Genomic DNA, 71448 nt, shown 5'->3' with positions numbered 1-71448 from the left:
AAGTATGCCATGTAGAACTATAAGGCTTATGTTATTGCATCCATACTTTGGTTAAGTGATCATGCATGCTTTCGCTCGTAAACTTTGCCATGTGGTAGTAGCACTTTGTACTACCTCTGCTTCGAAAATAGATAGAACTTCTGGTAGAAAAATTGGTTTCATGTGTTTAGAACTGTGATGCCAGGCTGAAAATATTATCTCTCTATATATAAATGGTTGATACTATACTATTTTAGCTGTACTAACGTTATTAAAACTTTCTATTACCTTTGTCCCAAAATGTAATAACTTCTGGCCCTATATCTTGAAAGGAATGTTTAGGTATACAGCTCAAAATTGCAATATATTTTAGGACATAGGTAGTATACTTTTTTTCAGGTGTACTGATGTCACTAATCGCACATAACGGAGGATTGTTGTTGACTAGGGCATCGGCATGCTACACTTGAGAAAAGGTCATTTTCTATCTGTTCATTTTAGCTTTACATGCATTTAATAGAACCACCAGTTGGCATGGTCTTCTGTTTGTAGCATCCAATAGTCCAGTGTGATTCTAGCTTATAGAGAAAAAGGGGTACCATGAAACCTCTGTAAACTCATTGTAATTGACATGTAATTTGCCTTTTTTTTTCTATTTATTCAAACTTCCTATACTTTTGATTTCCTCCTTTAGCCTAGCTAGACACTATTTTTTTGTGTGTTCCAATTTTTTTTACAAGGGTCGTTTATAGGATATAGATGAAAACATGAACCAATGTAGGTGAATATAGATACATATTATTCCTTGAACATATTAGACTTCAATTGATTCGGGCGGCGCGGCGTAGCGCGCTTCTATTATTGCTGTATCATGAAACATCATCAGGATGGAAGGTATCATGAGCATCAGCAATGTTTTGAATATAGCCCATGGCAGATCCATAATTTTATGATCCAATCGATCAAACAATGGTCATGTACTGTTGATGAGCTAGGCTTCTGTATGTTTTACTCCCTCCGTTTCAAAATACATGGCCTCGTTGATTTTTTAATAATGTTTGACCAATTATCTTATTCAATATTTTATTATAACTATATAAATATAAAAGTATAAGTTAAGATTATGTTTCTTTAATCATAAAACGTCACAACAATAAATGATAATTTTTATATAATTTTATAATAAGACGAATGGACATAGATGTTGTGGAACTTTAATTGATTTGCTGGTCGGTGTTGTGTCCTCAATTAGGATTTAGGATAAACAAATAATGCGCCATTAAGTCATCTTAAAGTATAGGATAGGAAATATGCTCTTTTTTTAGAAAATAAATTATGGAAGTAGCAAATGGACAGACACATCCCTCAAACAAATGAGAATGTAGTAAAAAAGTTAGTAGTTCGGAAATAAACTAGTATTATAGTTGATATATATATATACTCCCTCCATTTCAAAATGTTTGACACCGTTGACTTTTTAGCACATGTTTGACCGTTCGTCTTATTCAAAAATTTTTATGAAATATGTAAAATTATATGCCTACATAAAAATATATTTAACAATGAATCAAATGATAGGAAAAGAATTAATAATTACTTAAATTTTTTGAATAAGACGAGCGGTCAAACATATGCTAAAAAGTCAACGGCGTCAAACATTTCGAAACGGAGGGAGTATATAAGTAAATAAGTACAAAAGTTGATGAATGAGAAATAAACCAGAAAAAAATATATTGTACTACTCTATACCTACCTTCTAATCCTAAAATCATTTATATTTGAGAAAATTCCCTATCTAGCATAAAAAAAGTTGCTCTTCCCTCGATAACATCTAAACTTAAAAAGTTCCCTATCTAGGCACTTCTAAAATTTCCCTTCCCTATATAGCACTTTCGTTAGTTTTTACACTTCATGGTGTTAACTAGCAGGAGAAAAGACAGTTTTGCCCTTCTTTAGTTTTTAGACTTGCCTGAACATGATGTTGGTTATTAATTACTTAAGTTAACTAACGACAAGTGAAACCACAAGAGGATAATTATTATTATTTTTCAAAAGAGTGGATCGGCATGTTATATTTGCAGTGTTACGTTAAATCAAGAGAAATCATGTCTAAAATACCAACGCTCATGTAAGGGCAAGCCTGAAAACTAAAGAAGGGCAAAATCGTCTTTTCTCTTGCTAGTTAGCACCGTCAAGTGTAAAAACTAACAGAAGTGCTACATAGGGAAGGGAAATTTTAGAAGTGTCTAGATAGGGAACTTTTTAAGCTTAGGTGCTATAGAGGAAAGAACAACTTTTTTATGCTAGATAGGGAATTTTCTCTTTATATTTACAGAGAAGTGGAAGGGCATATAATCTCATATTTTGAATGGAGAGAATGCATTAGTGGTCTTGTGCTGCATACGGTGAGCCGGGGTACTACTCCGAGGTCCGAGCCTTGGCTCAACATCGTAGGATGTGATCTTTCTTCAACTCCAAACTCTAACTTTATCGTTTTCAGTTAGCATGTTTTGATAGGATGCGTTCCTTTTTTTTTACTTCGAACTTCAACATTACCATTTTCATTAGTATGTTTTTAAACTGGTGTTTTTTTTTGAAAAACTTTTTATACATAAGTTTCTTTAAGAAAAAAATCAAATAAAACTAATTTGAAAGTTTATAATAATTAATACTCATCTTATTATTTAAGTGCTAATGGTTTATCTTGTTTTATTTTATGTATCGAAAAGCTTAAACCTGGTTGGAGATTCTAACTAGCCCTTAGTATCGTTATCATTTAACGAAGATGAGCGAATTTTCTAGGATTTATCGGCATTGTGCTTTCAGTGGTAGGCGACGTACCCGTCGATAGTGAGATGCCAGTGGTGACTTCGTCAATCTCTAGGATTTGCCGGCCCAGTCTTCGAAAATGCTTAGAGCAAGTTTAATAGTATAGCCCACTATTAGCTCCAATTCATCTATAGTCAATCTAATAGCCAATTCATACAATAGTTACTTACTATACTATTAATATATGATCCCATCTGTCATACGTATATTGCGTCTTAGAGTCCGTGCTGCAGCTGGCTACAAATCTATAGCCTGCTGCTCTTCTCTCTTATCGTTTATCTCATTAAAATATGTTTGTAGCTAGCTAATAGCCTGCTATTGTACTTGCTCTTATAGGGGTAGGGTTTGCGTGCGTGCTTTCATAGGGGTGAGTGTGCGTGTGTTGTGAGTGTCTGCGATGTAATGTGTAATTAAAAAAAAGATAACATAAGTATTATTTGATGTTTTGTAGTGGCAGTACTGTTCGCTGGTAACTTGATATATAACTATCATCGTATATATCACTAAGATTTTGCGTGGTTTAAGAAATGTTCAGATAAAAATTAGATATAAAAAGATCAAATTTAAAACAAACGAACGAAAAAAAAGAGAACAGATCAGAAGAGAAACTAAACGACTAAACCCAAGGCCCGACCGGCCGAGGAAACGACCCAATCGGTGGAGCCATCCACATTCCACAGCCATCGCGCCGCCCCCCGATGAACGGCGGAGTAGATACGACTCCTCCTCCTCTCTCGCTCCGTCACTCGACTCTCTCGTTGCTCCTCCACCCTGCAACCCAACTCTCCCGTCTCCCGCTGCCTCTGCTCCGCCTCGCAGCCGTTGAGCGGCGAGATGCTCCACTCTAGGCGGCATCTGCATCATCTTTCTCGGTCAGTTTCTTTTCTTTCCTGAATTGCCTTCTCTTGCTTTGCTTACGCCCGTTTACAGTGAGAGCCATGCGCTTTTGCGGTGAATTTCTCCATCTTGATTGGGACCAACTTTGGATTTGGGGGGTTTTGAATCTTGTTCGAGATGTCTTAATAGGGTTTTTGAAGTTTTTGTAATTTCAGACGACTCCCCAACTGGGGAAAAAAATTGAAACTGATATTAGTTGGGATTATTTTTTTTAATTATACTAGAATCAGAACTGAGGAACGGAATTTTGATCCCAATGTAGAAAACAGTACGATTTTAATTTCAGCAGTAACGACTTATGTTACGCATCTTATTCAATAATAAATTTCTCAGAAACTATATAACTAGTTTTTTTTTGAAACTATAACTTTTTTTCATTGGTTTCACATAAATACACGTTTAGAAGGGATTTGCAGAAGTATACCAATGTCGCATAATGGAAGCGTGGCGAGTGTGCGAGACCGCGAATTCACATCCCTAACTAGCGCACTCGCGCGATTAATAGATTAATTAGCGACATTAGCAATTAATTAATTACTGTTATTTCTTTAATTAGCATAATCAGTAATTATTAACTGCTAATCACGATGATTAATCACTAATCAGGAGGCCATGTCACTGGTTGGCTACTTGGCTCTGCGCGACCGCGCAATCTCACGCCATGGCTCTGAGACTGTGGTGGGTCCCGCGATCTCGCAACGGTTCAACGATATCATGACGTTTTAGTAGTCCCACTCAACAATGACAATATATTTGTGTCAAAAAAAATTGTATCCCGGATATTTCTGAGAAAAAAATGAACAGTATATTTTCAAATTTAATTCGACAAAACTATCGTATAATTACAGGATTATGCTATAATGTTGTAATGCTACAGATATGAACCCAAATTAATCACAAACCATATGCTTATAAGCCACATAACAAAACTATTAAATTACAGATTTTGTGCTAACTTTATCACAAGACTACTGATTCAAAGTTTCATCGAGATAACAGTGCTAAGGATGGAACGTCAACAATCTGTAGCTATGTGATAAATTCGATGGTAAATTAGTACTTGTGAACAGTGCAGCCTAACGTATAGTATTGGAATAAATTTGCGCCAGATATATGAGTCAGATGCTAAGGTTTGCCTATGCTCTTTGGTGATAGATTTGCCTACGGATGCAAGGTCATGCCAAGCATCATTGGAGTAAAAAATGAGAAGAATAAGAGTAAGTTCGACTGGCACTGCCACTTCTCTTATGCTAATGATTCTTTCTGCACCTCCAACTATACCCTGGCCAAGCAATTTTCCATTATAAAAGGTATGTGTAGGTCACACATGAGGCTTTTCTCGAAAAAAACAAAAGATATGTGGTGGTTTACTGAAGGTGTCAGCGATAACTGTCCCACTGTTGATGTACATCCTGCAACAATATTAGAAGGCAGTAGCCACCGTGATGGTTCTATATACAAGTTTTGCCCTGGTTTTATCCAAGTATTTCAAATTGCTGATCGTCATGAGAGTAAGTTATTGAATTCTCTTTCCTATTTTGTTATGCTAGCTCTTTATAAGAATTGAGGTTCTTTTGTGTTGAAATATAAATGTACTACGGATGTTCCAGAGAAATTATCTTGAGGTGTGGGCTATTAAGAAATGAAGTAACTCTGGTCAGAACAAATCAGTTCAAGTTTTGTTGAACATATTGCAAACCATATATAACTTTTTTCTATCAGACAATGGTTTTCTGTAATTTTGCATAAATATGTATTAAAAAGCGTATCTGTATTTTTTATAACAAACATTTGCCAAATGTATTAATTTAGTTGTCTTTGGTGAAGCTTGCTTGGAGCCGATGATGCTTTCACAACCTATGGACTGTCAACCTAATAGGGATACATGCACTGTGCATTTTTCAACTCGCATGATGCAAATTTTCTCAATTAAGTTGGCTAAAATACATATGTATAGTGGCCCAGTACAGATATATGGGTACATAGCAGTGAGAGATCATCTTGATTCAATGCTTAATTATGTTGTGAATCGTAGCAGGGATGATCCCATCATCGTGAAGCAGGTGCACATCCTACACTCATATGCAATTATTTTAGTTACTCTTTTAATTCTACACAAGTCCAATTTAATCTCATGAATAAACCGAATCGGAAAATATATGTTGTGGTGGCATACTACAATCACTCGATCTCCTTTAAATCATAAAAATTGGAATGAAAGGTGGAATACTACAGCTATTTAATCTCTTTTATATGATGCAAGTTTGTGAATAAATAGAATGTTGTGTTATCTTCTTTGTTTTATTTTTAAATAGTCTTATATGTTAATAAATAAATATAGGCTTTTGTTGATTTGTCATATATATTTTATATTGCATGAATATCGACCTACTCTAGCCCTAGTTATTTTTGTGTTATGGCAGCAAAACTGAACTGTAAATAACGATGATACCAAATCATGTCTCTTCAGGATGAGTATTATTATGGTATTGACATTGACTGTTGACTGATGTATTAAGTAAACAGTAGGTTTTCTAGACAAAACAAGCATGAGAGTTTCGTCAACCCATAATCATTTAAGAGTACAACAGTGAGTCTGTACAATAAAATTATGTTTCTTTTCTTTTCTCTAATGCATCTGAGGATAAAAATGTTTGAGTTATAAAAATATCCTTTTATTTCTTCTCTCCCAATGCATCTGAAGATCTTATGTGGATGGGTTCTTCAAATACATGTCCCTTGGAGGATCTTATACAAGAATGTTTGTCTATGTGAATGAGCATCTTTCAGGTGCTCCCATCCCCTTAAAAATGTAAATATTTATCATGGAAAGTTATCAAACAAATCACAGCAACATAGAGTGTGGTGCACAAAAATTCAAAACTTTGCATGATGAAGGCTAAAAAATTTCCAAGTAACAATTCTTGTTTCTCCTTATACAAGTTCTGTTTACATTTCAAATTTTGTGAAGTGGCAGATGTCACCATACTCTATATTACTAAACATTTTTCCATAAAAAATGTATTTCTGGGATGACTTTTATTTAGTTTATCCTAGGAGCACCTGAAATGTCCTTAGCATATGTTTATTAATGACACATGCCATCGCACCTTTTGAGTTTTGTATGCTGTGCACAAATCTATGACCAATTAACTGTGCACGATGAATTTCACAAGACTGATTTAATATGTTGGGTGTAAGGTATATGCCACAGGGGTTTTTCCTACTTATCATTTTGGCACCACTTTTTTCCTAATTGTTGTGATGCCACTGGTTCCACCAGCGAGATCAATATGCCTCTCCACCGTTAACGTTAATTAAGTAGCACTCACAGTATCATATCAATAGGGGTTAAGCATTTCTTTGACAAAATGCCCATGGAAAAGAGAAAAAGGGCCTTCCTCTCTTCACACGGCTATCAGCCCTCCTCACTCCATGCATGTGGCCACAGGTGATTGCTGACTACCACATGCGAGGAAGGCCTCGCCCTGGGCAGCTCCACCTGCCTTTGCCACCTCTGTACCTGGTTCGTTACCACTGCCTGGAGCCTTCCTCGGCCTCCTCCTCATGGGCTCTGCGTCACCACTCTGCATTGATGTTAGTTACTTCTGCACTGGCCCCGGTGCCACTACCCTACGCCTGCCTAGGCCACTTCTGCCCATCCCCAATTTTGTCGCCGCCATTGCCTCTGGTGTACATCCCCCTAGGTCTAGTTTCCACGCCTAGTAGAGTGATGATGTTGAAGACTGGTGTAGCTTTCCCTGACCGAAGCCCCCCATACCCAGACCTGGTTGCCAACGTGATCTAATGTAAGAACCATGACATAATAAATCTAATGTGAGAACTATGACACAATAACACACAAAACATACTAAAATTAACACTTCGAATTTCATGTGTAACCAACTTATGTGTCATAGCAAAACACCAAGTTGTCAATTTTTAGAGCCTGTAGTTTACGCCATCATTTATTTGATATCCCTTGCATTCTTATAAAAACCAAGCTATTAGTTTAAAATATTGGAAATTTAATATGAAAATATACTAAATGATAATTTATAATAATTTCACAGGGTTCTTGCATTGAAATGATTGGCCCTAAGCGAGGCATTTCGATGTCTTGTTCTGTTGTTCTGAGTTTGACATGAGGATAAAAAAAGGAGATCGAGAAGAGGATGATCTAGAACTGATTGATGGAGCATTAGAGTACAGCCAGATAACAACACCAGCAATGAGACCAATGACAAGTCGCGTTAGTGGCAATTGTGGCGCAGTTGACATCACTTTAGCGTACCTTTACCAGGCAGTGGAGGCAACAATAGAAGTTTCCATATCAAAAGTGCCTAGGGGGTTTCAATTTATCTCTGAGTGTGTTTGTTCTTATTGATAAGGTACGACAAGAAATTCAACTCTTTGATGGCATGGTTGGCGAGCCTTGTGGCTTAAGAAGGTATGTGGTCGTAGTAGCGTCGGATACCTGGATGCATTTGAAGTTCAAGGTATGTGAAAAAGGCTCTAAAAATGATGTTGGTCACTACTGTTCCTTCAAAGCAAACCGCCATGGATTTGCCAGTCAACAAATAGTTGTTGAGCCTGGAGCTATCACAGTGAAGGTGAATTGGTCTGTTATCCCTCTATATCTGTATGTGTCGCACTTGCTGAATATGACTTAACTAGTGGTTGGTTTCTATGCTGAAAGGGAGTACTCTTAGATATATATGTATATTATCTAGTAGTATTATTCAATTTGATTGTGGCGTATAGCATTGCTTCGTTTGCGATATTGGTCTATGTTCTGCTTAATTTGTTGCCTGCCACTGTAAATCCTTAACTTACTGGTTTTATCGTATGTTCTGCTATGACCCAGATTACTAGTTTTCCTACTTACTGATATTAAGATATAAATGATGACGGACAATTTTGGGGTTTTCTGAAAATATCAAGATGAAGCAAGCTCTGATATTTAAGATATTGAACAAATATTCAAGAAATACAAAAATATAGTGTGTATTTACGTATGTGGAAGGGAGAAAGAAGGATCAACGTATACAACCTGATGTATGCTTGTTGCAGAGGGATAGAACTAAATTACGTATACATGATAGAGAAAACTGAAGCTAATGAAAAAAATAATGTTCTGGAGTTCTTGATCTTTCTCTTCTACATTTTTTTTAAGACCAGACAGTTGGGGACATTTTGTGATTTGTTGAAGCTGCGGTGTGTTCTCGTCTTCTCGCCCATTGATGTTCTGTTATTTGTTGTGCTAACAGAGTGTATTGTACAAATGTATTAACAGAGAGTGTGTTCTCTTGTCCACTGCATTTCGATTGATGCTTTGGAGCTGACGAATTCCCAATTGAATAACATTGCTCCTCTGACATTTTGCTTGTATTTGTAAGGATATGTTGCTAAATTAGATGAGAGTAATGGTGCTTGTGTCTTCTAAGGACACTGAGCTTTCCAGAGATCTTTTTGTTTCCTCCAATGGCGTTGCAAAGCAAATTGAAGTCGATATTTAGTGCAGTGGCTAATTCGCCGGGCTGGCGGAAGCCAGTCGAAGTTTATTAAGATAGGGGAAAAAAGTCACAAGAAACAAATTACAAAGGTGCAAGCTGCAGATTCAGGCTACAGAGGATGCTGCCTGCCAGACACTAAAGCACGTCTGTACTACAGAGCAGCGAGCTACCACCACCGGCTTAATGTTGCTCTCTCGCCATCAGGTTGCTTCCGGCTTGCAGTGGACACAGCAGCCCTGCTGCACCCCAAGTGGTCCATTCATCTTCCATTGCTGCACATAAGTGCGCCGCCGGAATGGCCTTGTTGTCGAAAATTCTAGCATTGCGTTCCTTCAGGTCACCAAGATAACTCCAGCATCGAAAGTCTTACGGTCTTGTTTAGAAATTGATTTCCGCGCGGAGCGCCACCAGGAGGAAAGATCAGCCGACGGTGTAGTGGAGGACAGACCAAGGCGGCCACGCACAGTCGCACACACCTGCTGCGTGTAACGACAGCTGAGGAAGATGTGTGCGCATGTCTCTCTATCTTGGGAGCAAAGGTGACAAACCGGGGCTAGGTGCCAACCCCGCCGCTGCAAGTTATCAGCCGTCAAACAGGCGCCCCGCATCGCGGTATACATGAAGAATTTACATCTCGCAGGGGCCCGGGACTTCCAGATGATCTTTCCAATCACACACTTCGTCCTTCCAGCGCAAAGCAGCGAATAAGCCGATTTAACCGAGAATTCCCCATTTGCGCAAAGCCGTGGCTAATTAGAACTAGCTCAAAGAACATGTGAGCAATACAAGCTAATTAGCTGAACAGCCCGAAATGAAGCTGTATAATCATTTAGGTTGTGTTCCTTGAACACGCATCATAATGACTATTTGAGCTCGAAAATTTTCAGCTAGCTCAAAGTGCTCAACTTTTAGTTCTATTGTTTCGCTTATTCGAAACGGTATTTTGCAAACAAAAGTAATTTGTAAATAAAACTTTTATATACGTGTTCTTAGCAATCTAAAAGCAAAGGCTAAAAAATAAACTTCGATGAAAAAACCCTAAAATCAGTTTAAAATTTAAGGTTGAAAATTTAAATTTTCGCTAATAAGTAGCATAAGCGAAAAGATGAGGCTGTTTGTTAGATTTACAGTTGAGCCAATTGTTCACCAAATTCTTCAATCTTTCAATTTCTTTTATAAGCTAAAGTACAGTGCACATAACGAGAAAATAAATACTAGTTACCATACAAAATTAAAGGCCAGTTAGTTACAGCATGTTTGCAAGGCGTGGAAAGCGTTCGAAGATCCAAGTGACGGCCCTGATGATGAGCAGCGCGGATTCCCCTGGCTTCACTGCTGGCTCCACGCAGTCTCGCCCATACACGATCTGCAGCTGCTGCTGCTTCTCGTCCAGCTGGAGGCGGTAGAAGCTGCATCCCCTGCTGAATGGGAATGGCCGCCCCTTCCAATCTGCACACAATCGCAAATTCACATTGCCTCCATCGATCATCTTAATTCTAGCCATTATCAATGTGAAAACTATTTGAAACCTTCGAGGATCCTCTCATTTATCTAAACACCATGTAAATAGTCATAAAAATTTCTAAAAAAAAAAATTAACAACATTCATATAATGTACTATTTCCGGTTTTTAATATACGACGTTGTTGACCTTTTTGATAATCGTTTGAACACTAAGCGACATGACAAATTAAATCATGCTTAAATGATTTTTAATATGTAAATTTAAGTCATGCTTAAATCAACATTAATGATAAATCAAATCACAACAAAATAAACTATAATTACATAAATTTTTTAAGTAATATAAATGGTCAAATGTATATTAAAAAGTCAATGACACCATATATAAAAAACAGATGGATTATATATACAATTTCACAAAATCTTAGGTCAAAACTTAACTCATATATTAAGGTATGAAAATAAATAAATTCAACAGATGAACACTAGTGATAGTGGTACTGTTCTTTTGTTTCTCACTATTGTGTTTCTCGAATTTGAAATTAAATTTTGGTGAAGTGTTAGATGGCATATCTCTCTATACTGTAAAATATGTATATATTTTTTAAAAAGATATTTAATAACCATTTGCATTGAATTTGAAAGCAAGAAAAACTGGAGAGATGAATCCATTCATCCCCTCAAATCTTATCAATGGCTCAATTCGCTAGACGTAGAGATATGTGTGTACCGAGGTGCCAGGTGACGCCGACGGCGCGGGAGTCGTCGCCGGCGGAGATGTCGTCGATGACGAAGCGGAGGTCGGAGCTGACGGAGCCCATGAATCCGGCGAAGAAGCCGAGTATCTCGGCGCGGCCGACGAAGGGGTTGGGGAAGACGAGGTCCTCGTAGACGCACCCCTCCGCGATGAGCGGCTCCACCGCCGCCAGGTCCCGCCGGTTCACGCCGTCGTAGAACGCCCTCACCACGTCCGCCGCCGAACGCGCCGCCGTCTCCTCCCCACTTGCCGGCTCCACCATCGACGAAGCTGTGACTGTCATCCTGCCGGCGGCGGCGCCACTCCTACGGCGGCGGCGGTGAAGGGTCAGCCGCCGGGCGGCGGTGGCCGGACCGAGACCCCGAGGAGGAGGAGCGGGAGCCACTGGAACGGCGAGGTGGTGGTGGATTAGCGCCATGGTGATGCGTGGCCATCGTCCGCGGTCGGCGGCGCGCGTGTACGCGTGCTGGCCTAGCTTGTATTCGATCCTCACCGCAAAGTCCCCAAGGATTAGCTTAGCCTTATCCCCTCCCTTCCAATTCCATAATTAGTTCTTTACGTTTTGTATAACTCGGAAAAAGTGTCCGTGCGTTGCAACAGGATAAACTAAAATTTTGATAAACATTAGATCTGTACTTTGACATTTTCCAAAAATTTTCTCAAACTCAATTCAGAAATTTGAAAGTGAATCCAACTTTTTTACCTTTCAAATTACTTTTTTGACCAGTCTTTCCTCATTTAAAATTTGTTCAGATTCTCATATATCAAAATCCACCCCAAGATAAAAAGAAATCCTTATGATCCGCATTCGGACTGATGATGGATGATAAATGAATACATAAAGATATTTTTCTACAAGCGAAGATATTCCTAAATTATTTTTATAATATGATATAACTCTAACCATTATTAATATTATTTTTTATTAAATTTTTAGTTATTATACAGTTAATCCTACTTTGATTCGCTGGGTGATCGAATGCAAACATACATTTACATCTACATGTAACGAAGCGTAAAATCTTAATACGAATCCAAAACGTCATGTATGGCCTAATCAGAGACCAAAATAACCGCACAAGCGATATCATCGGATTTCTTGGAATCATTATAGAAACCAATGAAAACAAATAAAATACGAATAATTAAAAATTAAAAAAATCAGTTTATTCTTTTAAGTTGACTGGAAAACATATTTTAATTTTGTTATTTTTATACATATTAGTTAAAAGTGAAATTCACTGTGGGAATTCACTTGAATATATATTTTCTTAGAAAATTATGAGCTGCAGTTAGGAGTATGTGAGTTTTTTTAAAGAGATTTCTATATGACTGTTTTTGTATTTTCAAAAGCGGACCAACTTAGAAACGGAGTCAAAAGCGGGTATATATTTCTAAATGCGAATGAAGCTTAAAACCGACTCAAACACGAATGATCTATGAAAGTACCAGCAAAAACATCTTCAATTTTTATAATAATAGAGATAAAAACCGATTGATTTGTATTGTCACTATAGTTGTGAGCCCGAGTCCCAATACCAATGGAAAGAACAAATGAGTTTCTTTATTTATTGGAGCTGATTAAACCGAGAGGCTTCTCGGTTTAGATTTTGTGTTTTAATTGATAACGTCGTTGACTTTTTGTCACATATTTAACCATTCATCTCATTCAGAAAAATTATGTAATTATAATTTATTTTTTTAAGTTATTTTATCACTTAAATTACTTTAAGTATGATTTATCTCTTATATATTTGCGTAAAATTTTTGAATAAGACGAATGATCAAACATGTATTCAAAAGTCAATGGCGTCATTTATTATAAAACGGAGGGAGTAATAATTATGTTGCAAATCGTTTTTAGGCAACTTACTAGAAAAATGCATCCTTGAGCACTCTCAGAGTCTGGTGTTATTTTTTGTGTTTTCTTTTGCAAAACAAATGCTAATGTATGTAGGTGTTGTCAGGGTGAGGCACGTTAGATTAACTTTTAGCTTGTATGGATTGTGTCCAAACATGAATTCAGCAATAATAAAAGGGGTAGTGCACGAGACCTAGAAGTGGATGGATGCGGAGACAAAGGATTTAGACAGGTTCAGGCCCTCTCGATGAGAGGTAATACCCTACTCCTGTTTGGGGATTTGAATCCGCCGGGTGTAGTATAGATCTGACGATCTAGTTGTGTCTCATGCCCCCTAGAGGGCCTCCTGCCCACCTTATATAGGATGGGGGGCAGGATTACAAGATAGAAATCTTAACCAATACGGTATCGGTTTCCTAAATATATTCTACAATATTATCAAATCAGGACTTTAGGCCGCTCCATAATATAAAAGGAAACGTAATACCCAAGTCATGATCTGTTACATATTCCATAGATATAAGCTATCCCCTAAGACTAGTCGGATAACCATGCCGTGTGGGTATAGGGTACCCATAATCTCCACAGTAGCCCCTAAGACCTTCACAGTCGAAAAGATAATCTTCTCTCAAACCAGATTACTCCAAAGCCGAGTGCTTCAATCATCTTTGCCATGGTCTCCCAACTACTTTTACCAAATCTGAAGACTGTGGAGGGCTGAAAAATAATTAAATATAAACTTAGGTGCATCGACTAGATGCACCTAATAGGTGTAGCCCCCGACCATGGGGTTAATTGAATAAACCAAGCATAAGTCAGGGAATAAATAATCCAACCAACTGAGTGGTTTTTGATAATTATAGTCAACCAAGTGACTTGATACCAATACATAGCATATACGGTGTGAATCCCCGAATAATATGATCCAGGTGATATACTGACTGCTTTGCAGAATATGATGCGTGCAACCTAAAGTTGACAACATATTTGAAAATTCACATAGCAAAACAGCTATAAAGAAGAGCTTGATGTTGTGAATAAAGAAATTTCCAAAGTATTGGGCATACACCATGCGCACACTGCTTTAACAGATGTGCTTAAGTCCCTAAAAGATACATAGTTTCACCACACCTGGAAATATATGGCATATGTGGTATAACATCCGAGTAAATAAACTCATAAAGGATTTACCAACCGCCTGAAAAATGACCAAGATATATATAATCAGCCTAAGCTATAATATTGGTTAATAAAAATGCACACTTACGTGGTAAAAAGCAATGATGTTGTATCCAATCAATTGCTTAAAAACCCAAACAGCACCTTGACTTATATAAAAAAGTCAGCGGGATAGCTATATAAAGCTTTACTGTTTGACACCTTTTAAGATGCATTGTACCAACTCCTAAAAAGTTGAACAACTGCGGTATAAAAGGATTTTAAGGTATTGGGCACTTGATCACGCGCACTTTGGCCTAAGCAAAAAGTGCCTAAGTCCCTAAAAGAACGTGACAGGCCACACCTGAAAATATGGGCTGCAGACATATTAGGCCTAGGCCAAAAAATATGCCTTCGACACCCTTTAAAGGATGACGCATGTAACATACTCCCGAGTAATAAATCTTCCGGGTAATATAGACCAAGTGTAGCTCATATGAATAGCTTCTGATCTGAGTGATTATCCCTTATGGGATACTCCAAAATAGATACAAAAATTGAATCCTGACTGGTGCAAATATACGGTTGATAACCCTTACGGGGAGTAATGATTGGTCCAGTCTTCGAGCATAGAAAATAATATCAAAACAAAATCCAACTTGAAGGTATGATACTTGTGTTTGAGCTAGTAAGCCCCTAAGCACGTAGTCACAATTGTCCATTGATGGTAGCTGACGTAGTTGGCATAGAGACAAGACGACCAATATAGAAATAATATTGCCCACCAGAGGTGGCAAAAATATTGGTGGTAGTGAAGATAGTGATACCAATCAAAAGTGATGAAGATGTAGAGGCGCATCAACAGTGATGGCGAAATCCACCAATCATGAAGATGAAGAAAATAGTCGGCGGCGGCAAACGCATCCGACGGTAATGATGATTAACAGCAACAGAGATAGCCGGCTATGATGACGAAGTTGCCCATCAACGGCAGCAGTGTAGGCTATGCTTAAGAGGCTTGACAGGATGTTGATGAAGATGACGATGTCGGCGATCCAGTCAATAGCGGTGTAGCAGCCGATAATAATGACAAAGACGCTTATCAGCGTTTGCGTAGTAGGTCAACCGTGAAGGTGAAATAATAAGTCGGCGAAGACATAGTCATCCATTAGCAACAGCGGAGATGTCAGGGCCGATGAAGCAGAGGTGCTGGTGATGATGTCAGTGACAATAATCCATCAAATTAATGTTATAGCTGTTGTAGATGCTTCACTTGGAGGAGAGTTGATACTGTTGTCCAACTCGTCTAAACCGAAATATTTGAAGTTGTTGAAGTAGAATGTCTGCTCCGAAGCAAAGATGAAGATAATGACTCCTGGAGTTGACTCGTTGGTTGATTAATTGATTTCTTCAGCTTGACATAAAATTTGTCAAATTTTAAGCCTTGTATTTGTGTAGCCCCCGACTCTTTGATTAGTTGGGAAACAACTGAACATAGAGTCAAGAACTGTAGCTTCTTGTCGTCGAATAGTCATTGCTTGATTGAAGATATGTGTTGAAGATGTCTAAGAAGAAATCCTGAATATTGGAGAGCCACTTGTTGTAGTAAAATAACACGGCATCGCATGCCAAGATATCGAGGTTCACAAAGACGTCGTGGTTGGTGAAGTAGCAAAACTTGCGAAGTAGCAGCAATAGAGTTTGCCGGTGCCGAAGATAATAAAGATGAAGTCGCTCCACCATGATGAAAAAGTTGCATTGCCGTGATGAAGTGAACACGAGTCGGAGGCAGCGGAAGCAAACCGGTGGCGAAGACGCATAGTCGTGAAGATAGAAACACCAGTCGGCGATGGCAAAAACCAGACGGTGAAAACAAAGGTGTCCATCAGTAATAGCATAATAAGCCAGCTATCAAGGCGGAAACACCAGTCAGCGGCGGACGAGGCGGCCGGTCGGTGAAGACGTAGACGCCCAACAACGGCGGCATAATAGGCCAGCCGTGCAAGCGGAAACACCAGTCGGCGGCGGACGAGGCGGCCGGTCGGTGAAGACGTAGACGCCCAACAACGGCGGCATAATAGGCCAGCCGTGCAGGCGGAAACACCAGTCGGCGGCGGACGAGGCGGCCGGTCGGTGAAGGCGTAGACGCCCAACAACGGTGGCATAATAGGCCAGCCGTGCAGGCGGAAACACCAGTCGGAGGTGGACGAGGCGGCCGGTCGGTGAAGACGTTGACGCCCAACAACGGTGGCATAATAGGCCAGCCGTGCAGGCGGTGACACCAGTCGGCGGCTGCGAAAGCAAGCCGGTGGTGATGTTCTGACTGATCCATTCCTAGAGCGTAAGAGATAAGCTTAAAGCCATTAATCCCTTTTATGCATATCTGGATCTGGATCCTGCAGAACAAACATATAGGATGAGTAGTATCTGATGTAAATACAGTACTTGAGAAAGATTCAAGTATTTTAAAATATTTATAAATATATATTTCTCCTCTTGTCAATTTTGATTTCCCCGAGCAGATGACTCCGTACGTTTAAACACTCTGTCCGACTAGTCATAGCCCCCAAGCATCGGGAGTCGGCCTAGGCACTTCCCAAACATGCATATGAGTGACATGAGCTCGTCATTAATGGAACAAAGTTTCACGAATCAGAATTTACTACTCGAGTACTTTTGCAATTGTTAAGAGCAGAAAATAAATTTATCTTATCTCTGTGCTTTTGATTTATTCCGAATAATACTTAGCACCTTGCGTTACTCGGTCCATCCACCGAGCCCCCAGGTGCTAGGAATCGGCCCAAAGGCAACTATCCATTGACAAACCAAACGAAAAGCATAGGAAGATAGAACTCCATAACTCGATAGGCACTTTATTGTTACTCGGATTATTTCGCAAGCAATCAAGATAAATATTATGAAAATTGTTGAAAAAATATGATAACATCTGTAGCCCCCGACTCACTAGTCAACGGTGAATCAGTTGATGTAGTGAGGCAAAGGAAAAGGAAAATATCATATAAAGAATGAAATAAATGATGACTTAGCTTTGTAATATTCCCCTAGATGATGGCAGAGGTGACCAATGTGGGAACAAAGTTGTCCATCAATAACAGTGGAAACACCAGTCGGAAGCCGGTGGTGTAGATGACGAGGCCCATCAACGGCGGCGGAGTCCGTCAACCGTATAGGCGAAAACACTAGTCGGCAGTGATGGAGGCAGGCCGGCGGTGAAGTCGTAGACGCCCAACAACGGCGGCATAATAGGCGTATAGGCAAGGACACCAGTCGGTGGCGACGGAGGCAGGCCGGTGATGAAGTCGTAGACGCCCAACAACGGTGGCATAATAGGCCAGCCGTGCAGGCGGAACCACCAGTCGGCGGTGGCGAAGTCCAACCGGTCGGTGCAGTCGTGGACGCCCATGAACGGTGGTGTGACCAACCAACCGTATAGGAAAGGACACCAGTCGGCGGCGACGGAGGCAGGCCGGCGGTGAAGTCGTAGACGCCCAACAACGGTGGCATAATAGGCCAGCCGTGCAGGCGGAAACACCAGTCGGCGGCGGCGAAGTCCAGCCGGTCGGTGAAGTCGTGGACGCTCATAAACGGTAGTGTGACCAACCAACCGTATAAGCGAGGACACCAGTCGGTAGCAATAGTGCCGCGGTATTACATGTAGACAGCAGAAATGAGATTGATCTCCTCGATCAAACTGACTCCGAGACGGAGAAAATTGGTTGTCGGTCTTGCACTGTGTCGCTAGGACTAATCAAGCGATCCATAGCTCGGCATGTTCTGCATGTGTTCTCTCCTGACAAGCCATAGGCCGGCTGTTCCCATGTGTGACCCGTGGTAGCCACAGGACGTCCATTGGTGAAGCTCCGCGATTCACATGGAAACAAATCAAATAAATCTGATTAATATCAGCAAATTAAATGTATAAATCTCAGCGATTGAATGCATGTATGGCTGGATTAATTAATCCATGCATGGCGGTTGAATCGACACATCCTGTACATCTCCAGCGATCTTGTCATGTGAACTTTCGTGCATGCCTGTCCAGCCCACGACTCGAATTCGCTCAGAGAGTGGACGGCTTCGCCATGCGTTGCGACGGCTTAATTATGCCATGCCTAATTGAACACCTTGGTCGCCGGCAACATGCATACACCAGAAGAAAGAGCAAAGAAGAAAAAGACCATCAATCAATCTGATTTAATAATCAATCTAATTAGCAGAAAGAAGATTAGATGCATATGCCATATTCTTGCTCCCTGCTTGGCCCTCGTCATGTGATGCACATGCGGATCGATCTGACGCGTGGACTATACAGCTGCATGGATGTAGATTGATCGAGGTGGTCGGCCGGATTGAATTAGACCAAGCGACGTCGACGGAGATCATGTGCCGGCGGCTGGTTGCTGCAGGTCACGTGTAGCTGCTCGCCGATCCGGAAGTCCAAACAGCACACGACCGATCGGCGCGATATCTCGATCTGGCAGGCGCTCAACGCTCTGATGAGACGCGCCCTCCGTCCTCCTTGCGGCGGTGATGCAGCCCACTGCGACGGTGGATGACGCGCGTGTACGATCCGGTCATGTTGATGATTGATTCCATCGCACTTTACCGACGGAAACTCGACGCACCCCTACCTGGCGCGTCATCTGTCGAAACATGAATTCGGCAATAATAAAAGGGGGTAGCGCACGAGACCTAGAAGTGGATGGATGCGGAGACAAAGGATTTAGACAGGTTCAGGCCCTAATACCCTACTCCTGTTTGGGGATTTGAATCCGCCGGGTGTAGTATAGATCTGACGATCTAGTTGTGTCTCATGCCCCCTAGAGGGCCTCCTGCCCACCTTATATAGGATGGGGAGCAGGATTACAAGATAGAAACCTTAACCAATACGGTATCGGTACAATATTATCAAATCAAGACTTTAGGCCGCTCCATAATATAAAAGTAAACGTAATACCCAAGTTATGATCTGTTACATATTCCATAGATATAAGCTATCCCCTAAAACTAGTCGGATAACCATGCCGTATGGGTTAGGGTACCCATAATCTCCACAGATTGTTTTGGACAGGTCCATACGGACTACCCAAGTCATTATACCAAAAAGAGTAATTTGCATGTTGTTGAACTTGCTTGCTAGCGCAATTTACTCTTTTATATAGAATGTTTAGATTTTTACCATTCCATTGCCCTCCATCACTCGTGTTTTTTTTATTTTTTTTCTAGATGCAATAGTCAATAAAAAATACATTAAAGGTATTTTCTAAGACATTAAAAAAAGCCACAACCATAGCAAACCAAGGAAAAAAAATACTATCTCTTTCCATACAATTGGTGATCCTTGAACTCGATGCCTCTTGCTCTAATCATACCACTCTTATGTCATATCTAGTTACTTAGGGTCGATTAAAATTCCAAAAAGTACCTCTACAGGAATTGAAATACCTCGAGAATATGCCTTTACATATTAGTCAAATTTTAAAGTGTTGAAAAAAACATGCATTTACAAGATAAATTTGAGAAAATATGAATAAAAATATCTCTAAAGTGTCTCTACATTAAAAATATTTTAGGCAACATTTAAAGTGTCTTTAAAAATATATACACCTATAACTCTTGATTTTACAAACTGGTTAGGTTTTCTTGTGGTGGAACCAGATCACCACTCGAGTTCAAATCCTAGACTATGGGTGCTTGTATTTTACGGCTAATTATTCCACCAGGGTACATATGTTATACAACGTGTGGGTGCTATCGATAATGCAAATGGGTGTCTATAGTATATAAATACTATCTCCGTTTTTTAATAGATGATGCCATTGATTTTTATCACACGTTTGACTATTTGTCTTATTCAAAAATTTACGTAATTATAATTTATTTTGTTGTGAGTTGTTTTATTTTAAGCATGATTTATATCTTATATATTTGCATAAAATTTTTGAATAAGACGAATGGTCAAATGTGTTCAGAAGTGAACATCGTCATCTATTAAAAAACTGAGGGAGTAACTTATGCTGATTTTCATATACGAGTGAAATCCCAGTGATGACGATTAATCTGTACATTGAGCTGTCTATTCCAAATGATACGGTACAGTAATCCTATACACCTCTACAAATCATCCCCACTATTAGTAATTCTCTGGTTCCTGTGCTTCCACGTCATCTTTTTTTCCTAGCCGTTCGATCCAATCTAATCGCTCTGCTGATCCGTCCACACGCCCGCATCCGCGTCGGTTCCTTCTCCCGCATAGTGCTCGCGCATCGCCACCCCCATCGCATCTCTCTCGTGCACCCACATCGGCTCCCTCTCCCGCATCACATCGCCACCCCACCGGCCACCGCGCATCTCTCTCGCTTAGTCGCACACCCGCATCGGCACCCTCTTCCGCATCTTGCTCCGCCGCCCCCACCACATCTCTATCGCCGCCACATCCTATCCATCTCCCGCATGGCGCTCGCCTATCCCCATCGCGTGCATCGCCGTTGCATTCTCTCCATCTCACTCAACGCGCTCCCCCGTACCGGCGCCAGCATGTTGTCCGCCTCCGTGCCGCATGGGCTCCGCTTCGTCTCCCCCTCCTAGCGTCGGCCGGTTCGCCTTCCCCGCCCAATCGATACGCCCATGCACCTAGCCCCGCGATCCCCTGGCATTCAACCATCAGCCACCCACATTGTCTCTCGTAAATGCAATCCAATCCAAATCAATTATTTCATCCAGTTCGTTTCCCTCTCTTCAAACTGTCGCCCCATGTCTTCACTCCAAGAAAATGCCTGCATCTAATGCGGCAGCTATAGCCTTCTTAAATCAGGAGGTTCTTTTCTTGCCGTAAGTATTTCTATTGGGTCGACTCTGATCTGAGTGACGGATGCCACAGGCAATTTGTGTTCTTGTTTCCTGGAGTATCTTCAGTCCCTGGATATATCGATCAAAATTGAGGAGTTTCTCTCCGTCCGTTGCTCCCGCTGCTGCAGAAACGAGTGAATCTGTTCCGAGGTAAATTTCTCCAACCAATATGTGCCTCTGATTGATAAAATGCCTACACATATACTGCATTTGAGGTAGACAGGTAGCATCAGCCATCAGGTGATCTTCAGCAAACGACTTTTGAATGAGTTGTCCAATGATGTAGCCTACGGAACCACGTTAAGCCATTAAGGTAACAGATGATGTGAGCAATGTTATCTCTCCCTAAATCAGTTTTCATGCATCATTCTAGGGTGGGGGATATTTACCAATAGTTCCTTTGCAACATAAAGCCTCAGGATTATAAGTTTTAGTCTGTATACTCCTACGTTGCTACTAATATTTGATGCAAAATATAGTATGATTCAGCACAACAATTTTTTTCTATCGTAATATGTATTTATGTGCATCTATCAAACTTGTGCTACATGACAAATTAATAGCTTTTTATTTTCTGTCTGTGTGCTATTTGACTAGGTCTGAGGCAACTGTTCAATTTTCAAGATGCATTTTTTGCATATTACACATGGATGCACAATTGCACACTATTCACAAAGGTGACAATATTTTCCGGCTTTTACACTTATTTTCGTTCATGCTTCCAATAAGTGTTAAGAAAAGAACCATATGTACTACTTCAGTTGCTGTTTGATTCCAAATATTTATCATCGAAACAACATTCTCTCCCATAAAATTTTTAGCCTGCAGAAGCAGAACTCCAATGCTAATCTTCCTAATCTTCTCATTTTTAACTCATGAAACGTAAACAACCTACCAACAGGTTCTTCGGTTTCTCCTTCTAATTACTATCTAAACTAAACTTATAGGGCCATCATGTTCTGCCTGTCCCTAACACAACAGTTGGACTACCACATCTGGAAGGTCCTAACCATACCACCTCTTATTTATTGCCATTTTTGTTGGATTTACATAAGAAAATCATCACAAACATAGTACTCCTAAGGCACAATAATTTCTTTTCTTTTCATATGTAAGTTGTTACAGTTTCTCATAATTACTATACCAGTTTATTTAACTATTACAATGTTCCGCAGCAACGCGGCGGAGTATCATCTAGTTCAGCATACGAAAATGATCAGGTAATCAGCAATTAATGACGTCTACACATCTAAGATAAGTTTTTGGTTCAAATCTAAAATGCAAACGTACGTTAAAAGGATTTTGTGATCACAAATTAAAGTCGCTCATGTGATTTTCTTAGGAAATATTGGTCCACGCATTACGGAGCAAAAATGAACAAACAAATTTTGCTTTGATCCATACATACCAGTAGCTAGATCTAGGAATCCTAGACTACTGGGACAATCTAAAGCGTCCAATTGGGGGAGGCTCTACCTGCTACAACTTCTTCCAGAATCAGAATCCTACACTACTGGGACAATCTAAAGCGTCTAATTGGGGGAGGCTCTACCTGCTACAACTTCTCCCAGAATCAGAAGCTCCCAAAACAGTTCAGTTTTTGGTCTAGATTTTGAAAAGCTGTATAGTTGTAGAATCTAGAAAATGAACTAGAAGCTAGAAGCTGAGAAACCCAGCTTTTCCATATTCTCAAAAGCTGAATATCAACTAGCTAGTTCTTAGAATTTTAAGCTTCCCAAACAGGTCCTAATCGTACAAATCTGTAACTCCTGTTGTTCCATAATTCTTAACGTTTTATACCATGATACAATTTTTAAAGGGAAGTCCGAATTACATCCTTGAACTATTTGGTAAGTACGAATTACCGCGCTAGACCCGAAAATAAGATATTTTTCACCCTCAACTATCAATACTGGATAAAAATAAATCCCCCGAGCAGCTTTGCAAGCGTATTGATCCTACGTGGCAGTCCAGTCAGCAATTCTTTTATTAAAAATAAGATGGGCCCATCTGTCAGATATCTCTATGTCCCTCTCACCCCCTCTCTCTCTCTCGCGTCAGAGCCCGGAGGAGTCCCGCACACCTGTGGCGTAGGCGAGACGCGCGCTGGCGGCAGCAGAGATGGCGGCTATGGGCGCCCTCTCCATCGCCCCGAGCTCTGCCTACCGCCGTCCTCGGCTCGCTTTGCAGCCCTCTCCACCAACCCGAGCGCCGGTGGCTACGAGCAGCCCTCGACGAGCTGCGCGTCGGCAACTGCTGGCCTCCCGAGCTCCGTGGCCTCGAGCTGACCTGAGTGCCGGTGGCTGCGGGAATCCCTTTCGCCGCCCCCAACAAGTCGCAAGTCACATGCCTGCGACCATGGACGCGCCGAGTTGCATGCCGCTGCTGTCCTTGAGGTGATTGAGGGGGAAGAGAGAGAGAGAGAGAGAGTAGAGAGAGATAGAGAGGTGAGGGGGAAGAAAGAGGGTGAGAGATTGATAGGTGGGGCTCATTGATTAAAAAAAGATCGCTGACTGGTCTGCCACATAGGACCACAACCAGTCCGGTTTGAGTCCGGGGGTAATTTATCTGGCTAATAGTTGAGGGTGAAAGATATATGGTTTTCCAGTTTGAGGGGGTAATTCATATTGACCCAATATCTCAAGGGTGTAATTCAGGATTTTCCCTTTATAAAATATGTGTTTCACTATGTATTTCTATTATAATATATACAATAAATAAATACATTTTACTTTATTATAGTATTTTGCAAGACAAATATATATGTTGTTCTAGTGCCCTTAAACTGAATATTTATAAAGTTATCGATACTCAAAGATATAAAAGTTTGATCTAAAACTTGTCTAAGACATCAAAAATTTTAAAACCGGAGAGTTTTAAGGTCAAACAACATGACATAATTTATTTTACAAGAGAATATATGATGAACCCTGAGTTCCACTCGTGACACTCAAGGCTGTTGTTTGGCCTGACTTTTCGGTGAGTTGGTGATAACTATGATTTGGGAGAAACGTTGACGATCCGACTGCAACCGTACGAGACGTTGTGTTGCGCCTTAGCGATCGATACACCTCTCCATGGGTTATTGATCTTGCCGGTGTAGATAAACCCTACTTCTGCAAGCAAATAAAAGAAACAAGCAATAACAAGATAAAAGCAATCTGATATTGCAAATAGGAATTTAATACAAATGATAAGTTGGGGTTCCGAAGAACAAGCAGACGGACGGTCTAGCCGACACGCGCGCTGCAAGCAAGTAGCAATGGCTAAACTTTAATCTATCAAAACCCAAGAAACTGTAAAGGGGTACGTAACTATTTATAAAGGTGTGAGGACGAACAAGTGGACTCTAGGGTCATGCTCCACCTGGTTGGGGCACACCCCACATGGGCCCCACTTGGGCCGGTGTCCCAAACGAAGTTACAAGCCCAAATGCCCATGACAGGTAACACAACACCTTGTTTTTGTGTTTGCGGCCAAACGAGATGGAGTCTGGTGATGAGGCCAGATCCGTTGGAAAGAGGACTCCGAGAGCTTTCCATCAAGTACTCGTGGGCCAAAAACGGAGGTCGTATGCAGATTCGGTAGCCGTTTGAAGTCAGCAGTGTAGCAGGTGGCCGAATCGGATTCCAGCACTTGTAGGACTTGATCTCGATATCTTCTTGTTCATCTATGATATGAGCAATGGTTCCATCCGTGGTAGCCATGGTCACATCATCCTCCCCTTCTTCACGAAAAACCGTTCTCGGTTTTTCTATATGGTGCTCTTTACGTAGTCCATTTACAACAACCTGTTTCTTCCTATCAAAACAAGGCAAACTAGAGACAATTTGGTTAGCAATAACATTTCTCTCTAACTTGCATATTTTATCCACATGTACAGGAAGTTATAAATCCGAGCAGATGTAAACCCTATGCAAAAAATATATTCCAAGATTATTATATTCGCCAAAGATGTGAAATATAACATTGGTTGGACATGGCAAATCATAGTTAGCAAATAATTTCTCCTTCAAATTATCAAGCTCATAAAAATCATCAAAGTGAACATAGCCCAAAGTATTTAAAAAAGATGTCAATTCACGTTCCTCTACTTCATTAGCAATGTGAATAACATGCTTAAAATCATCACGTAAAGAACCAACATTAGAAATAGGCGTTGATATAAGTGAAGTATTATCACACAACTCTTCTTTATCACAAGGAACAACAAACAAATCAACTTGTGACAAAGGAATCTCAACAGTTTGTTCCACTAAGGGTTGCTCTACTATAGCATGAAAAGTGGACAAATTTAGTTCATTAACAACACACTCACCTTGATTAATTTCAGCACCATTTAGTTTACCTTCGATGATCTCTTTAGATGATGAAGGTGCATCGAATTCGAGTGTGAACAATGGGATTAGCGGCTCTTTCATGTCTCTTTCCTCATTTTCATGATTATGCACTTCCTGCAAATGGTTAGTAATAGGAGGCAAAGACATAGCGTGCTTCTTTTTCATATCCTCCTCTATTTTACTTTCAGCATTGCAAGCAAGTTGTAACAAATGAGAAAGAGATCTATATTTTTCACAAGCAAGCATGTCCTGAATTTCTTTGTTATGCCCACGTAAAAACCTCAATTCTGTAGCTTCTTCGCATTCATCTAAGCCACAACGTAATAAACAAGCATGAAAATCATGATAATATGAAGTAACACTTTTGGTATTGTCGAGATTATGGGTACCCCATACCCACACGGCATGGTTATCCGACTAGCTATAGGGGATAACTTATATCTATATAATATGTAACGGATCATGACTTGGGTATTACGTTTCCCTGTATATTGTGGAACGGCCTAAAGTCCTAGTTTGATAAGATTGTAAAGTAGATTTAGGAAACCGATACCGTATTGGTTAAGGTTTCTATCTTGTAATCCTGTCCCCCATCCTATATAAGGTGGGCAGGAGGCCCTCTAGGGGCAGGAGCACATATGATCGTCAGATATATAATACACCCGGCGGATCCAAATCCCCAAACAGGAGTAGGGTATTACCTCTCATTGAGAGGGCCTGAACCTGTCTAAATCCTTTGTCTCCACATCAATCCACTTTTAGGTTTCGTGCGCTACCCCGTTTTATTATTGCCGAATTCGTGTTTCGACAGTTGGCACGCCAGGTAGGGGTGCGTCGAGTTTTCCGTCAAAGTACGATGGAATCAATTTTCAGGAGTCGCCGGCTTCGTCTTCGCCTATGTAGCGTGAGATCCTCTGCCGTCGACGCCATCTTCTGATCAAATCAATCTACAGGAAGATATCGGGTTTGTCGTTCTAATCTATCGTCTTTAGATTGAAATCTAATCACAGATTGATGCCCTGGTATTTTTCTTGTTTTCATGTCTCGACGATTTGGCTATCCGCCGCACGTCGGGGAAAGCTATCCGCTGCCAGGACGATCGACGGGATTGGCCACCGTACTGTACATCGCCATGATCTCGACCAAACCGCACATACATCTCGTCCCTGCTGGGGCTTGGCGCTCGCGTCCTCCTGGCCGGTTTCGAATCACGCGATCTGGGTCATCGCCAATAATGACCTGGCCGATGCAAACATGCATTTGTGCCGGACAAATCAAACATATCCTGGGCTTGGATGGATCGATATTTATTCGTTTGCATGTGCACTCAATTAATTTTCCGGCCACGATGTCACGACTGCGCCATCACCATCCATCTACAGAAGCATGCATGCATACCCAAATTTATACAGCATACATTGTATATATGCTTTGTATTACTAATCAAATCGATTTGGGTTTTTACTTACATATAATCGTCGTTGGCCGGCTGGCCGATTCTTCTGGCTGCTTCTACTGCCGCCGGGAGGCCTCACCATCTCAGTGCCGATTGCTTGATTAGCCCTAGCGACACGGTGCAACACCGACGACCAATTTTCTCCGTCTCGGAGTCAGTCGAAGAGATCAATCTCGGCGAGTTTTTTCCTTTTAATCTCCGACTTCACCGGGTTTTTTCCTTTTCAACTTATTGTTGTTTATTAGATTGATCTCTAAATGTCAGATTAATCTCTCTTGGTATTTTCTGCTGTTTGCATGTAACGCCGCGGCACTACTCTTGCCGAGTGGTGTTTTCGCCTGCACGGCTGGCCTATTATGCCGCCGCTGTTGGGTGTCTACAACTTCACCACCGGCCTGCTTCCGTCGCCGCCGACTGGTGTCCTCGCCTATACGGTTGGTTGGTCACACCACCGTTCATGGGCGTTCACGTCTTCACCGACCAGCTGGCCTTCGTCGCCGCCGACTGGTGTTTTCGCCTGCACGGCTGGTCTATTAAGCCGCCGCTGTTGGGCGTCTACGACTTCACCACCGGCCTGCCTCCGTCGCCGCCAACTGGTGTCCTCGCCTATACGGTTGGTTGGTCACACCACCGTTCATGGGCGTCCACGCTTTCACCGACGGCTCGCCTTTGCCGCCGCCGACTGGTGTCTCCGCCTACATAGCCTGGCCTATTATGCTGCCGTTGCTGGGCGTCTACGACTTCGCAGCCGGCTTGTCTTCGCCGCCGCCGATTGGTATCTCCGCCTACACGGCTGGCCTATTATGCCGCCATTAGTGGGCATCTTCGCTTTCACCGTCGACCGCCTTCGTCGCCGCCGACTGGTGTCTTCATTGTTATTGTTGGACGACTTTGTTCCCACATTGGCCACCTCTGCCATCACCAAGGGGAATATTACAAAGCTAAGTCATCATTTATTTTATTCTTTATATGATATTTTTCCTTTTCCTCTGCCTCACTACACCAATTGGTCTTCCATTGAGTAGTGAGTCGGGGTCTACAGATGTTATATCATATTTTTTATAATATTTATCTTGATTGCTTGCGACATAATCTGAGTACAAAAGTACCTATCGAGTTATGGAGTTCTATCTTCCTATGCTTTCCGTTTGGTTTGCCAATGGATGGTTGCCTTTGGGCCGATTCCTATCACCCGGGGGCTCGTTGGATGGACCGAGTAACGCAAGGTGCTAAGTATTATTCGGAATAAATCAAAAGCATAGAGATGAGATAAATTTATTTTCTGCTCTTAATAATTGCAAAAGTACCTGAGTAGTAAATTCTGATCCGTGAAACTTTATTCCATTAATGACGAACTCATGTCACTCATATGCATGTTTGGGAAATGCCTAGGCCGACTCCCGATGCTTGGGGGCTATGACTAGTCGGACAGAGTGTTTAAACGTACAGAGTCATCTGCTCGGGGAAATCAAAATTGACAAGAGGAGAAATACATATTTATAAATATTTTAAAATACTTGATTTTTTCTCGAGTATTATATTTATATCAGATACTACTCATCCTATATGTTTGTTCTGCAGGATCCAGATCCAGATATGCACAAAAGGGATTCATGGCTTTAAGCTTATCTCTTACGCTCCAGGAATGGATCAGTCAGAACATCACCACCGGCTTGCCGTCATCGTCGCCGACTGGTGTCTTCGCCTATACGGTTGTTTGGTCACACCACCGTTGTTGGGCGTCTACGTCTTCACCGACCGGCCGTCTCGTCCGCCGCCGACTGGTGTTTCCGCCTACACGGCTGGCCTATTATGCCGCCGTTGTTGGGCGTCTACGTCTTCACCGACCGGCCGCCTCGTCCGCCGCCGACTGGTGTTTCCGCCTGCACGGCTGGCCTATTATGCCGCCGTTGTTGGGCGTCTACGTCTTCACCGACCGGCCGCCTCGTCCGCCGCCGACTGGTGTCACTGCCTGCACGGCTGGCCTGTTATGACGCCAACTGATGCTATCTTCTTCACAGCTGGCTACATCACCGTCACCGCTAATAGGCATCATCATCTTCAACGCAAGCTGTCTACGTCTGCTGCTGACTAGTGCCCTCACCTCTACGTCTGGTTTAGACAGCTACCACTACTGATGAACATCATCGTCTTCCGTCGCCGACTGGTTATGCCGTCGCCGACTGGTGCTTTTATCTTCACAACTGCGCGTCTTCACTACCAGTTTGCTTCTGTTGCCGCCGACTCGTGTTCACTTCATCACGGCAATGCAACTTTGTCATCACGGTAGAGCGACTTCATCTTTATTATCTTCGGCACTGGCAAACTCTATTGCTGCTACTTCGCAAGTTTTGCTACTTCACCAACCATGACGTCTTTGTGAGCCTCGACATCTCGGTATGCGATGCCATGTTATTTTACTACAACAAGAGGCTCTCCAATATTCAGGATTTCTACTTGGACATCTTCAACACATATCTTCAATCAAGCAATGACTACTCGACGACAAGAAGCTATAATTCTCGACTCTATGTTCAGTTGTTTCCCAACTAACCAAAGAGTCGGGGGCTACACAAATACAAGGCTCAAAATTTGACAAATTTTATGTCAAGCTGAAGAAATCAATTAATCAACCAACGAGTCAACTCCAGGAGTCATTATCTTCATCTTTGATTCGGAGCAGACATTCTACTTCAACAACTTCAAATATTTCGGTTTGGACGAGTTGGACAACAACATCAACTCTCCTCCAAGTGAAGCATCTACAACAGCTATAACATTAATTTGATGGATTATTGTCACTGACATCATCACCAGCACCTCTGCTTCATCGGCCCTGACATCTCCGCTGTTGCTAATGGATGATTATGTTTTCGCCGACTTATTATTTCACCTTCACGGTTGACCTACTATGCAAATGCTGATGAGCGTCTTTGTCATTATCATTGGTTGCTACACTGCTATTGGCTAGATCACCGACATCGTCATCTTCATCATGTCAGTTGCGTTTGTCGTCGTCAACTATTTTCTTCATCTTCATGATTGATGGATTTCGTCATTGCCTTTGATACGTGTCTATATCTTCACCGTCGGCTTGCTTTCGTCACCACCGACTGGTATCCTCGCCTTCACGGATGGCTTATTATGTCGCCACTAATGGGCATCTTCATCTTCTTCACCGGCTGCCTCATCTGTCACCGACTGATTATTTCGCCACCATGGCTGCTCAATTTTGTCGATGTTGCTAGACGCCTTCATCTTCACTGTTGGCTAACTTGTCTGCTGCCGACTGGTTTCTTCGCCTCCATGGCTATGCGACTTCATTACTTTTGATTGCTACCATCAATGAACAATTGTGACTATGACAGAAGGACAAGCTATATGCTCAGGGGCTTACTAGATCAAACACAAGTATCATACCTTCAATTTGGAGTTGTTCCGGATACATGCAACATGAATTCATGATCATGGGTCTATTTTCTATACTTAAAGACTGGACTATTTATTATTCCCCGTAAGGGTTATCAACCGAATAGTTGTGCCAGTCGGGATTCAATTTTTATATCTATTTTGGAGTATCCCATAAGGGATAATCAATCAGATCAGAAGCTATTCATATGAGCTACACTTGGTCTATATCACCCGGAAGATCTATTACTCGGGAGCATGTTACATGCGTCATCCTTTAAAGGGTGTCGAAGGCATATTTTTTGGCCTAGGCCTAATATGTCTGCAGCCCATATTTTCAGGTGTGGCCTGTCACGTTCTTTTAGGGACTCAGGCACTTTTTGCTTAGGCCAAAGTGCGCGTGATCAAGTGCCCAATACCTTAAAACCCTTTTATACCGCAGTTACTCAACTTTTTAGGAGTTGGTACAATGCATCTTAAAAGGTGTCAAACAGTAAAGCTTTATATAGCTGCTCCGCTGACTTTTTTATATAGTCATGACGCTATTTGAGTTTATCAAGCAATTGATTGGATACAATATCATTGCTTTTTGCCCCGTAAGTGTGCATTTTTATTGACCAATATTATGGCTTAGGCTGATTATTCATTGTGGTCATTTTCTAGGCGGCTGGTAAATCCTTTATGAGTTTATTTACTCGGATTTTACACCACATATGCCATATATTTCCAATTGTGGTGAAACCATGTGTCTTTTAGGGACTTAAGCACATCTGTTAAAGTAGTGTGCGCGTGGCGTATGCCCAATACTTCGGAAATTTCTTTATTCGCAGCATTCAAGCTTCTTTATAGCTGTTTTTCAATGATGTAGTCAACTTTAGGTTGCTCGCATCAATTTTTACAAAGCAGTCGGTATATCACTTGGATCATGTTATTCGGGGATTCACACCGCATATGTTATATATTGATATCAAGTCACTTGGTCGATTACAATTATCAAAACCACTCGGTTGGTTGGATTATTTATTCCTTGACTATATGCTTAGTTTGTTCAGCTAACCACATAGTCGGGGGCTACACCTATTAGGTGCATCTAGTCGATGCACCTGACTTTATTTTTCAGCCCTCCACAGTCTTCAGATTTGATAAAAGTACTCGGGAGACCATGGCGAAGATGATTGAAGCACTCGGCTTTGGAGTAATCTAGTTCGAGAGAAGATTATCTTTTCGACTGTGAAGGTCTCAGGGGCTACTGTGGAGATTATGGGTACCCCATACCCACGCGGCATGGTTATCCGACTAGCTATAGGGGATAACTTATATCTATAGAATATGTAACGGATCATTACTTGGGTATTACGTTTCCCTGTATATTATGGAACGGCCTAAAGTCCTGGTTTGATAAGATTGTAAAGTAGATTTAGGAAACCGATACCGTATTGGTTAAGGTTTCTATCTTGTAATCCTATCCCCCATCCTATATAAGGTGGGCAGGAGACCCTCTAGGGGGCAGGAGCACATATGATCGTCAGATCTATAATACACCCGGCGGATCCAAATCCCCAAACAGGAGTAGGGTATTACCTCTCATTGAGAGGGCCTGAACCTGTCTAAATCCTTTGTCTCCACATCCATCCACTTTTAGGTTTCGTACGCTACCCCGTTTTATTATTGCCGAATTCATGTTTCGACAGGTATCTTGTTTTAAACATTGCAGTTTGATGAGCAGAATATCAGCATAATACATGGGAACATAAACATCTCTAAAATATCATTTCAGGTCTTTCCAAGATTGTGGTATTTTGTTATGCCTATAAAGATGTTTTCCAATCATTTGAAGCATGTTTAATTAAAACACTAGAGGCACACATAACCTTTTGTTTCTCAGACAAGACATGCTTTTGAAATTCTCTATTGATCTTAGTTAGAACATCATCGCGTACCTCATTAGCATCATGTTGATCACTCGTTATGTCTCGACGAAGATGTCGATGTCAAGCTATGTTATCTCCAATGATCTTGCATATCCATGTCATTGTTAGTAGCAAACAAGAAACATACACAAGAATATGCACGCTCCTATCAACTACTAGGTAGTGGCAGCTGAAGTATTACACACACTCAAGCTTTTCACCAAGCTCTTACAAGTTCTTACCAAAGCAAGCGGAATGGTGATGTACACCGCCTCAACCAAGCACCCCAATGGAGGTTGGATGTATCGATGCCTTGGCAAACACTTGCTGTATGACTGCAATTAAATCTGTGGAGCTCTGGGTAGGCTTAAATATGTAGTAAAGGAATAGCAAATACTCAAATCAGAGAATGCAAAGTTGAATAATTGTTCAAAGTCAAGTACCATGCTGGTCCTAGGGTATAACGTACTAGAAACGCGAGCCTAGACACAAACGATACCACAGGATAGCACTAGAAACAACTTAGGCACACTCTGATATGTGAAAGCAAACTCAAAGATAGAACTGATTTTTCTCTTTTCTTTCTTTTTTCTATCTTTTTTTACTTTCTTTTCTTTTTCTTTTCGGTGCGGCTTTTGTTTTCTTTCTTTTTAGCACCTTTCTGCCTTTTTTTCTTTTTTTTTATTTTTTTTCAGCAAAAATCAACTCAAGGACCTTAATTCAAGATTACAGGGACTCAAACGTAAATATAAAAATTACAGGGACTGATATACAAAAGTGAAAACCCAAAATTATAACTATAAAAAATGGAATGCTCTTGTCCCATAGGTTCCGTTTTTGCAAACAGATTTCCAATCCGATACTCCAAAATTTTTCAGCAAGCTGTGTCAGGGATGTCATGGAGTAGGTTTGAAACCGAGAGAGGAGAGGGAGTCGTACTCTCTAGTCACGGTGGTGGTGGGTACAGTAGGTGGGATGGTTCAGCCTAGATGGAAACAGAATAGGTGGAAATCTGGAAACCAATACCAATCAAACAAAAACTTTCCCCTTCCTCCTTCGTGACGTATGGAAACCGAATCCAATCTACAAAAATCTCTCAACCTTCTTTCTTGCTAGCACACACATGCACGGCAAAAAAACAGACGTAGTATTTGCAAACACTAGATGCAACTCAACAACAAAATGAACCGACATAAACTTATGAAAACTACAAAAATGGAACCCTGGCGGAAAGACGATTCCGTTTTCGTAGGTGCCGATGACAACCATGACACGGCGGCGACGACGACTGTGGTATAAAACGTGACCAGAACTCGAAACTCTAAACGAACTAGACGCTAAGGCTAGCGACTACGACTCGACGATGCAACAGAATACTCAACAAAGCAAAAACTGAAATGGACAATGCAATGGCACAAATATGGCTAGGTACAGGATACAATATTTTTTTGTATTGCAATTTTCTGGTTATAGGTTGATAGAAACTCACCGAGCAACGAAAGCTCTCCGTGGGTTGTTGATCTTGCTGGTGCAGATCAACCCTATTTCTGCAAGCAAATCAAAGAAACAAACAAGAACAAGAAAAAGCAATATGATATTGTAAATAGGAATTTAATACAAATGTTAAGTTGGGGTTCTGAAGAACAAGCAGACGGACGGTCTAGTCGACACGCGCGATGCAAGCAAGTAGCAATGGCTAAACTTTAATCTATCAAAACCCAATAAACTCTAAAGGGGTACCTAACTATTTATAAAGGTGTGAGGATAACCAAGTGGACTCTAGGGTCGTGCTCCACCTGGTTGGGCGCACCCCACATGGGCCCCACTTGGGCCGGGGTCCCAAACGAAGTTACAAGACCAAAGGCCCATGACAGGTGACGCAACACCTTATTTTTGTGTTTGCGGCCAAACAAGATGGAGTCTGGTGATGAGGCCGGATCCGTTGGAAAGAGGACTCCGAGAGTTTTCAATCAAGTACTCGTGGGCCAAAAACGGAGGTCGTATGCAGATTTGGTAGCCGTTTGAAGTCAGCAGTGTAGCAGGTGGCCGAATCGGATTCCAGCACTTGTAGGATTTGATCTCGATATCTTCTTGTTCATCCATGATGTGAGCAATGGTTGCATCCGTGGTAGCCATGGTCACATCATCCTCCTCTTCTTCACGGAAAACCGTCCTATTTGTTATGTCTGTTTCTATACAACAGAAGCCATGATATCATGCTCTTAATTCAAGCCTGAATTTGTTAGGACACATTATTGACATATAACCACATAAATAAATTTGAAGTCAATATAATCTTTTTGTCTCCCCATTTCAAGGTCCAACAAATGCCGAGATTTTACTCATTTGATTGTGGTCTGCATACTGGACTACTGGTAGTATGCCTGAGTGGTTATGTTGATGACTGCTAAGAGAATAACAAGTCAATATCTTGCTTTGATGCCTTTTTGTGCATTTCTGATTAAGCTAAAAATAACTATTTACTCATAATAATGGTTATTTTTATTGTTACAACTTACATTACATGATGATATGTTTTATAAATTTTGGGTAAATAGGTTGTGCTAGGAAGATGTAGTTTCTAAATTTTTTGGTGTAATTATGTATTCCAGTGATATATTTTGTGGAAAACGTGCATTGCATGATTACTAGTTTCAAATAAGTTCAAACAATACTATCAATTATGATTTTTGACACCTTACAGTGATATGAAGGACAAACGCTCACACCGACCAATAAGAAAATGCACATTTTTAATTTAGAATATTCCACTAGTACATAATTCATTTTTCCGTGTGGTCAAAATCCATTTTTTCATGCGGAGGTAGCACCCGTCTGCACCCAAGGGTCTGTGAAAATCAATATTTTCACGTGCGGGCGGCCCAACTGCACGGGATAATCGATTATCCCATGCAGTCAAATTATACCACCCGTACGGAAAAAAAATAAAATTGAAAAAATCCCGTCGTCGTCGCCGTGGTCGCGCAGCCGCCGCTCCCCGCCGCCGCCACTCGTGGTCGACATCGTCCTGATCGTCCTCTTTGGAGATTGAAGATTTTTATGCTACAAGGGAAATTCGTCTTAAAGTGGAGATGGTTAAATATGTGATCCGAATTTTAGGCCTACTATATATTTGGGTTAGTTTTCTAATAGGACTTTGCATTATAGGATTAGTTTCCTATTAGGACTTCGAGTCTTTGCCCATAAGGACTCCTATTTTTCTCCTATATATATATTTATATATTCCTTGTAAGCCGCATGGGGAGGGTGCGACAGCCTAATATATCTCTTGCATTTGTATCCAACTCCTCTACACTGATCATGGTCGGTCGGCGTCCGTGGTTTTTTCCCGTAAGGGTTTTCCATGTAAAATTCGTTTCTCCGTTGTGCATCTATTTACATAACACAAATAAATTGATAAACACGGTGAAGCGGTATATATGCAGTTGCATATCTCCTATAGTTGTAAAATTATGATGGCATCGTTACAAAATAGATAAACCGTAAAGATATTTTTTGAAACTCAACAATTTATGATGGCATGATCCCATTAACCCTATAAATTAAAGAGTATAGGCCAAAACAAAAGTACTCCCTCTATTCCAAAGTACTCGGACACTCGCATCAGAAAAAAACTTTAGTAAAGAAAATACCAAAGTAGTCCTCGAAATAATATTGGTGGATATGTATGTAAATGACATTGAAATGTTAAAACTTCTAAATTTATGGAACGAGTCTAAGTAAATGAACTTATTTTGGAATGGATGGGGTGTAACTTATACATGTTATGAGCAATTTATTATGAAACAATCACATGTTATAAAATTTATCGTCTGTGTTGTTCTCTTCGAATTCTCACAACAACATACGCGCCATGCGCCATGAAGTCACGATAGATAAAATGTCAATCATATCTACCAAATAGAATAATAAATACCATCAACATCTTTGATGTAGGACTTGGGATTCATTCCCATTAGTGTGAAACAAATATATTTACTTCATCTCTAGGTGATGATCATTGGCCAGTAAGGTTGAAGGCGTGGTGAGGTAGATCTGTGATGTGTACATGCAGTGCATGCAGTGTCTCTCTCAAGCTCCATTACATGTTGACAGTTATGTATAACTCATCCGGAAAAAATAATAATATACTCCCTCCGTATTTTAATGTATGACGCCATTGACTTTTTAACAAACATTTGACCTTTCGTCTTATTTAAAAAATTTATGTAATTATAATTTATTTTATTGTGACTTGATTTATCATCAAATATTCTTTAAGCATGACATAAGTATTTTTATATTTGCATAAAAATTTTGAATAAGACGAGTGGTCAAACGTTGGTTAAAAAGTCAACGGCGTCATACAATATTAAAATATGGAGGGAGTATATAGTAGTAGCTACGTTGTAACAATCGCGCAAGCTATTGTCTCATAAAACCAGGAATCTAGTGTTGATACTATAATTTAATGAAACGAGCAACACATGTCCATAAAAAAAGTGGTATAAATTGTGCAAATCATCTGAACAGGGGACGGACGGCCCCAGCTTAATGTTTCTCCCAATTTCTTTTTTTTTCTTAATTTCCTAGTACTAAGTTTTGTCTGTCTCTACTCATACACCATACAGCTATAAATGGATCATGTGCCACACACAAAAGCTTCACACAACAAGCCAGACAGATCAATAGTAGCATTCATAGTACCACAGCTATCTAGCTAGCTGATATCTTGAGTTATCCCAAGTGATGGCCAAGGCTGAAGTTGGCCATAGGGTTTGTGTTACAGGAGCAGGAGGATTTGTTGGTTCTTGGGTAGTGAAGGAGCTCCTTCACCGTGGCTATGTTGTGAGAGGAACTGCAAGAGACCCCTGTGAGACTCTTGTGTAGCTATATCATCACAAACTTTACATCTACGCTCTAAGTACAACCTGTGTTAAATATATATTGTTTGAAACTATTTTAATTTCAACAAGATCATTGCCAAGTTATGCTAGTTGATTATATATGGTTTGACAATTAATTAATTAATTGCTACCGTGTATCTATATATGCCTGATAATTTGCATTTTGTTGTTGTGAAGCTGCTCAGAAGTACCCCCATTTGCAAACACTTGAAGGAGCAGCAGAGAGGCTATCTCTGTGCTACGCTAATGTCATGGACTACAACAGTCTCCGAGTTGCATTTGATGGATGTGATGGGGTCTTTCATGTTGCATCACCAGTATCCAATGATCCAGTGAGTGGACAATATATAGGTGTCGTTTTTTAAAAAAACCGACACAAAATATAATAGGTGCCGGTTTTTATTTAGAACCAACACCTATAAATACTTAAAGGTGCCGGTTTTTTACGATTTTAACCCGCGGAGGTGAAAAAATGCCTATAGGAGGTGCCGATTTTAGCACTATCGGCACATATAGGGGCAACAACTATTTGATGTTTTGTAGTAGTAAATTTCCTTTTCAGCGTCATCTTTTATAATCACTCTATTCCAAAATATAAAAATTTTATGTGTTTTTCAAGATATATCTAATTAAGATAGAGGGATGTCTAGATATATTTTGAAAAACACGCAAAAAAAAAACCATATATTTTCAAATGGATGGAGTAATATTTATGAAATCATATGAAATATAAAAAATATGACTATATGACAGCATTTTTTCATGGCAAATATGCAAAAAATCATTCGCATATATTAAGCTGAAAATCAAACGGTGTATATTAAGCTTCAATTTCGCAATATATCGAAAACCAAATATCTTGAAACAAGCATTCATTCGCATAGAAAGCTTAAATTTCAAAGTATATATCACATGGAAAGCTTAAATTTCAAGATTTGATGAATGCTTGTTTCCTAGAATGGTAAATATATAAAGAGTGGAGTAGAACGTACATCTTTCATTAAAAAAAAAATCTAATGCTAACTATAAACCTGAAAAGGTGCTTGTATTGATTTAATTATGCTTATGATTGGGTTTCTTTATAATACATGCTTGGAGATAAGTTTTTATTTTATCTTCCCCTTTACCTCCTAAATGCATATAAACTGCTCAAATACAGATGACACACAATACATGGTACATATACATATTTTTCTGTTGAAGCACCGGTTAAATAAATTTTGTTAGCATGGAAATTAGTCAACCAACTAATTAATAATATGAATCGACAACTAAAATGCAGCAATTTGTACCTGTTGCCGTTGAGGGAACCAAGAATGTGATCAACGCTGCAGCAGACGTGGGTGCAGGTCGTGTGGTCTTCACGTCTTCCTACGGTGCTGTACACATGGACCCAAATAGAAGCCTCGACACAGTTATGGACGAGAGCTGTTGGAGCAACCTTGACTTCTGCAAACGAAAAGGGGTAATAAATTTCGAAAACGCAAAATGCCATACATATGTTTATTCTACAACTAATTGTTATAAATGAATGCCCTATTCCTAGAAGTGTTATAGTTTTGTTCCACCAAATAATTCTTTCTTCATTACAATTTCATACCACCGAGAAACCTCCTCCATTTTTTTTACTGAACACTAATTTTGTGACGCCATCATATCCTCCTCGTCCATGTCCCGGCAAATCTTTGTCCATGGCTCACCGTACTTGTCTAACAGGAACAGTGGACAGCTTAGCTGGTAAGGAGCAACCAAGAGGCAAGAGCAAGCCATCTGCCTATTCTAAGGGTATGTTTAGTTCATACCAAAATTAGAAGTTTGATTGAAATTAGAACGATGTGATGGAAAAGTTGAAAGTTTGTGTGCGTATAAAAGTTTTGATGTGATGGAAAATTTAGAAGTTTGAAGAAAAAGTTGAGAGCTAAACCAGGCCTAAGTCGGTCTCATCACAAGTTATGTCAGCATTTTCTCAATATCAATAATTGATACTCCTTTCATATTTTAATGTATGACGCCGTTGATTTTTTGATAAACGTTTGACCTTTCGCCTTATTCAAAAAATTTATATAATTATCATTTATTTTATTGTTACTTGATTTATCATCAAATGTTCTTTAAGCATGATATAAGTATTTTTATATTCGCATAAAAAATTTGAATAAGACGAATGGTCAAACATTGGTTAAAAAGTCAACGACATCATACATTAAAATACGGAGGGAGTACTAAAAATCTTATTAATTAGTGTCACATTTTTCGTTTCAAAAAAAAATATACATGTCTAACGAGAACGTTGGATAGCTCATTTGGTAGGGAGCTACTAAGAGCAAGCCATTGGTCTAGCCTCAAGTGCTTCTCACCACAAGTTATCTCAGTAATTTCTTCTATATCAATAATTGATGGTGAAGCTCTTGTTAGTATCACACATATTTTTCGTGAGTAAATTCCCTGGGTACCCTTTGAAAACTCACTCAATCCCTTTTATACCTTTGAAATTTACCGGTTCCCTTCTATACCCCTGAAATTTCAACTTCATCCCTTCCATGCCCCTGTCGTTACATTTTCCTTCATTTCACCGTTAAGTTTGGTGGCAAATGTCTTTAATGCCCTTGATGATTTAGCTTTGAATATAAACTTGAAAAACAATTGAAAATTTTGTTTGAGTACTATGTGCATTTCATGTGACTAATGAGACTAAATAATTAGTTCAGAAAATTTTGTCATAAATTTTGAAAATAAAAAATGTAATAATTTTTTTTTGAAATCTAATAGGATAATAGATTTTTTTATCGGGAGCATTATTAAAAAAAACCATGAGCATTGGTAGTCCTATCTTTCTATGAATGCTCCTCATTTTTATGACTTTCAAAAAATAAAAAAAATATAATTTTTTATTTCATTATCTTAATTTTTTTCATAAATAATGTACCGTAGCAATCATAACTATTAATAATTTCATTTCATGTGACAAGCTTTTATATTTTCTATAATGTAATTCATAAATTTATATGCTCATTCAATGGGTAAAATGGTCATTTCTATAAAAATTAGACGGTCAACTGACGGGAGGGGTGTGAGACGGAACAAAATCAAATTTTAGGGGTATACAAGGAAGTAAACAAGATTTAGAGGAATAAAAAGGATTAGTTAAATTTTCAGGGGTATACAATAGATTCTCTCATTTATCATTTCAAAAAAGTACGTGTCTAGCTAACATCCTCCACAGGGCTCAGTGCACCAATTTTCCACGCACATCTCGAGGTTGTTCAGATTGTAGCTAAAACAAACCTTACCAAATTTTGACATTGCCAAAATTTTAACAAGTCGGCAATATTACCAAAATTTTAGCCTAATTTCTTATGTATTTACCAAAGTTTGACTTTTTTTTGACAACTTTATGAAAAAATAGTATGGTTGAAAATGCATATCCGAACAGCCCCCTCGTCTTTGTCCTCCGCGTCGTTGTTCCTCCTGCGTGTGCAGCTCATCCATTGTGGCTTGCAGCTGGGCTTCAATGCCAGCAACCCCACTAGCGGCTGATTGTTTTTTTGTTTTTGTTTTTCTTCTTTAAGAAAGGGAGGACACAATGTCACAACCTCCCCCATTTCCAGTAGAGAAATGGAAGCATTACAGAGTTTAACTTCCTCTAGCTCTGTCTCGGTTATCAGAATGGTGCCATATCCCTCCATTTTGACATCAGAGCAGCTAACTCAAACTAGAGAAACACAACATACATAAAGAAATTGGAAAAAAGAAGATAGCGCGCCATGGCTATTTGTTGGGCATCAACATCATCCCGTCACATCAAAGTGTCGAAACTAGATTTCGGCAATAATAAAAGGGGGTGGCTATCAAGCTGGAGAAGTGAATGGGTTTGGAGACCAAGGATTTATACAGGTTCAGGCCTTCTTATTCAAGAAGTAATACCCTACTCCTGTCCGGGGATGAATCCGCCGAGTATCTTATTGATTGTATGATTTGGAGAAAATCAACAACGCATATATGCCCCTAGAGGCACCCGGACCCCCTTATATATGGGAAGGAGTCCGTGTTACAAAAGATAATCTATATCCCTAACGGAATATGCAGATACAGATAAAATACAGTCGTAACCGACTAAGTCTCAAGGTATTTCCTTGATGTGCAAGTTGAGAAACAAACCCAAGATACAAATAAGATATTCTATCTATATTCGGTATCCTATATTCAGTCCAAATATCATCGCCGTGTAGATATAGGATATCCATAATCTCCACAGTAGCCCCCGAGACCTTTGCAGTCAACCATCATAGCCTTCTCAAGGATAATAATCCGAGTGCTTCAAACTTTTCATGCCAAGGCCTGCCGAGTAGCGAAGACGAAGACTGTAAAGGGCGAAAAGATAAAGAATATGGTGCATCGAATAGATGCACCTAATTAGGTGTAGCCCCCAACTATGTGATTAGTTAACAAACTAAACATATAGTTAAGAATAAAATAATAGCACAATCGTGCATCATACGACAAAAGCATACACGGCGCCTAAAGAGGCATTCTCAGCCGACTGCTTTTTAGCCATAATTAAAAGGAATCCGAGTGGTTAACACTCTAAAAGGTTCACGAATGAACACACTTGACAGGCATCCGAATAAAAAGCTCTAAAGATTACCCACCAAATATTATAAAAAATTATGGTAATGAATAAGTCTAATAGCCTAGGCTATGACTATTTACCATAATGAAAACAGGCATATAACATACCAAGGAAATGACTATGGTAAAAACAAGTCATTCCAAGTTAACCCAGACAGCTTTCGTAGCCTAAAAAAGCTTACAAAAACAGCATAACACCTTTCTGTCGGGCACCTTTTAATTTGCATTGCAATAATTCCAAAGAATTATATGACCGCGTAAAAAGGATTTTATCAGCATTGGGCAACACTATTGTGCGCATAAATTGCCAAAGCAAAAAATGCCTAAGTCCCTAAGGAGCACAATGGGCCACGCTGTTAAAAGTACTGGGCTGAAGTACTGTTCAGGCCTAAGCCCATTCGCACCTCCGACACCCTTAACAAGAAATCCCGAGATCCAAGCGACACTTCATCTTCCCCGCCGGAACTCTCGCCATTTTCCCCACTCCCTGCTACAGTACAGAGCTGCGCCGGCAAACTAGGGTTCACCATTCCACTCGAATCCACCTTCAAAAAGTTCATCAAAATCCTTCCCGTGATCCACCGCCTCAATCCTTCACCTCTCCCTAGCCATCCCTCGAATCAAATCAGCGCATTCGGAAAAAATCAATGGCGGAAGAGAAGGAAAGCTTTGAAGGCCAATGGGCGCCATCCGACGTGACGGAGGAGAACCTGAAGGAGATGGTGGCGCACGGCGTTCTCCCTGCCAAGGAAATCATCGGGTGGCGGCCAGCGTGCGGTGAGGCTTTTCCGACCCCCGATACACACGAGGCTGTGGTCTTCTCCCATTTCTTCTATGGCGGCTTCGCTCTTCCGACCTCAAAATTTTTCCGCGGGATATTAAGTTTCTATGGAATCAGCTTGCATCACCTAAACCCAAATTCCATAGTTCACATCGCCAATTTCATCCATGTTTGTGAAGCCTTCTTGGGAATTAAGCCCCACTTCGCTCTGTTTCGCCGAATCTTCTTTCTCAAGCCCCAACCAAACAAGAGTAAGCCATGTGTAGTCGGAGGGGCCGGATTTTAGCTGAGGGGGACTCTGAGCCAGAAGTACTTCTCTATGCCCTTCAAGACCTCAAACAAAGGGTGGCATGCAAACTGGTTTTATATTCAGAATCCTGAGCCTGCTCTTCTCGAGTACTCTTGTCTTCCTCCGGTGTACCAAGATACCTGGAACTCTCTTCCGATTGGGGATGAAGAAGCCCAAGCCTTGGAGCTGATGGATCGCATGCTAAAACTCAAAGAACAAGGCTTACAAGGAGAGCAGATTACTCGGCACTTCATCAAATGCCGATTGGCACCAATTAAAGAAAGATCCCGTACGGCATTCGAGTTTGACGGCAAGCATGATCCTAATCGTGAAGAACCAGATTCTCTGGATTTTAAAATCATGAAGGAGAGAATGTATAAAATCTTCTCAAATGCTATTGTCGTCAGCTACTCACATCAGCTGCCAGTTGTGCCATATAACGCATTCAATCCGCCTCCGCAGGTACGTATCCGAAATCTTCAACCCATGACCAAAACATAATCTTGTCTTCATGTTGAGTTAACTAACCGTGGAGGCATCTCATTCAGGAATATGTATTGATGAAGTCTGACCCCCCAATCACTCAGCGCCGGTCTCCTCGTCAGCACACCGTTCAGGGAGGTGGAGGGCCGACAATCAGATCAGATCCGCAACCTCAAACCTCCAATCCGACTGGGCAGACAGGTTCTCGCAAGAGAAAGCTGGTGCTTAATGACGACGAAGGCGACGACGGCAACAAATCTGGGGACAAAGGCTCGCCCAATAAACTCCCAAAGCATACCACTCCCAGGAAAAAACTGGCTAGTCGTCCAAGGCCAAAGATCAGAACATCTTCCAGGTATAAACCTCTCGGTACCATTTCACTTCGACATGCTTCTCTCATGGAAATAGTACTGAATATTGAAAGAACACTTTGCAGGAAACCATCCGACATAGATCCAACTGGAAAAGATCCTGATCCGACTGTGACAGAACCAAGTTCATCCAAGGATTCTGAGCCAACTGCCGAAAGCCAGCCGACTGGCGCCCATACTTCAGGTGATAAGGCCAATCCGAGTGACCAGCCTTCGACTGGAAACCAGTCGGCAGCAACTAAAACTACAACAACCCAAGAGCCCCCGACTAGAAACCATTCGGATGTAGGTCCAGATCAAGAAACTCCCGAAGTTGAAGCGCAGACGACAACTTCTCAAGGACCAGAGGCTGGTAACGACTCGATGATTGGGTCTCCAGATAAAGAACAAGGATCACCCCACGCTCAGCTAGGAACATCCTCAAGTAACTCATCTTCTCAAGTGATGCCGATTTAAATAACTTCAGCTTATTCGTCTAATATCTTGGAAATACATCAGGACCACCAGGCGATGACGAAGAAGAAATTCCTCGCATAAAGGCGGCTGATGACTCTCGTCCTCCTATCTTGCTCAAATGGTGGGACGAGAACTCACAAGCTGCCGGCATCGTCATAAATCGTCAAAAAGAAGATGAGGAAGTGTGCCAGCTGAAGAAGGCACTTGGAGAAGCCACTCGCATTGTGAATGTAAATCTTCCGGGTGACTGCCTTTGATGACTTTGTTTTCTCTTCAGCAAAACTAAACCATGAACCATCATGCAGAGAATCCATCTTCGCAATGAGGCCAAGACCGCAACTTTAGAAAAGCTGGTTCCTCATTTGGGAACTCTTGAAGCAGTTAGGGATCAGCTACACGAGGCCAAGGAGCTCGCCAAAAAGACAGAGAAGGAATTAAGGGACCGAATTGCTCAGCTCCAGGATTCAAACTTCGAGCTGAGTGGTTCATCAAAAGGTAATCTCTAGATCTGCCCCATTAATTTACGCTGTCGTAACTGTATCCTCAACCATTTGGATTTCAAACAGCGCAAGCCGCCAGGATGGCTCAAATGGAGAAACAAATTGAAGCCCTGGAAAGAGACAAGGTAGAACTGGCTGCGCAAAGGGACTCGGCCTTGAAGGAGGTTGAAGGTACTGCCAGCTGACAATCTGAACTTCTCTCTTTTTAATGCAGTAGATTTTTATCATAAATGTATTTTGTAGACCGCAAAATCAAATCTCAAGCTCAATTTGACGTCCTGGTTGGTAAAATCAAGAGGCTTGAAGGAGCAAGAGATGAAGTCGCTAATGTCGCTATACCACTCGTCCAAGCTATGTTCCTCAATAACAGTGGTCCGAGTGTACTCGGCGCAACCGAAATCTTCGACAAGCAGAGAGTTGCTCCGGATGTATATTTCAAGAATATCAAGAAAGCTGGAAGTATGAGAGCTAGCACGGCATTGGCGATGACCAAATCCTTGTACCCGAGGATTGAAATTGACGCCATTGATGGCTTTGCAGACGGGACAAGCGTAGAGGCTGCTCTTGATCTTATCAGCAATGCTCAAAATGCGGCTGACAAGATTGCAAGTGACGTCGTAGATCAATTCCGCAACACCGACCTTCAGCCGAGTAGTAATAACTCTGATGATGAAAGGACTGATTCTGACTGAGCATAAATGTAGCAAACGGAGGCATAACTTGTACAATACTGGTGTATTTATACTGTGCTTGATAATTCTAGCCAAGTCTTTGATTTCTTAAAAGCTTTTATCAAGCTTTGTTGAGCCTAAAACCCAAAGAAGCTATTAAAAACTTTCAGTCCTCGCAGACTAAGTAGAAAAATCAAACAAGGCAATGATAGACCAAGGAAGCAAATTGAATTGATAAAAAATCACACTCCGTTATTATGATGATAGCCCCCGACTGACAACTTCAAGAAGAAAACTTGATGTTGACAGTCAAGATAGGGAAGTACAGTGATAAGCTTAAAGACTCGAAGTCGGTCCTCCTCGTAGCGTTCTTCGCGGAAATTACGAAAGCGCAAAGACTCGAATTCGACTTCACTCGGCAACATTGCTTCTGCCCCATAGACAAGGAAAAAAGGTGACTGGCCTGTGGCCCGACTGGGTGTAGTACGCAAAGACCAAAGTACTGATGGTAGCTGTTCCACCCATTTGCCGGCATAGGGTTTTAGCCGGTCAAAAACTCGCGCTTTAATCCCTTGAAGTATCATGACATTGGCTCGCTCCACCTGTCCATTGCTCATGGGATGTGCCACTGAGGCATAGCAAATCTTAATTCCAAAGTCTTCACAAAAGTCTTTAAAAACTCCGCCAGTGAATTGTCTGCCATTATCAGTGATGATCCGATTGGGCACTCCAAATCTATGCACAATGTTGATGAAGAAGTCTCGAGCGTTATCTGCTGTGATTGTGACAACCGGTTTAGCTTCAATCCACTTGGAGAATTTGTCAATGGCCACAAAGAGGTGCGTGTAACCGCCGACTGCCTTTTTAAACGGGCCAACCATGTCGAGCCCCCAAACCGCAAACGGCCAAGACAGTGGGATGGTCTGCAACTCTTGAGCTGGTAGATGAATTTGTCTGGCAAAAAACTGGCAACCTTCGCACGTGCGCACAATTTTGTCGGCGTCGGACACTGCAGTAGGCCAAAAAAAACCCTGCCGGTAAGCTTTGCCGACAATGGTGCGTGCGGCAGCATGGTTTCCGCATATCCCAGAATATATGTCTTTCAGCAATTGTCTCCCTTCCTCTAAAGATACGCAGCGTTGCAGAATCCCTGAAGGGCTTTTCTTGTACAACTCAGCTTCATGCATAACATAAAGTTTGCTTCGTCTTGAAATCCGCTCGGCTTCATCTTTGTCTTGGGGGAGTTCTTGAGAAGTCAAGAATCGTATGAGGGGCTCTCGCCAGTCGGCTTCAACCATAGCTACGTCATGAGTGCCCGCAACTTGAGTAGTATCTTTGTGAGGTACTGTCGGCGTATAAAGGTGTTCGACGAAAACATCGGAGGGCGCCACCTCGCGCTTGGATCCAAAGTTGGCAAGTCTGTCGGCGGCTTCATTATTGTGTCGAAGAACGTGACTGAGCTCGAGTCCATCGAACTTGTCTTCCAATTTGCGTACCTCTTGTCGATATGCCATCATGTTGTCGTCAAGGCAGGACCACTCTTTCATAACTTGGTTGACGACCAGCTGTGAATCGCCTCGAACTATTAGACGCTTTATCCCTAGGGAGATCGCAATTCGCAGTCCATGAAGGAGCGCTTCATACTCGGCGACGTTGTGGGACGTCGAAAAATGTATCCAAAGCACATAGCTTAATCTTTCTCCAGTTGGGGAAATTAGAACCACTCCTGCTCCAGTGCCCGAAAGTCTTTTTGATCCGTCGAAATGCATGGTCCAGTGCTCCATCTTCTCCGCGGGGGTATCCTCCTGGCACTCGGTCCATTCGGCGACAAAATCAGCTAACGCTTGGGACTTGATTGAAATTCGGGGCTTGAATGATATGTCCAAAGACATCAACTCCAAAGCCCACTTAGCAATCCGTCCGTTTGCTTCACGGTTGTGCAGTATATCACCGAGTGGAAATGATGTGACCACCGTTACCGAGTGACCTTGAAAGTAGTGAGATAGCTTCCTGGTAGTAATTAGAATACCATATAATAGCTTCTGAACCTGAGGGTACCTCGTTTTGGAGTCGGCTAGGACCTCGCTGACAAAGTAAATCGGTCGCTGGACTTTCTGGACATGGCCTTCTTCCTCACGCTCAACGACCAAGACTGTGCTCACAACCTGGGAGGTGGCTGATACATACAGCAACAACGGCTCCTGCGGGTGTGGTGAGGCTAAGACCGGTGGCTCGGTGAGGAGTTTCTTAAAATCTTCGAAGGCCTTCTGTGCTTCGGGTCCCCATTGAAAATCATCTGTTTTCTTCAGTAGCTTAAAGAAGGGCATCCCCCGCTCGCCAAGTCTTGAAACAAATCGGCTGAGCGCCGCCATGCATCCAGTCAGCTTCTGAACATCTTTCTGGGTACTTGGCGGTTTCATGTTGAGGATAGCAGTAACTTTCTCCGGGTTGGCTTGGATACCCCTATGAGACACCATAAAACCAAGCAGCTTCCCTGACGGTACTCCGAAGGTGCACTTTTCAGGGTTTAATTTCATCCTGAAAGCGCGGATGCTCGCGAAGGTTTCTTCTAGATCCGAGATTAAATCATCATTTTGTTTGGTCTTGACGACTACATCATCCACATAGGCTTCAACGTTGCGGCCGATCTGCGTTGAGAAGCATCTCTGGATCATACGTTGATAAGTTACTCCTGCGTTTTTTAGTCCGAACGGCATGGTGACATAGCAGTATGCTCCAAAGGGCGTGATGAATGAGGTCTTCAAGCAGTCGGATTCCTTCAGTCGGATCTGATGATACCCCGAGTACCAATCCAAAAAACTGAGAAGCTCACAGCCGGCGGTCGAGTCGACTACCTGGTCAATGCGAGGCAATCCAAAAGGATCTTTAGGGCAAGACTTGTTGAGGTCAGTATAATCAACACACATGCGCCATTGCCCCGTTTTCTTCCGAACTAGAACCGGGTTTGCCAGCCAGTCGGGATGATGGACTTCTTTGATGAAGCCTGCCGCTAACAGCTTGGTTAATTCCTCCTTGATCGCGTCCTTCCTGTCTTGTGCGAATCGGCGGAGTCGTTGTTTGATAGGCTTGGCATCTTCTTTGACATGCAAGGAGTGCTCAATCACCTCTCTAGGAATACCGGGCATATCAGATGGTTTCCACGCAAAGATATCTTTATTGTTCTGAAGAAAGGTGATGAGCGCGCTTTCCTATTTACAATCTAACTCGGCGCCTATTACAGCAGTTTTAGTAGGATTAGAAGGATCTAGGGGAATCTTCTTAGTCTTGGCTTCGCTTTCTCCACTTTTTGAAGTCTTGGTAGCGGGCACTTCTCCTTCGCTTGCCGTGGCTGCAGCCAGTCGGATATCCTCTCGGGCAGACGCCATCTCGCGGGTTTGGGCCATGTCGCAACTCTCCTTGTCGCATGTGACGGCTTGCTTGATGTCGCTCCGTAGGGACAGGACTCCTCGGGGACCAGGCATCTTCATCATCATGTAAGTGTAGTGCGGGACGGCCATGAACTTGGCTAACGCCGGGCGTCCGAGTATGGCATGGTATGCTGTCTCGAAATCGGCGACTTCAAAGCTGATATTCTCTGTGCGGAAGTTTTCCCGAGTGCCAAAAGTGACCGGGAGGGTGATCTGGCCGAGTGGAGTTGCGGATAATCCTGGAATTACTCCGTGAAAAGGCGCATTGCTTGGTTTTAGCTCGGAGCGAGGAATCTGCATATCATCCAAGGTCTTGGCGAAGAGGATATTGAGTGCACTGCCACCGTCGATGAGGGTTCTGCGAAGCTTGACATTACGGACCACTGGGTCTAGTACCAGGGGGTACCGCCCCGGGTGGACCACTCGGTCAGGATGATCCGAGCGGTCAAACTTGATTGCAATCTCTGACCATCGAAGATATTGGGGCGTGTCGGGCTGAACAGCATTGATCTCCCGTTCGGTCAACTTTTGCTTCCTTTTAGACTCATAAGCCAGGGGGCCGCCGAAGATATGGTTGAGCTCCTTGCGGTGGTCTTGAAATCCTACCGGGGTGTCGCCGTCGTCCTTCTTCCTCGACGTGCTTTGTTCTTCGTCGGAGTTCTTCCGTGTAGTCTTGGTGTATTGCTCCGCGAATTGCTTGTAGACGAAACAATCTTTGGCCGCGTGGTTGGAGTTAGGATGGTGCGGGCATTGGGAGTTCATGATCTTGTCGAACGTGTTGACGCGCGAACGCTGTCGAGAAGAGTGAATGGCGTTTGCAACAAGTTCCTCAGGCTTACGCTTGCGGTCCTTATGATTGTTACTTCCACCTCCTCCCGTAGCCGGCGTATCCTTTTTTGGCTTCCAACTGGGACCCGACTGCTTTGATGCGGTGACGGCGTCTTCGGCTTTGGCGTACTCGTTGGCTTTTTCAAACATAAGTTTGACTGTCCTGGGAGGTTTACGCCCGAACTTGCCGACCAATTCTTCGTGGCGAATCCCTTTGGTGAATGCGGCGATGATAACGTCGTCGGTGATGTCGGAGATCTTGTTACGTTGTTCAGAAAATCGCCGGATGTAATCTCGAAGGGATTCTCCGGACTTCTGAACAACGTTGTAGAGGTCGAATTGTGTGCCGGGACGCTCGAAGGTGCCTTGGAAGTTGGCGATGAAGTGGTCGCGTAATTCGGCCCAAGATCCAATCGTACCACGGGGCAATCCATGGAGCCAAGATCGGGCGGAATCCGCTAAAGCCACTGGTAAATAATTCGCCATGGCCTTGCTATCTCCTCCTGCTGCGCGGATCGCGAGACCGTAGACGGTAAGCCACGATTCTGGGTTGGTGGTACCGTCGTACTTCTCTATTCCAGTCGGCATGAAGCCGGCTGGCCAATCCACTCGACGCAGGTCGTCGGTGAAGGCTGCTACTCCATCAAGGTCGTCGTCGCGGCGGTCCGGCGAATGATGATGGCCTCGAGCTGCTCGGCGCTGTATGATTGTGTCGCGAAGATCGACGGGGCGGCGACGAGGTGGTGAGCGAGGCCGTTCCACTCGGCGCTCCCTATGATGGTCGGGAGGCGAGTGAACGGACCGCTCGTCGTGACCCCTGCTCCTGCGATTGGATCCTGCGCCAGTGATGCTGAGGCTTGGATGACGGTAGTCATGAGATCGGAAGTGGGGGAGTCGGCTGCCAGTCGGCGTGCGGACGCTGTCGGAGTTAACTGGGACCGAAGCTGCAATCATGGTCTTTGTCTGGTTCAAGATGTTGACGACGTGATCAGATTGATTGAGCTCGTTTTCCTTGAGGAGGGTGTCGAGGAGGGTGATCGCGGCAACCGCATTCTGTTGAGGGGTGCGGAAAACCGGTGTCCCTTCAACATCTTGTTGGCCGATGAAATCACGCGCTCGGCGCCCTGCTTCCAAGGCTCGCTGCCGTCGGTCCTCAGCCTCCTTCGCGGTTCGCTCACGCTCCTGCTGCTCATGCCGTAGCCGTTCTTGTTCTTGTGCTTGACGCTCCTCCTCCAGTCGGCGACGCTCAGTCTCGCGACGTGCTTCGGTTTCCCGGGCTTGGCGTTGCTCCTCCGTCTCGTTATCGGCCATGAAGACGCCGAAGTAGAGAGGGGTGTAGTTGTCATCTAGGCTTCCGTCGAAGTCGTCGAGATCCGCGTCGTTGTAGCGAGAGCTAAACTCGTCGTACTCTACGATGTCGGTGGGACGCGAGTCGACGGTGGGAGAGCTGTAGTAGCCATCCAGCTGATCCGTCGAAACCGTGCCGAGTGGTTGGAGGATGACGCCGACTTCCCTGAAGCTAGGCGAAATCGGTGTTGAAGCCGACTTCCGCCTAGGCTTACGGGATGGAGACGCTGTCGTGATGGAGACGGCCGCCAAATCGTCGGGGAGCTTCATCAGGATCGGTGGGTAAGCCTCATCATCTTGATCTGGTGACATTGGAGAAGATGCGATCTCGCCCGAGTGGTTTGAAGCCAACTCGATTGAGATGGTTTTGAAGTATCTTTCAGCCGCGTTTGGGAGTCCAAACGGGACTGAAATCCGGTTCTCTCCCGACTGGTCTGACTCCGAGTCAAGGAGAGAGATCTTGCCGAAGTTGTTGGTGACGAAGTCGAGGCTGCCGAACCGAAACGTCTGCCCGGGTGGGAAGACAAGGTCGTCGATGCCGGAGACGGAACCCATTGCACTGATCGGCGAAAAGCTTGACGCACCCCTACCTGGCGCGCCAACTGTCGAAACTAGATTTCGGCAATAATAAAAGGGGGTGGCTATCAAGCTGGAGAAGTGAATGGGTTTGGAGACCAAGGATTTATACAGGTTCAGGCCTTCTTATTCAAGAAGTAATACCCTACTCCTGTCCGGGGATGAATCCGCCGAGTATCTTATTGATTGTATGATTTGGAGAAAATCAACAACGCATATATGCCCCTAGAGGCACCCGGACCCCCCTTATATATGGGAAGGAGTCCGTGTTACAAAAGATAATCTATATCCCTAACGGAATATGCAGATACAGATAAAATACAGTCGTAACCGACTAAGTCTCAAGGTATTTCCTTGATGTGCAAGTTGAGAAACAAACCCGAGATACAAATAAGATATTCTATCTATATTCGGTATCCTATATTCAGTCCAAATATCATCGCCGTGTAGATATAGGATATCCATAATCTCCACAAAAGAACAAAATTTTGCATCAGATTCCAGCTTCTCATCAGCAAGTTGGCCACCTCGTAGCTCATTGTGTCCGTGTGCAGATCATGATCATACCTCCAGTCTTCTTCTGCGCCCTCTCCACCCAAAGATTGACTTGAAGATTTCATTTGCCACCTTATTCAGGAGCTGAGCTCCCCAAATCATTCTTCCCTTGTTCTCTGTAGAATTGCCCCCCCCCACCCCCCCGAATCAAGTATAGAACAGAAGCCTATTGGATTTATCGGTAAATACATGTACTAAAAGTCCATTAAACTTCCTACAAACGCTCCTAAATTATCGCGTGGCGTTTTACAAACGCTCCTAATTAAACCGTCACATTATGGCACTCTAATATAGTAGAGAAAATCTTACAAATTGTAATAAAAAAGAAATACATCTAACCATTGATTTTTCTTTTAAATAGGTGGACCCATCAATTTTAACCATTAGATCTCTATTATTAAAAAAATTTGGTACAACACCCCGCACCGTATCTCTTTGGGTGGAGAGGACGCAGTATGTACTCGTACTCCGTATCTATACGCACGTACGAATGTGGGTATTGCTAAAAAGTCTTACATTATGAAACGGAGGGAGTAATATATAAAAAATATTTATTAGATATAGATCATAACTCTCAATTTATTAGAAAAGAAAAAAAAAAAGATCCGTCCGTCGATTTCAACTAAAGCTGATGGATCCGCTATGCATGCCAGACAGTTAGATTAGATATGTAAAATAACAGGCCTATGTTCGGCCTTGGAGCGATCTAGAAATAAGGAACCTTTTTTTTCTCTCTCTCTAAGTGTACGTACATAAGTTAGTAAAAAAAATAAAGTGTACGCTCGTAGTGCAAGAGTATACCGTGGTTACCTACATAAAAATAATATTCAAATAAATATAACTGCTTAACTGTGCATCTAATTTTCAACTGGTTTGAATATTTATATTATTTGTAATTAAATTAATAATTTAAGACCCATGTTAACTTATATTTTGATTATAGAAATGATATGCTATGCATCAAGACAGTGATGAATTTTTTTTAAATAAATACGATATCGAATGTGCTATTCTATATTAATCTAGAAACATATACGTAGCTAAATTAGATCCATGATAACAATGATGATGATGCTCTACGTATTTTCAATGTGTCTATTACGTGTTTTGAGTCTATTTTTTCAAGGGAAAATTGGAACCATGCATGCCATTATAATTTTTACAAAATTTAAGACATGCCATCCTGACCCACATGTCATTGACTCATGTGGGTCCTACATGTCATTGAGATACCGATGGCATATCTCAAATTTTGCAAAAATTATAATGGCATGGTTCCAAATTACCCTTTTTTCAAGGGAAAATTGGAACCATGTTTATGTGTCAATGTGTCAAATAACACTCATCAAATTTAAAAGATGAAAAATGTTTATGTGCTACTAAAATTTGAAAGTATAATTTAAGTGTACCAATTACTTAATAAAAATGTGTCTCCACTAAATAAAAAATAGACTCAAAACACGCAATGATACCCTCACGAATCCAATATATTCTTTTGTTGATCTTCCCTATCTTCTCTTTGTCTCCCTGACTCTTCTCATTGTTGTCCCTAATAATCCCCAATTCATCCCATAATAAACTATATAATATATATGCAATTAAAAAACACCTTACTTTTACTTCCGATGACATGTTTTCTAAAGAAAATGAGACTACCTTCTTTCAAATAATGAAGAAGATCATAAATAATTGCTTATAAACATTACTTAAATATGATACTCCCTCCATCCACAAAAGTTACACCTATTACTTTTGTCACCAAGACCAAAGAAAAACTAAATCATCTTGTATGTTACTAAATCAAGGAGTAAATGCAAGCATGCAACCAATGAGTATTTAGATGACTTCTTGGGTTCTAATCAAACATTTAATTTATCTCCTCATTTAAGTCTTGAATGCATAAAGACTACAAATAGGAATAACTTAATTGGAAAAAGTCAAATGTGAAATATATCTAACTTTTGTGGATGAAGGGAGTATAATATAAAGGTAATAGGTTAGAAAATTATAAAAATAATTAATGCCGATGAAAAAAGATCTATAGAGAAATCGTGGCAGATGTTCTCTCAAACTAATATTTCGCTTTTATAAGTCTCTCAAACTTAGTGTACGATGCATACCTATGTGAATGCGCGGGCTACCTTCCTAGTTTTTTTAAATGTTGTAGTTATTGAAAACAATATTCTCAAAATAAACATTCGAACATTTAGATTTGTTGAGACTATTTCTTTCTTTTATCTGCCATAGATAGCTTGTACCATGGCCGTATAGCTCTTAGGTTTATAACATGTAGTTGGTGGCACAAACATACATAGAGTCCTGATAATGAGTCTTGTGAATGTGCATTAATTGGGTCAAAGTTAATAAGCTTGGAAATCATGTACATGTTTACACTGGTGGAGAAAGGGGCTTTACTCCCGGTTCGTAACCCCCTATAGTCCCGGTTTTCAAACCGGGACTACCAATCCGGGACTAAAGATCAATATATCTTTAGTCCCGGGTGAAAAAACCGGGAGTAAAAACACATCTTTAGTCCCGGTTGATGTTACTAACCGGGACTAAAGATAGAGCCTTTTTAGCCCCGGTTGGTGTGGACTAAAGATAGAGAGATCCGGTTGTCTATTATTATTTTCTTTTCTTCATTGTGTTTTTAATATATTGATTTCACTGCATCCCCATCCCAAAATCCCAAATAAATTATCCCCGAATCCTCATATCCCCAAATCGGGATATTCAAATAGATCACAAAATCTTAAAACAAAATTACATCACAACTTCTACAAAATTCATCACAAATACATCACATATTCACGGACATCACACAAAAATCAAATACACAGATCCGAATCACAAATTCTTCAAAAAAAAAAAAGAAAAAAAAAATTGTCAGCCTCTGCCGCGCCAGCCGCCGGCGCGCCGCCCACCGCCGCCCGCGCCTCCGCCCCACCGCGCCGCCGCGAGGCCGCCGGCCGCCTAATGGGATGATGGGGAGGGAAGGAGAGGAGTTAGAGAAGTTAGAGAGGAGGAAGAGGAAGGGATGATGGGGGAGGGAAGGAGAGGAGCTAGAGGAGAGGAGGAGGAAGAGGAAGAGATGGGATGAAGAGATAAGGTCAGTGGAGGAAGAGGTGAAGAGATAAGGCTGCCCGTCTCGTCCTCCTCGATCTCGCATATGCCTCGTACTCTCCGCCACGATCTTTTATTCCGATTGGTATTACTAACCGGGACTAAAAATAGATCTTTAGTCCCGGTTGGTAACACCAACCGGAAAAAAAGATGTCTATTATCTTTAGTCCCGGTTGGTGTTACCAACCGGGACTAGAAATAGATCTTTAGTCCCGGTTGGTAACATCAACCGGGACTAAAGATTAAAAAGCAGCTCTAAACTTTTGAACCGGGACTAAAGATAATCTTTAATCCCGGTTTTTATTGTAACCGGGACTATTGTGGATTTTGGCCAACCGAGCAAAGATGGTTTCTCCACCAGTGTTAGGTTGTGAGTCGATGTCAATGTCATTTTCAGATAAACAAATTAGTAATCCCTGAAATGTTGGGTGACAGCACTGTCATTTTCACTAGCGTGGGATGGTGAAAGCGCGTGTGTAAGGCGAGGCACGAGTTCATCATTGTGATAGGGAAAGGACATCAGGAAACGGGTGAGAAAGGCGTAGCGAGGGTGGAGTGCGCTGGTGTGACAGGGAACTGCGGGGGATATTAATTAAGTTGCATTGCATCAATCGGCTCTACTCAAGAGTTTAAGGTGGTGTTTGGATCCAGAGACTTAACTTTAACTTTAACTTTAGTTCCTGTGTTTAGACACTAGTTTAAAAGTATTAAATATAGACTACTTACAAAAACTAATTCAATAAATGAAAGCTAATTCACGAGACAAACTTTTTAAGCCTAATTAATCTATAATTAGAGAATGTTTACTGTAGCATCACATAGGCTAATCATGGATTAATTAGGCTCAATAGATTCGTCTCGCGAATTAGTCCAAGATTATAGATGAGTTTTATTAATAGACTACGTTTAATATTTATAATTAGTGTCCAAACATCCGATGTAATAGGGACTTAAAAGCTTTAGGCCCATCTAAACAGGGCCTTAGAAATGGAGGGCATTTCATTTACTTTGTGTGTAAATTGTATGTAAATTCACTCAAAATGATAGCGAAAAGTACTACACTTTCTAGTGCACTTGTCAGTACTTCAGACACACGTAGATACCAAAATTTAAGCTACAAAATTTGACCATCTTGGTACCTCCGAAAGACTTTATTTATACCCCAACAAGGGTACTTTTGTACTAGATCTTGCTGGCTGATGCACAAATCTAGATTAAATAGGTTTTGGGCAAAAAAAAAATAATAATAAGTGCGCAGATCTAGATGAGACCCAACAACCAGCAAATTCAACAATATTTTAGAAAAAAAAATCAGTATCCAGATAAATCGAGAAATACTAAATGGAGTGCTTTTCATTACTAAAGTGAACACAAGTTTTTAGTGTATAAAACAAATTTGATGCCATAGAATCATATTTTTGTTTTTTTTCCTACATTGAAGTATTTTTTATGGAATTTTAGAAGTAAAACCACCCTCCTCTATGCATCATGGCCAGTAAAAAAAATGACGTCTTCAAAAGTCAAAACCAATTAATTAATAAGTAGACTTTTTTTTGTTATAGCGCGCTGTTACACCAAATTAAATCGATTAATATTTCCTTTAGCTTCATAACAAATTTTCATATAATTTTCACAGGACTGGTACTCTTATGGCAAAATGGTGGCAGAAATCACAGCAGTAGAGCAAGCCTCAAAGAGAGGGATACACCTGCTAGTCATTGTTCCTCCGGTGACAACAGGCCAGATGTTGCAACCAACAACAAACCTGAGCTCCCACCATTTCATCCATTACCTGAATGGAACCAAGAAAGATTACCCGAACGCTGTTGCAGCATACGTTGATGTGCGGGATGTAGCGCGTGCACATGCACTGGTGTATGAGAACCCAGAAGCGAATGGACGTTATCTTTGTGTTGGTGCCGTGCTTCACCGGTCAGAGCTTCTTCGGCTGCTGAGAGAGCTCTTCCCACACTATCCGATCCCCACCAAGTAATAAAACTTCAATATCTTCTCCCAAAGATTTTGAAATACTTCTTGAAGAAATCAATCACATTGCATAGCTATATAGCTCAGATTTTATTGAAGTTGATAGAAATTAATTTGCAATTTACTAATTGTATATCTTTTTTTGTTATTGCTAGGTGTGATAATAAGAGTAGACCGTTGATCAAACCTTACAAGTTCTCGAACAAAAGGCTGAGAGACCTTGGCCTCGAGTTCACTCCCATAAAAGAAAGCCTCTACAATATGATCTTAAGTTTACAGGAGAAGGGGGACCTACCTACTACTGTTGTACCTCGTGCTTCCCTTTAGAATATAAGAAATTCGATCGGTTTAATTGCAACCTTCTTGTACTTTTTAATTGGGTTGGTTGAATCTAAATGGAATACTATCAGTCCTATACATGTGGGACACAAATTTAATATATGTAATAATTCCAATAATAAATGGCACATATGCCCGCGGTTGATTTGTCACTAGCTGCTTCAACCTGCTTGGCTCATTTCAGGGTGTCGCACGAACATGATAGTTTCATGTTATAGTCGCTCTTCAGAGAGTTTCGCTCCACGTGGTTTGCCTATGTAGAATGAGAACATAACCTTGTTCATTTTGATAGAGTCTAGGGAGGTACCAAGTTATTTTTCGTGCCACTATCTTATTGTATAGATAAACAAAGCAAACTTGCCCACGCATAAGTTCTTTCCTAACCAAAGTCAAATTAGCATTAACGTGACATATCTAATGCACATAAAATTGTTGGAAGTGATAAGCACCATGAATTAAACGTAAAACACAAAACCACACCGAAATCGACTCCTCTCTGTAGTTTACTAGTTTGACCGCGTGATAGCCAGTCTAACCAGACCTATTTTATCAGTATATGTGCCTCATACCGGTAAGACCACTTTGCATACCGATCATAAAAACATTAAACTCCTTGATTCAACTGCTCCTCATACCAGTTGGACCAACCAAGGCTGGTCAGTCCAACCACCATCCACCAACCCGTCTAACCAACCTCACCTTTCCAGACTGACCTAGAGCACAACTCCGGTTATACCGCCGATGCCCTAACACTTTGCTACTATAAACATCACTTTACAACAACCACAAGAATCATCATCACAACCATTTGTTCATGATGAAAGTACTTTCACATCACTTATCTTCATGTACAAATTTTCTATGGTAATCCACATTTTAAATTGTACAGATCCCTTTAAACACCACAAATAATATTTGTTGGAAATGCACTATTGTATGTATAAACTTTATGGCAACTCAAAAGTTTTCACTTTCATACATGTGTCATAACTCTTTTATCGTGCTGATGGACCACTAGACATGGTTGGCAGTGGAATCCTCTCCAGGCGATCTATTTCAAATATGGTGTTAGTTTTGCTGACATGGTCAATTGAGGGCTCGGCAACACTGCCAGCGCGACCATGCTCGAGGTCTTGGCATTCTTGCAGTTTTGCCACTACATCAGTCATCATAGGCCGATGTGCCGATGCCTGTGCAGTGCACATTAGTCCTATCTCTGCAACCTTCCAGACACTGTTGACATCATAGACACCGTGCATGCGTGCATCCACCACACCCTCGATGTTTCCACATTGCATGCGCTGTTGTGCCCAATGGATAAGGCTGATTGGCTCCGGGGTACGAAGGATGGGTGACTTCCCCGTGACCAGCTCTAAAAGCACCACACCAAACCCGTATACATCACTTTTGGTTGTTGGCATCATTGTTGCGTGATACCTACAAAAAAAAAGGAAACTAATGTGGTTAGTGGCCATATTCTAGAGTATACCTTTGGTGGTAAGACTTTGAATATAACAGATGAAGAAGAATTTGGATATGACATACTCAGGATCAATGTATCCAGGTGTTCCAACAAGTATACTTGTTGATACATGTGTGTCACTATCACGGTTGAATGCCTTAGACAAGCCAAAATCCGCGATCTTAGCCTCCAAGTTCGTGTTAAGTAAGATGTTTGTTGCCTTGACATCCCTGTGAACGACGGGTGGGCTGCACCCTTTGTGTAGGTACTCTAGCCCTGCAGATGATGGGAACAGTAAATGTTCTAGATCACATTTGAGAACTACAGAAGTAGCAAATTGTCTCCACATATATTTGGGGTACTTACCTTGTGCAGATTCAAGCGCAATGCGGAGTCTCTCTGTCCAGGTTAAGTTCCTCTTGTTGTGATCTCTTCCTGCATGTAGTATGTCAACATAATGAATCTTGTTGTGCTCAAATTAATGATCATAAGGAAGAATAAGATTGTTACTTGATACCTGCAATATGCTCTTCCAGGGTTCCTTCAGACATGTACTCATAAACAAGTGCCATGTACTCTCCATCCTTGCAATAACCAATCATCGAGACAAGATTCTTATGATGAATCCGGGTCAAAATCTGAGCCTAAATAAGCAATAATGAACAATGATTATTTTCCTTGTCCTAGAAAAAAAATGTTGGGAGGACTTGACATAATCAGATCAGGCTAACAAAAAATGTTAAATTTTGAGTATATTTTGACTAAATTTAGAGCCATTTCAACAAAAGTGAACCTAATTTGATTATTCAAAAAGTTTTGTTTTTGGGGAGGGAGGGGGGGATGGGGTGGGGAGGGAGGGAGGGGAGGGGGAGTAGAAAGATATAATGACATTATGCCGATTTATTTCTAAGATTCTTACTCATGCATCACTAATCAAATTTCAATGAGGGATTTCTTGGCCCAAGTTCATTTCAAACAAGATACAAAGACAAACATAATTGAACAAATTCTACCTCTGTAAGGAACTCTTTTACACCTTGATTTGACGATTGAGACCGCAATTTGACTGCCACTTGAGTGCCCTCCTCCAAAATACCATAGTAGACATACCCAAACCCTCCTTTGCCAAGCACTTGCTCAAAGTTGTTTGTTATCATCTGTAGATCCTTATATGTGAACCGACGGTTTTCAAACTGCATCGAACCATGTCCATAGCTGCCACTTCCGTGAGAATGGCTTGTTGGCTCATTGTGTGGATTGATAGTATTATTTGCTGAGCCTTCAATTTATAAGTAAAAAAGAACAGAACTAGCATTAGTTGATTTCAGGGGGATAGGTAAGATTTAGAATTGTGAACCATACAGCCAACCTATTTATGCCAAGGCTTACCTTTGGTTTTTCGTCTTAGCAAGCAAAATAAAACTAACACTAGTATCACCGTGACTGCAACTACAGGGACAGAGATATAGATAGCTAGTTTGGGCTTCCCATTTGGAGAGGGACAAGTGTCATTGATGCAAAGGTCCGGATTATTGTCATATCTAACAGAAAGATGATAAAATGATGCTTTTTAATAAATTTTTCATGTATAATATAATTTTGAACTCACGTTGCAATCAACAGAAAGGAAAGGGAGAAGGGGATGACCTTAGATCGAGGGACTTATCATGCACTCTTTTGAGTAGTTCAGAGGGAATTGATCCACTGAGCTGGTTTCCTGTCAAATCTCTAGAAAGGAATCACATGCTATTGGTGTGAGAAAAAAGGATGATTCATGGGGGTAATAAATAATTTAAACAAAACTTGAAAGACATACAGCACTGTCAGTGAGGATAATTGTGACAGGGCCTTAGGAATTGAGCCGGTCAATAAGTTGTAAGAGAGATTCCTGCAAGATACTTATACACAATATAATGATTCCATTTTTTTGTTTCAAAAATAGAAATGCCTGATTGGAGAAGACAGAGAACACTGTACGTACAAGTATTGGAGAGCATTGAGATTGCTGAAGGAAGATGATATATCCCCATGCAGACCATTGAATGAAAGGTTTCTGTAAATTTCTCGGTGTATGTCAATTATACTTTCACTAACTACCTTGATTCTAGAGTACTCTAGAAAATCTATTCCCTCCATGCATGTGGATAATGCTGGTTAGTTTGGACAGGGCTGATGTCAAACTCTAGATTGATAACACACGTTGTTTTGGATAAGGCTGATGTCAAGCTTTAAAGTCTTTTACTATGAATAATTTCTAAAATAGTATCAAAAGTTCTTAAAAAGTAATATCTTTGTTGATATTTCTATATGTATTATAATAGAAAATAGTGGTCAAATTATTTTTTAACATCATGTCCTTGTCCAAAATGATAAGTATTATCAACCCACATAAATTTTTCTCCACTTTATCTTGACAGTGATAATTTTCAAAATTCGTTCATGTCTGATCTAAGGATTGTAAATTTAGGTTTGTTAAACATAAGAGAAAATTATGTATGTACCCTTAATATGTCACCTTAATCCCTTTGATGCCCATATTGCCCCCTAAATCATTACCCCCAGGGCCCCATGGGAAAACCTCCTGTTGAGTTCCAAACGGACGCAAAAAAGAAGAAACAGAAATTACAAAATATTAGAACTTTTAAGATTTTCCATAATGTTATCCTGAATTTTAATAACAAATGTAATTCTTTTACTGAAGTTAAACTAAATTTGATGTGAAGCAATTAAGGGGTAATATAGGGCTTGTTTGGTTTGAAGCCAATTTTTTCCCTACCAAAATATTAGTAGTGCCAAAAGTTGGCGAGTTTTGGCACTACCAAATTCTATAGTATTGAATTTGAATTATTATAGGCAAAATTTGATACCAAACCAAATCTGCATTTGCTACTATTGAAGTTACCAATATTTCGGCAGGGCAAAATTGGCATCAAACCGAACAAGCCCGCTAAATTCGATCAGGAAAAGTTTTCCCGCAGTTTGTCTTTGAATGAGGCCTTTCCCGACCGATCTTCAGTTAGAGATTGTGTCATGGTGTAGTAAGATACTCAGAACACAAGGACACTTTAGGAAATGGAATAAAAATCAAGAACATACAAAAATCAAATGAAATATTAGGGGCATACTACAAGGAATTAATTTTCTCCAAATGTAATAAGTCTTCTAATATGTACTTACACGCCTGTGATTGTTGGAGGGCTGGAAATAGCATAGCTACAGGTCAACCAGTCCCATGCTAGTGTCTTTGGAACACATGGGTCACCCATCCAGTTCTGCTTCACCTGATACTGCTTCTTGATCGCCGTGATACCAGAAACTGTGTACAGGGTGCAGCTTATTTAGTCTTGAGCAAGATGTAAGTAGATAATAATGTATTTATATGTACCATACGCCTTTTAGGACTACACTGCGAGGTAGTATGCTAAATTGTTAAAATGCTACCTCTTCGATCCATTCTTAATTAACAATGAGGTAATTAGAGAGATGCCACACATAACAGGTTCCTAATTTTATTGCCCTTGAGGGAATATTACATGCTTAAGACCTTGCTCAGAGCATTTGGAGGGGAATAATTTCACACTTATTAAGGCGTGAAATTAATGCTCCTGAACTAATCCCTTCCTCATGCCCTGTTCGGTTAAGAGAGGATTGAAACGGATTGAGCGGGAATAATACCACCTCACAAAAGGTATGGAATAAATTCCCTCTAATTCATTCCTCTTAGGGATATTTAACCGAACAATATATAAGCATTAAATTGTGATACTGTACTTCTAAACCAGGGAGGTATAAAAAACGAATTTTCTTGGATGACCTTGAATATTCACCAATTCCCATACCAGAATTTTGCCCAGTGCATTTGATACCACTGAGTTTCTATACTGGCCCCTCACATGTTAATTTTGTTAGTTGACTGTTGGTAGACCGTTAAATTTTCCTAAAATGATCACATTTCCCTAATTTATGCCACGATTTTATAAGCATCCTCACTAAATAAGAATTTTGAATTATAAGAAATATTAGTGTGACTGAAATACACGTTAACTAGTATTTTGAAAATTTGCATTGAACTTGAAATGTAAGATTTTAAATAAATTAAACAAATTTGAGCATGGATGAAATAGTGACCAAAAGTGAACATATGATTATGGAAAAATCCACAATTTTCAAATTGAATATTCATTCAAAAAGTAATTTTCAAATTTGATAGAGTTTCATAAATATCTAAAATTCCAATGGTTCTTTTATTTCATCCATTACTTATTTTCATAACGTGAATAATTCCTACATATCACATTTATAACTTCATTTCTAAAAACCAAACCATCCATTCTTGATCCACTAGCAGAATGTGTATATGTAAGATTCAAAAACAAAACTTAGGGCTATGTAAGGGATCAATTAAAGCTAAGTGGCATAGAAGGGATAGCGTGAAATTTGAGGGGGCACGAAGGGGATTTTCTCTATCAAAATATACGATGAAAATTGATATACATCTTAAAATACATTAAAAAATCTCAAGGTTTTTATGCAGTCAAAGAGGTATAACAGAAAATAAGTTAGCTTGAAACAGAAAATATACAATGAAGAGGCGCTAGCTTGAAACAAATGATTACCTACCTGATCTCCAAACAAAAAGTACTAGAAGATATTAGCACATAAGTAAAATAAGTTTTCAACACTTCTGTTGACACATTTCTTTCTCAGCCATGTGTGGATATCTTTGCAGGTACAATAGTAGGCTATAAGCCAGCTATAACCACATATCGAGAAAAAAAGAGAAGAAAGCGAGCTGTAGATTTGTAGCCAGCTGCAACACAGACTCCAAGACGTTATGTATGTATAAGAGGTGGGACCGGGTATTAATGGTGTAGTATATTTTTATAGATAACTATTATATGAATGGACTATTAGATTAGCTATAGATGATTTGGAGCCAGCAGTTGGCTATACTATTAAACTTCTCTTAAGTGGTACTGAAGTAGGAGTAGCCGAATGGTATTGATTATCTTTCGGTAGCTTTAAGGCGCTTCAAGCATTCATAGCAGCGTGGAATAGTGGATTGAATTAATTAGCTAAAGAATGAGTTCTTTTTGCTCATCATGCACGTTATGAGCTTAACTCTTTGCATGGATAAAGTTTTTATAAGAATTATGTGCTTAATTCTTTTTTTAACTTTCTTTCCTTTTATTAATAAATTTTTTTTAACAGCGGAGGCCTCTCCTACAGTGTTTCATTCAAAAAAAAAGTTATTTAAAGCCGCTTGTTTAAGATCCCGAATACACGAAACCACTGTCCAAAACCACCTTATGGGATAATATAAACAGTATTGCAAGGTTTGGTGGGTTGTATGCTCGGCTTTAAAGTTTAAGGTGCCAAATGAATTTCCATCTAAAGTTTAGGGTCATTTGGACTTTTTCCTATATAAAATTGTGTGTCAACAAATAAGAGCCGAGAGATGCACAGAATTACACGGTTACAACTTACTTGTGAGAGAGTTAGTAATCAAATAGTGGAGAAAAATGATTTAGAAAGCGCCTCTCATACTCTTTAAACTTTCATTTACTGAGCATAACAATGTTGATACTTATAAATATACGTACCATCCTTGCCGTCAGTGGGCACATTGGTGGTAGGGATGACCGAGAAAATCTCCAGGGCGTTGATGATGGGCGGCAACGTCGAGTTGGCGGTGGCACGGAACGTGAGGTTGTACCGGCTTGAGCCCCGGAAGGGCACGGTGTTGAAGGAGGCATCGGCGTAGAGGTAGTCCGGCGTCATGCCAATGTCCAGCCACTGGTCATTCAGGCTGATATTGAACGCGCGAACGGCGTTGCCCTGGACGAGCTGCAGCTCGGAGAAGTGCATAATGGCGATGTACCCCGGCGGAGGGTCGCCGGCGGCAGCGCTCGGATCGGCGGTCCAGTAGAGTTCGATGCTATCGGAGGCGTTGCGCGGCGTGATCGCCGTCTGCATCACCGCCGACGGCGCCTCGAACAAGTCCTTTTCCACGTTCTGCACTGTCTTCGTCGTCGATACCTCCACGTATCTCATCGTGTCGATCCATGGCCGCCATCCTCTGTCGCGCGGATCATCTGGGTACCTGTATGTTTGATCAGTTTTAAACGAGGAATTAGCATGCCTCGTCAAATTGTCCCAAAAGACTTCTTGTTTAGGTGAATACTGAATGTCTTTTTACATGGAAGGAGTATACATATATTAAGTACACTTAAGGCAGCGTTCGATTCACGAGGTTATTGGTTGATTTCCGGCACGCAAAATGAGATAGGTTATGTAACTAATCGATTATTAATTACAAACTTGAGAAATTGATTTATTTGATTTTTTAAGGACCTTCTATCAATACTAAAAAATATTTTTCCAAACAGTCAAAACCTATTCTTGCGTATGATTGAGCTGACCTGTCCGAAATTATCTGCGAAAATCACTATTTTCTCATGCGGGTGGTGCACCTGAACGAGATAATCCAATTTTTCGCGTGCGGGTAATTATGTCATTTGCATGCAAAAATAAAATCCCCCCAAAAAAAAGAAAATGGAAGTCTGTCCCCGCCGTAGCCACTGGATCTGTGTGAGGCATAGCCCCGCCGCTGTCACTGTAGCCCCTCGCCCTCCTGCTGCCGCCGCCGGATCCGCCGCTCCGCCTTGTAGCCTGCCACGGTCGCCGCCTTGAATCCTCCCCGCTGTTACTAGCGCTTTATCCATCGCGGCTAAGGTTGAGGATGTCGGATTCGCCGAGTTGCCTTAAGCCTCCACATGGTCGCTGCCTTGAATCCCCCTCACGGTCGTCGGTGCTGGATCCCTCGCTCAGATTAGAGAGAGGGAGGGGAGGAGTGGTGATAAGGAGGGACAGAGGAGTGTGAGAGTAGGGAGAGGAGAAAAAGGAGTGGTGAAGAGAAAAAATGGTGTGGGAAAAAATGTGGGGCCCACGTGATTTTCATGTAGCCTAGATGTGAAAATATATTTTCTCATACGGTCACCTAGCTATGAGGTCCACCTATGAAAATAGATTCATTTTTGCATGCGTGTATCTTGATAGGTTAGCATGCGAAAATTTATTTTTGCACGCCGATTTCTTAAGGAGTCATATGTGAAAATAGAGATCGATTTATGCAGACGCGACCAGTTACGATCCGCTTGTAACTATAGGGGTCCTCGTACAGAAAAAACCATTTTTGGAGGAGTGTAAATACAATTTTTTTGGGAAAACGCCCCACTTAGGCTGTGTTCAGTTCCACGTCAAAAGGAAGTTTGAAAAAATTGTAACGATATGACGGAAAAGTTATAAGTTTGTGTGCAGGAAAGTTCGATGTGATGGAAAAGTTTGAAGTTTGAAAAAAAAAGTTGAAATCTAAACATGGCCTTAGCTTAAAAGTAGTTTGAGAAACATTCTAATTAACGAAAAACGAGAAACGAGGGAATTGTAATTCGAGGTTGAAGGATAGAAACCTAAGATCACAGCTGCCGCCTTCCGGTACCTTGCAAAGTACCGTAAAAGATTCCCTGAAGTATGAAGTCAAAAGCAAAAATCTTAGCCTCAGTGCCTCACCAGCTCACCTGATGAACGTATCAGTGGGGCCAAAGTTTACCCTGCTGACCATGACCAGGCCTTGCGTGGCATTCGCTTGCGGGTAGAGAGAGTTCTTGAGCGGCCTCAGGTCAAGGCTGGAGATGAAGGGCGTCCCGGCGCCAGTGTTGAGGAGACAGACCTGCATCGAGTCCTCCGGCACAACGATGATGGCCTCCGCCGTGATCGAGGCTGCCGCATCCGTGATGTTCACCGTCCTCCAGAAGTTGACGCCGGCGTAGAGGTCGAACACCGGCGGCCTTCGGAGGCCGTCGTAGTTGCCATACATGAAGCTGGCGCGGACCAGGTACTTGAGCCCCGGCACCAGCGACCGCAGCGTGTAGCAGCTCCGCGGCGCGGCGCCGGCGGGGAAGCTGCGAACGTTGTCGAAGATCCTGGAGTTCGCCGGCGACAAGTACTCCGCCGATATGTTGTTGTTGGTGCCGGCGTCGGTGAAGGCGGCGTCCGGCGAGTAGGACAACTTGGTGGCGTTGTCGACGTAGCCGGCCTTCCCTGACAGGCCGCAGTCTATGCTTATGAAACCGTTGCTGTCGGGCTGCCCGCGAGCTGCCTGTAGCAAGCCGCCGGCGACGGCGACGGCGAGGACGATGAGAAGATGTAAACATGACCTCGCGGCCATCTTCTTCACCACCGTCCAAGTTGTAGCTAGCTAGCTAGCTGCTAGTTGATGAAGTGAAATCGTACATATATATATGGAGTAGACTTACAATTTTTTTTTTTAAGCTAGCCTGTCTAAGACAAACTAGTATTAAAATTGCAAATGCTTCTTCCCGGTTTTGATGCTCGGCTAGGCTTTTAACATGTCAAAGCTCTAGTTATTGACGTTTGCACTTAAAGATGAGAGGTTAGAATGGTGGTCTAAGAAAACAACGACGACACTCTACTTCCACGCCTAAAACTAAGCTCTTTATGTAACAAATATTTAAGTGCAAAAATAAGGTCTTTTATGACGAAGCCACTATGACCCTTCGTTCCAAAATAGCAAATTCAAGCATTTTAAATTAATTATCCTATAATATAATAACTTCTACATGGTCATTTCAATCAATCATAACTGCTATTCGATTTTTGCACCTACTTCCTCGTTTTAATAAAATCAGAACTACTATAATTTAATTTTAAAATTTACTTATCCTCGTCTATATTTTAGGATAGAGATAGTAACATTATGGCTATGATAATTTCTATACCATTCCAGTGTAGTCCCATTGTTTTGGTCATAGCTAATTATAGGGTTAATTTGATCTTGTCATTGCAAATGTGTCTATTCAGATAAATGTCATTACAATTCATCTATTTGTAGCCGTGCCATTTAAATTTTACAAAATTGAAATCATGCCATCGCCGCCACATTTTTCATCTTCTTCCCCATCTGCACATAGGGCCCACCTGTCAGATTCATTTCCTTCATCGATCCTTCCCTCTTCTCTTTTTTTCTCCCATCTATCTCCACCACTTCTCAGCCTCCTCACCACCAATCCATATCCTCTCCCCGCCGCCTGCAGCAACAGGCCACCAGCGTCGGCGCACGTCAACGCCGCGTGGCCCATATCGGCCACCGCCCACCGACAGGCGGTGGTGGTCGCGGCCATGGACGTCACGACTGAACAGCAGGCCCCCCCCTCCTTGCTACCCGAGGGCTCGAAGTGGTGATGGTGGTGGAGGTTGTGGAACATCATGCCGAGCTTGTTCTTGAACCTCCTCATCAGATCCACTCTCCTCTCCAGGCGTTCCTGGCGGCGAAGGTGGTGTTTGATCCTCGTGATACTCATACTCGTACTCCGCCGGCGCATTGCCCCGCGATGACGATGGCGATGGCTCCCCCGACGAGGGAGGAACCTGAAGCGGCGCCCCAAGTCGGCTTTGGTGGGCAGCTGCTACTGTACGTGCTGCGCCGGAGTTGATCCGGTTCATAGCTCGCCGTGGCGACCGGCTTGGCCGGCCCATGCTGAGGCTGGCATGCAGCATTGTCATCGACATTCTCCTTCCCCCCTCACTGCTGCAGGCTCTTGTGTTCGACTTCACCAGCTCGGTGTAAGCAGAGCTCAGTGAGGTCCCGGTTCGGCCCGATATCGATGCGGCTGCGTACCGTGCTAGCCGCATTGGTCGACGCGATGAGGACAGCTTCATCGTTGCCGCACCATGTCCGCCTCGCTGAGAGCCACGGCCCACGGCACGACACCATGCTCCTGGTCAAATCGGAGTCCCAGCCTCTCGAAACGGCGCGTCGAGGAGCTCTCCGCTCCCACGCGTGGGCACGGGTGGGCAGCGACAACCATCGGCCGCGTGGCCTGTTGCTGCGGGCGGCAGGGAGAGGATGGATTGGTGGGGACGAGGCTGAGAAGTGGTGGAGTGATGGAGAAAAAGCGAAGAGGGGAGGATGGAGGAATAAGATAAATCTGACGGGTGAGTCTCAAGTGCAGATGGGAAAAAAAAAACGTGACGGCGATTACATGGTTTTAATTTTGTAACATTTGAGTGGCACGGTTTCGAATAGACGAATTGTAATGATATGTATCTGAATAGACACATTTGCAATAATATGGATCAAATTAATTAACCCCTGATTATAAGCTGTAATGCTTATTAAAAAATAAAAATAATTAGTGTATAAGCCAATGCTAAAAAAAATTGAAATCAATTGTAAAATTGAGATTTAAAATTTAATTTTTAGCATAAACTATAGAGAAAAAAAATGATGGAATTACTCCGCTCACAACTGTTAATACATTATTATGAAATAGTAAATGAATTTCCAACACTAAACAAATATATATGTTTTCGTGACTATAATACATCCCTAAAGTAGTACAATTTGTAATTCAGGAAGGTGATAGTGGGTCCACACCTCGCATAATCTAGTTCCCGGTAGCTTGATGCTGCTTAGTTTTTTTTCAAGACATGAAGCTGCTTAGTTAGTGGAGGACAGATGATGCTAATTAACTAATCAATTAGGTCACTAACTGACCAGGTAATTAAGCAAGCCGGCCCATTGATCGTTGGCTAACCACGTCAGCATGCTAGATGTATGTAAACACTTCGTTACATCGTAGCACGCTGAAAACTGTGATAAAGTCAATGACATAGTAAACAGACAGCACAAACCCGACAAGAACACAAGATCACTTGTGTTACGTGCATTAAAGTCAACGGTGAACATACGAAGCCAGCGTGCGCCGCCGAATTCAACTTGGTGATTGTGAAGGCCTGTTTGACTTCGAGTCTTGAATATGCGAATTCTAAAGATACTATTGTTGAATAACATTACCTGCCGGGGAAAACTATACATTTCCTGGGTCTATTCTATTCAATTTATATTTCACTAATATGAAAACGATTTGACGAGACGACTTGAATGGCCGAGACGGACGCCCCCCCAGAGCCTCTCGTTCCCCTCCTCCCTCTACAGTAAACTTCACAAAATTTCTCCCCTCTGGCCCCTCTTCCCCTTCGATTCCGGCGGTTTTCCGCCGGCGAGGGTTGGAGGAGGGGTCCGGCCACCTTCCCCTAGTAGTATTTAGTCAGGTTTGTCCTGTTTCTTTAGCAGTCTTGTGTCCTAGGGTTCGGCCGGTGATGTCTTCCATGGTGGCGGCCGGTGTTGTGGTTCTCGAAGGCGGCGGTGGTTGGAGATGGTGGCTTCGTGCCTCTTTGTTGCCGAATCGAAGCTCCGGTGGTGTAATCTTCCTCGCGCAAGGGTTCTGAAGGCTGGTGAAGTTTCCAGATCTAGGTGGAGGTGGAGGAGTTGATTCCGGCGAGACCGGAGTCCTTCTCTGCTGTGCTTGCGAAGCTGGTGCTTCTCGGTGGCTTCCCCTTCGGCTCCGGCAGCTACAGCAGCCGGCACGGCGCCTTCTCCGAGACTGCGGCCTTCGCCGGTGCGCGATTCGTCTGGCAGGAGTCGCTTGTGTTCTTGGAGGTTGTGCTGGGGCTAGCACCGGCGCGTGCGCTGTTCTCGGTGGTGCGGCGGTCGGCGTCCCCCTTCGTCGTGCTCCCGAAGTCAGCTGCGCCCATGCTTGTGCTGCCCTTGCCGACAGTCGACTGCTCCTAGCCGGCACCTTTGGGATTCTTGTGTTTGGGTGTTTGCTCTGGCCAGACTTGTGTGATTCCATGTTGCAGGTCTCCTTCTCCTTAGCCATCATCGTCCTCTCAGCAAGACAGAATCCTGTGGACAACTTCTCTATTCCCTCATTGCTGAAGGTTGGCTGGTCTACGATTTGGCCCTCTCTTCTGTTCCCTAGCAGCAGAAACCGCGATTGGTTTGTCATTCGGGTTGAGCTCGGACCACCTGCGCAATTTCGATTGACAGGGTTGTTGTTAGAGTTCCTCAGATTCAATGACGAACCTCGTGGGGATTCTTTGTTGAGTCAGGTGACGCTTACACCAATATCTTCGGCTCAGCAATCAACCTCGATCTGGTGCCGTTCCCGTGGAGGCAACCGAAGGGGATTAACGGTTTGTCAAGCGGTGTGCACTTCTCACGAGGCCCATGGTAGCAGTCGACGCGGTTTTAAGACGTTGTGGCTTTGCAGTAGTCACGACTCACCGCAGCTCCCTATCGGCTTGCTCCTTTTTCTGCTGTTTGGTTTCATCTGGAAGGCTGCTTCCGTAGTTTGGTTCACCCTCTCTTTTCAGGGTTGTCCCTTTTGCTTTCAATTTCTATCTTTGGT

The 71448-nt window shown here is 41.9% G+C and overlaps 4 protein-coding genes and 2 long non-coding RNA genes across 8 annotated transcripts in view; 4 read left to right on the top strand and 2 right to left on the bottom strand.

Moving 5' to 3' along the window:
- LOC107278947 (uncharacterized) overlaps window positions 1-664 on the top strand; it is a 2805-nt gene extending 2141 nt beyond the window's left edge. Inside the window, exon 3 of the long non-coding RNA XR_010734893.1 lies at window positions 1-664. This exon is cut by the window's left edge and continues 449 nt beyond it. This is a non-coding gene — a long non-coding RNA (uncharacterized lncRNA).
- A 2791-nt stretch (window positions 665-3455) lies between these two features.
- Window positions 3456-8454, top strand: LOC4346560 (uncharacterized). Of its 2 annotated transcripts, none has more exons than XM_066304158.1 (5): window positions 3456-3680; window positions 4861-4922; window positions 5026-5216; window positions 5533-5768; window positions 7779-8454. In XM_066304158.1, exons 3-5 carry the CDS (start codon window positions 5033-5035, stop codon window positions 7851-7853), a joined length of 495 nt encoding a protein of 164 aa, XP_066160255.1. In that variant the 5' UTR covers window positions 3456-3680; window positions 4861-4922; window positions 5026-5032; the 3' UTR covers window positions 7854-8454. The 2 variants fall into 2 exon arrangements, with proteins under 2 accessions (XP_066160255.1, XP_066160254.1); XM_066304157.1 differs by having other exon boundaries at window positions 5016-5216.
- Window positions 8455-10363: 1909 nt separating this feature from the next.
- Window positions 10364-11938, bottom strand: LOC4346559 (uncharacterized). The gene is made up of 2 exons (XM_015757194.3): window positions 11416-11938; window positions 10364-10670 (listed from the first exon to the last, which is right to left on the bottom strand). The coding sequence occupies exons 1-2, from the start codon at window positions 11858-11860 to the stop codon at window positions 10468-10470; spliced, it is 648 nt and encodes a 215-aa protein (XP_015612680.1). The 5' UTR covers window positions 11861-11938; the 3' UTR covers window positions 10364-10467.
- Window positions 11939-21494: 9556 nt separating this feature from the next.
- On the top strand, window positions 21495-23133 carry LOC107278881 (uncharacterized). 2 transcript variants are annotated; one of them, XR_001539788.3, is made up of 5 exons: window positions 21495-21644; window positions 21929-22008; window positions 22279-22333; window positions 22507-22551; window positions 22674-23133. It is a non-coding gene; the product is annotated as an uncharacterized lncRNA (long non-coding RNA). The 2 variants fall into 2 exon arrangements; XR_001539787.3 differs by lacking the exon at window positions 22279-22333.
- A 13981-nt stretch (window positions 23134-37114) lies between these two features.
- LOC107278880 (cinnamoyl-CoA reductase 1-like) lies at window positions 37115-57702 on the top strand. The gene is made up of 5 exons (XM_066304283.1): window positions 37115-37318; window positions 37530-37657; window positions 38635-38817; window positions 57026-57378; window positions 57531-57702. The coding sequence occupies exons 1-5, from the start codon at window positions 37195-37197 to the stop codon at window positions 57700-57702; spliced, it is 960 nt and encodes a 319-aa protein (XP_066160380.1). The 5' UTR covers window positions 37115-37194.
- Window positions 57703-58588: 886 nt separating this feature from the next.
- LOC107276230 (putative leucine-rich repeat receptor-like protein kinase At2g19210) lies at window positions 58589-67440 on the bottom strand. The gene is made up of 12 exons (XM_066304359.1): window positions 66754-67440; window positions 64780-65279; window positions 62354-62492; window positions 61158-61229; window positions 60993-61064; window positions 60824-60904; window positions 60566-60717; window positions 60190-60455; window positions 59687-59820; window positions 59543-59592; window positions 59260-59452; window positions 58589-59151 (listed from the first exon to the last, which is right to left on the bottom strand). Exons 1-12 carry the CDS (start codon window positions 67401-67403, stop codon window positions 58710-58712), a joined length of 2751 nt encoding a protein of 916 aa, XP_066160456.1. The 5' UTR covers window positions 67404-67440; the 3' UTR covers window positions 58589-58709.
- Between the last annotated feature and the right edge of the window lie 4008 nt (window positions 67441-71448).

The sequence above is a fragment of the Oryza sativa genome, chromosome 9, assembly GCF_034140825.1.
Source record: "Oryza sativa Japonica Group chromosome 9, ASM3414082v1".
NCBI classification, from domain to species: Eukaryota; Viridiplantae; Streptophyta; class Magnoliopsida; order Poales; family Poaceae; genus Oryza; species Oryza sativa.
The sequence above is the reverse complement of the archived record's forward strand: the minus strand, read 5'-3'. Positions and strand labels throughout refer to the sequence as shown.

What these genes read in the sequence shown, in the direction of transcription:
- LOC107276230 (XM_066304359.1), bottom strand. Translation starts at nt 67,403, where the DNA reads ATGGCCGCGAGGTCATGTTTACATCTTCTCATCGTCCTCGCCGTCGCC. An exon ending in CCCACTGATACGTTCATCAG is followed by an intron (nt 65,280 to 66,753) that starts GTGAGCTGGTGA and finishes TCAAACATACAG; the next exon opens with GTACCCAGATGATCCGCGCG. An exon ending in CCTGGATACATTGATCCTGA is followed by an intron (nt 59,152 to 59,259) that starts GTATGTCATATC and finishes TTTTTTTTGTAG; the next exon opens with GTATCACGCAACAATGATGC.
- LOC4346560 (XM_066304157.1), top strand. Translation starts at nt 3,643, where the DNA reads ATGCTCCACTCTAGGCGGCATCTGCATCATCTTTCTCG. An exon ending in AAAAAATGAGAAGAATAAGA is followed by an intron (nt 4,923 to 5,015) that starts GTAAGTTCGACT and finishes CCATTATAAAAG; the next exon opens with GTATGTGTAGGTCACACATG. An exon ending in ATCCCATCATCGTGAAGCAG is followed by an intron (nt 5,769 to 7,778) that starts GTGCACATCCTA and finishes ATAATTTCACAG; the next exon opens with GGTTCTTGCATTGAAATGAT.
- LOC107278880 (XM_066304283.1), top strand. Translation starts at nt 37,195, where the DNA reads ATGGCCAAGGCTGAAGTTGGCCATAGGGTTTGTGTTACAGGAGCAGGA. An exon ending in AGGAACTGCAAGAGACCCCT is followed by an intron (nt 37,319 to 37,529) that starts GTGAGACTCTTG and finishes GTTGTTGTGAAG; the next exon opens with CTGCTCAGAAGTACCCCCAT. An exon ending in ACTTCTGCAAACGAAAAGGG is followed by an intron (nt 38,818 to 57,025) that starts GTAATAAATTTC and finishes TAATTTTCACAG; the next exon opens with GACTGGTACTCTTATGGCAA.
- LOC4346559 (XM_015757194.3), bottom strand. Translation starts at nt 11,860, where the DNA reads ATGGCGCTAATCCACCACCACCTCGCCGTTCCAGTGGCTCCCGCTCCT. An exon ending in CGGCGTCACCTGGCACCTCG is followed by an intron (nt 10,671 to 11,415) that starts GTACACACATAT and finishes GATTGTGTGCAG; the next exon opens with ATTGGAAGGGGCGGCCATTC.